This window comes from Spermophilus citellus, assembly GCF_964194105.1.
Source record: "Spermophilus citellus genome assembly, chromosome: 11".
Taxonomy (NCBI): Eukaryota; Metazoa; Chordata; class Mammalia; order Rodentia; family Sciuridae; genus Spermophilus; species Spermophilus citellus.
The window spans coordinates 37,845,344-37,917,432 of NC_138192.1; the positions used below are offsets into that span (position 1 = coordinate 37,845,344).

Below are 72,089 nucleotides of genomic sequence, written 5' to 3' on the forward strand. Positions count from 1 at the left end.
GCAAAATTTGAAGTATTAACAGTGAACATATCATAGAAAGTATAAGTAATTCCCAATATTGCATTTAGAATAGAAATAAAATTGAAAAAGCTCTGGTAAATTTCATGAGTAAAAATTTAGTAGTATTTACATACGTTGTGACTGTAACACGTATGATCATATATATGATGCCTCACTTAATGATGGGGATACATTCTGGAAAATGCATCATGAGGTGATTCTGTTATTTTGCAAATAATACGGGGTGCTGACACAATCCTAGATGGCACAGACCATTACATACCTAGGGTATAACTTAGCCATCAGTGTACATAAAGTCCATCATTGACAGAAACATTGTGCCACATATGACTATAGGATTCAACATCATACCAAGAAGCACAGACCTCATGAAGAGTAATTAGTCCTGTGGAACTAAAGACTGAATCCTTTAAGCCTCTAGCCATTTAGACAATGATAAAAGAAACTATAGTGCAGTAAATGAGAATAAATGACATCCTTTCCAAAGAAAGCTGCTGGGACAATGGATATCTGCATGACAAAAATTCCACTGTAGCCTTTCCTGATATGACTCAATAAGTCATTCACTTGTAAGTAAATACTCATATGCAGAAGAAAAACACAAGATGTGTCAAAGTTATAAGGGCGGAACTGAAACAGTGGATACAGTGTTGTGTGACTGCAATACCAGCTACTTAAAAGGAAAGGGTAGAAGATTTACAAGATCAAGGTCCACTTGAGGAAGTTTGTGAGATGCTTCCTCAAACTTTAGAAAGGACTTAAAGGTGGCTGAGCACTAGGGCACAGCTGTTTTCAATCACCCAAAATAATAACATTATAAAAAACTGAAAAATGTTAAAAATAAAATTCACATGTAGGGGCTGGGGATGTGGCTCAAGCGGTGGTGCCCTCGTCTGGCATGCGTGCAGCCCGGTTCGATCCTCAGCACCACAGACCAACCAAGATGTTGTGTCCGCCAAGAACTAAAAAATAAATGTAATTCTCTCTCAAAAAAAAAAAAATCACATGTAGGATACCATGACGGAGTATAAATGAAGTAATCGGTTGGCAGAAAATCACTGCCGCACATATAACAAAATCGCTTGAAAAAAGACGGGAGAGAGCGAGAGGCGGGAGGCCCCCACGTCCAGAGCCAGCCTCAGGAGCATCCAGGCCACCGGCAACTGAGGGAGACCCGGCCCCCAGACCAACGAATCCTTTCATTCATCCAAACAGCAGGGACCGCTGCACAGTGGTCCAGCACCCCCGCCTCGATGGCAAGGGACAAGAAAAGTCAATTACAAAGGGACCCCAGACACAGGGACCCCAAAACCAGAAAACAAGAGCCTGGCCCCGGCCCATGCCTGTACCCCAGCACCGTGGAACACGGAGGAGAATCCTGGGTTCAAAGCCAGGCTCGGCAAATGAGCCCGGCCCCCCACGCCAAGCCAGGCCTGGGCCCCGGCCCTAGCCCCCGCCCTGACCCGCCCAGCCAGGCCCCGGCCCGGAACCGACCCAGCCAAGCCAGGCCCCGGCCCTAACCCTGACCCGAGAGAGGCCCTGGCCTCAGCCCCAGACCGGACCCAACGCGCCGAGCGAGGCCCAGGCCCCAGGCCCCAGTCTGAGGCGCCAAGCCAGGCCCCGGCCCTGACCTTGACCCTGACCCTGACGCGCCAGAGCGAGGCCCAGGCCCCAGGCCCCAGTCTGAGGCGCCAAGCCAGGCCCCGGCCCTGACCTTGACCCTGACCCTGACGCGCCAGAGCGAGGCCCAGGCCCGGGGCCCGGGCCCGGCCCCGGCCCCAGCCCCGACTCTGAGGCGCCAAGCCAGGCCCCGGCCCTGACCTTGACCCTGACGCGCCAGAGCGAGGCCCATGCCCCAGCCCCAGCCCCAGCCCCAGCCCCGACTCTGAGGCGCCAAGCCAGGCCCTGGTCCCGGCCCTAACCCTGACCCTGACCCTGACGCGCCGAGAGAGGCCCCGGCCTCAGCCCCTACGCCGCCGAGTGGAGCCAGGCCCCAGCCCCGGACCCGACTCTGAAGCGCCACCAAGCAAGGCCCTGGCCCTGACCCTGATCCTGACCCGCCACAGAGAGGCCCCGGCCTCAGCCCCGACGCCGCCGAGCCGAGCCAGGCCGCAGTCCCGGCCCCAACGCGTCCCGAGCGAGGCCCTGGCCCCGACCCTGAGGCGTAGAGCGAGGCCCCGACTCCGCCCTCGCCGAGCCGAGCCAGCCCCGGGTCGACCCTGACCCTAAAGCGCCGAGCGAGGTCCCCCTTCCTCAGCCCCGACGCCGCCCAGCCGAGCCGAGCCAGGTCCCGGCCCCGACCCTGAGGCACCGAGCGAGGCCCCAGCCCCGGCCCCGTCGCGCAGAGTGAGGCCCCGACCCTGCCCCGCCAAGCGAGGCCCGGACCTCCGGCCGCGGCACACGCCCAGAACGACGCTGCCCCTTCGAACCCAACACCACGCGGGGACAGAGCCGGTGCCCAGGCGGCAGGGGAAGCCGTAGCAGCCGCCACGCGCTACCCGCTCGGGGCGGCCCAGCTCAACCTGAGACACCCGCTTCCCAGCGAGGAGCCTCGCCCGTAGCACCGCCTGCGCGAGGGACGCGCCCAGGGTCTTTGCTTACCAGCGGCGGGAGGGCACCCCAGCGTCTGGGGCCCCCACTGCCTCCCGGCCACCACCTGCCGTGGCCCCTCCCGGCCTGTCCGTAGCACCGCCTGCGCGAGGGACGCGCCCAGGGTCTTTGCTTACCAGCGGCGGGAGGGCACCCCAGCGTCTGGGGCCCCCACTGCCTCCCGGCCACCACCTGCCGTGGCCCCTCCCGGCCTGTCGTCTGGCTGCGGGCCCAGGGCCGGAACAGGACCTCGGAGCGTTGCGTGCTCCTGGTTCCACGTCGCCCAGGCCCTCCTTCCCCCGTGGCCGTCCCAGGTCTGGTACCTCAGCCACTGACCACAGGTTCCACAGCGCATCCTCTTTAATACCCACCGCTGACGCACGACGGGGAGGCGTTCTGGTGGCGTGCGCGTGGGGGTGGCATGCGCGTGGGGGTGGCGTGCGCGTGGGGGTGGCGTGCGCGTGGGGGGGGCGTGCGCGTGGGGGGGGCGTGCGCGTGGGGGGGGCGTGCGCGTGGGGGGGGCGTGCGCGTGGGGGGGGCGTGCGCGTGGGGGGGGCGTGCGCGTGGGGGGGGCGTGCGCGTGGGGGGGGCGTGCGCGTGGGGGGGGCGTGCGCGTGGGGGGGGCGTGCGCGTGGGGGGGGCGTGCGCGTGGGGGGGGCGTGCGCGTGTGGGGGGGTTCCCCCCAGTGGGGGCCACCCAAGACTGGCTGGCCAGCGTTGTGCACCTCCCAGTAGCCCCCCCACCAACTGGTCCCCCTGAGGGTGGCCCTGGAGTGACTTGAAAGACAGGAGCTGAGGGCTGGGGCTGTAGCTCAGTGGCAAGGAGGCCCTGGGTTCCATTGTCAGTACCGTTTAAAAATAGACAAGGAAAACAAAGGCATTCTGTCCACCTACAAACACACACACACACACACACACACACACACACACACACACACACACGGGCTGGATGGACCAAGTACAGCTATAGGACAGCTAACTTGAGACGAAATAGTGGGCTTACCACCAAGCCTGCCATTCAGGCAGCGTCCATTGGCCAGGCTCCACTGTGAAGTGGCACCCCTCTTTGTCCCCAGAAAAGTCTTACCTGGGCTTTTCCAGAAATCTTTACCAGGGCTGTATGCAGAAGTTCAATGCAGATAAACTTCCTATTTTCATGTCACCCTGTTTTACTTGGCCACTGGCCGGGAAGATACCAGCACTCCAGATGCTGAGGTGCTGGAGTAAATGTATCCAGTACAGTAGTTTGTAGAACTGTGCAAACAAGGCCTCTGGCCTTGAGCGGGGCTTCACAGAGATGTCTACATTTCTAAGATAAGTTACCAACTGGGATCCATGGTAACAGCTGGCAGGGGGAGGAAAGAAACGGGAGAAGAAGCTCTCTCCTCCTCAGGTGTTGTCCTTGAAGAGTTAACTTGCCCAGAACAGTGAAAGGAAAAGCTAATTTTATGTGAACTTCTGCAGACTGTGAACTTGTGAGCCCCTCCCCTTGCATGCTGGGTATAAAACTCTGAAACTCCCTGAACTCGGGGTTTCAGGGGATTGATGGATGACAGCAAAAGCTGTGCCCTCTGAACCTGGCTGCAGCCAAATAAAACTGTTTCCTGCTGTCTTGGGTGCCTGGCCTCCTTTGTCCCTACAACATTTTTTGGCCACCCACATGGGACAGAGGAGGTAGGGAAGGCTATTGTGCCTCTCTTGTCTCTGGGGATCGGCTTCCCTGGGGCGATGGGGGAACAGCAGTCCCCTTGGCTTGCGCCCCCAGGCCACTTTTAGCCTGAAGGATGATCAACTCACCAGTGTCCTGGGGCTGTCAACCTGGAGCTCAAGGGGACCCACAGGCAGCAGGAACCAGAATTAGGGCTTTGGAGCACATTCTGAAATGTGTGTGAGAAACCTTTAGGAAAGTTTTCCTGGTAACTGTGGGGTGGCACAATCTCTGAATTAGAATGGCCCACCCAAGATGTGGGCTGGTCACCAGAAGGATCCTTAGATGAGAGAGTCATTGCTGAGGTCCTTTTGATTGGAGTCCCTGAACCAATTCTCTTATGCTGATTGCTGGAAAGAGATAGTTCAGAAGCAGCCCCCTTGGTAATTGGGCACTGTAGCCATGATAAATAAATCTAGTCACAGGATTGGGATTAAGATGAGTGTCTGTAAGTCCTCCCATCATGAATGAGTCATTAGTAAACACTGGAATAGATTCTCCAGTCCACACAGCTGGGTGTACCAGGGGTGGATCGGGGAAATATGTGCAGGAAATGTCCACTCAACTCCCTTTTACCTGACAGCCCAGCAGGGCAATCACTGTAGCCACCATCATCAATGCAGTCTCATTTCTCCCTAGGAGTCGTCATTCACGAAGCGTGTGCGGTCGGCTTCTTCACGTCTTCCCATGAGATCAACTTTTCCTCTGGGTCTTGCTGGATCATCTTGATTCTTCTTGATTGGGGCCTTTCCATTGACCAGTCTGTAAGTCTTTCCACAAAACTCTGCCTAAAGGGCCTGATGCTGTGGAAGACCTAGGTCTCTCAGCTGCAGTGTGACCTTCTGCATCACAATTTAAAAAATTTAAGACGAACAAGTCATAAACCTATTCCCCCCACCCTTTTAATTTTTGCAATTGCGGCTTAATAGATAAATGAGCTCGTCCCACAATGGCTTGACCTTGGGGGTTATAAGGAATTCCTGTTTTATGGTCAATTGGAAACTCTTGGCAAAATTGTGGGAAAGAAGAGCTTACATAAGCTGATGCATTATCTGTTTTTAATCTGTAAAGGGCACCCTAACACAGCAAAGGCTGCTAGGCAGTGAGAAATTACATGTTGAGTATTTTCCTTTGTAGGTGCCATGGCAAAAATCAATCTGGAATATGTATCAACTATGACATGTACATAACACTGTTTACCGAATTGAGGAATATGAGTTCCATCCATTTGCCATAATTGATTTGGTCTTAATCCACAGGGATTTACCCCTGATGGCAGAGATGGAGTGTGTATAACACACTTGGGGCAGTGACTTATAATTTGATGAGCTTGTTCTCTGGTAATATTAAATTTTTTACGCAAACTAGAAGCATTTTGATGATATAAAGAATGTGAGGCTTGTGCACAATCATATGGAGACATTTATTGACAAACAGCTACCAATTGATCAATTTTGTCATTACCTGAAGTTAGAGGTCCTTGAAGATTAATTATGAGCTCGTATGTGTCCTACGAAACATGGGTATTTTTGTATTTGCATCGCCCTTTGTAGATTATGAAATAATTTAAATAGCTCTTGTGATGATACATACCCAATAACTGAAGTTACCGTATTTTTGGTAACTCCGACTGCATATAAGCTGTCAGAATAAATATTCATAGGCTCATTTGCAAAGTAATCTAAGGCACAAATGAGAGCGTCTAGCTCTGCTCTTTGGGCAGAAGCCTATGAGGTTTGTATTACTTCTGTGTGAACACGGCTATAAAAACCTGCTTTACCTGAGCTTGAATCACCAGTGAACACTGTTGGGGCTCCATCTCTGGGCTGGGCATGTACCATCTTTGGAAAAATAAATGGCGCTATTAATGCAAATTGAATAATTTTATCCTGAGGATAATGACTTTCTAATTGACCAGGAAAATCAGCAAAAGTTACTTGCCATAAACTAGAAGCTCGAAAAAGCCCGTTATTTGGTTGAACAGAAAATGGAATGATTATAACATCAGGTTCTGATCCAACTAGTTGTAAAACTCTCGTTCTACCTTTTATTGCTAATGGGGCAATAGAGTCATGAGAAGGAATTAATGTCTTGGGGGGAGAGTGGGCTAAATGAATCCACTCAATAACTCCCAATCTTTGCCATATAGCTCCTGTGGGGGCATGAGCAGTTGGAAATATTAATAAATATACCAGTCCTTGGGGATTAATTCTAGTAAGCTGTGCATTTTTAATTGTAATGTTAACCTTTTCTAAAGCTGCTCTAGCCTCTATTGTCAGCTGACGAGAAGTTGGAGAAGGATCTCCTTGTAACATCTGGAATAAAGGACTTAAATCAGAAGTAGTTAGTTTTAAGGATGGCCTCAGCCAATTGATATCTCCTAATAGTTTTTGAAAATCATGAAGGGGATGTAACTCCTTAGCTCTTATCTGTAGATTTTTGTGGACGAATTATACGTCCTTCAATTACGTGACCCAAATATTGAAAGGGAGGCATCTCTTGTACCTTTTGAGGGGGCAATGCACAAACCCATTGCTGTAAGTGAAGCCTCTGACTGAGTAAAAATGTCTGAAAGTACTTCTGGATGAGCAGGAGCTAATCATATGTCATCCACGAAATGAATAACATATGCATCAGGAAAGTCATTCCTTATAGGAGTTATCGCTTGACCTACAAATTTTTTGACATAAAGTTGGACTATTATACATTCCCTGAGGCAAAACCTTTCTGTTCACTGGTTCTTTAAAAATGAATGGCTGGGACATTGAAAGCAAATTTCTCACAATCCTCAGGATGTAATTTTATTGAGAAAAAAAACCAATTTTTTTAGATCTATTACCATTAAGCTATAATTTAAAGGAATTTCTGTAGGAGAAGGAAGTCCAAGCCACAATGGTCCCAGAGGCTGAGTTGCATGATTTATTGCCCTTAAATCCTGTAGCAACCTTTAATTACCTGATTTTTTTTCTTAATAAAAAAATACTGGGGGTGTTCCAAGGACTAAGCGTTGATTCTATATGACCAGCCTGAAGTTGTTCCTCAACCAACATATGAATTATCTTAAGTCTCTCCCCTGAGATGGGTCACAGAGAAATCCATATAGGCTCTTCTGTGAACCAGATGATTTTTTTCTGCTGTCTTCTGGACCGGGGAGACACTCAGGGCCCCTAGTAAAAAAAATTGGGTCTGGAGTATTTACGAATCTCTGTCGAGGAGACTGGCTCGTAAACAGATATTCATCCTGATCTTTTTTTTTCATGATCCCCAGGAAGAAACCCTTGATTAAATTCCTCAAATGAACTCATAGAATTCAGAGTCATCAATAATAATCCTAATTTGCCGAATACATCCTTTTCCCATAGATTTACTGGTAAAGATGCTAACACCGTAGGACTTAAAAACTCCACTATTTCCATCTTGGTCCTCCCAGAGAAGATATGGGGCGCTCGGAGCAGGCTGTGAGACATGACCTATTCCTTCTGAATTAGCTGGTGCTATATCGAAAGGCCAGTTCTTAGGCCAAAAAAATGGTGAGACAGGACTGATCTGTCCACTCCAGTGTCCATCACACCCCTGAATTTTTTTATGATTAATTTTAAGTCCCAGTAGGGGGCGCCCCTGCCACACTAGTTGAGACCAGTACCCTCTGTTGGGTGGTCTGGGGGCTGGGGTTTCATCTGGACATTCAGTTGGAATCACAGGGTCAAAGAATTAATGGAGCGATCGTATTTTGAGTAGAAAGCCGGATGGCATGATTGGATTTTATAGCAACTGTTATTTCACCCCCAAAATAAGGGTCCACCCACTCCAGGTATCACCTCGATGGCCTCTTTCAAATTGTCATGCCCCCAAATTAACCCTATATTTTTTTCGAGGGGGTGGCCCGAAAACCCCACTAGGGATCTGTTGTGGTCCCATTTCAAGAATCAGATCAACTACCGTGGATGGTCACAAAAATATTGTCCGGGCCACTCGAGCTGGTAGAAATGGCAGCTCCCCATAGGGTGAAAGTTTTATTTTTTTTTATTGTTCAAAACATTACAAAGCTCTTGACATATCATATTTCATACATTAGATTCAAGTGGGTTTTGAACTCCCATTTTTACCCCGTATACAGATTGCAGAATCACATCAGTTACACATCCACTGATTTACATATTGCCATACTAGTGACTGTTGTATTCTGCTACCTTTCCTATCCTCTACTATCCCCCCTCCCCTCCCCTCCCCTCTTCTCTCTCTACCCCATCTACTGTAATTCATTTCTCTCCCTTGTTTTTTCCCCCTTTCCCCTCACTTCCTCTTGTATGTAATTTTGTATAACCATGAGGGTCTCCTTCCATTTCCATGCAATTTCCCTTCTCTTTCCTTTTCCCTCCCACCTCTCATCCCTGTTTAATGTTAATCTTTTTCTCATGCTCTTCCTCCCTGCTCTGTTCTTAGTTGCTCTCCTTATATCAATGAAGACATTTGGTATTTGTTTTCTAGGGCTTGGCTAGCTTCACTTAGCATAATCTGCTCTAATGCCATCCATTTCCCTGCAAATGCCATGATTTTGTCACTTTTTAGTGCTGAGTAATACTCCATTGTGTATAGATGCCACATTTTTTAATCCATTCATCTATTGAAGGGCATCTAGGTTGGTTCCACAGTCTTGCTATTGTGAATTGTGCTGCTATGAACATCGATGTAGCAGTGTCCCTGTAGTACGCTCTTTTAAGGTCTTCAGGGAATAGTCCAAGAAGGGCAATAGCTGGGTCAAATGGTGGTTCCATTTCCAGCTTTCCCAGGAATCTCCATATAGCTTTCCAAATTGGCCACACCAATTTGCAGTCCCACCAGCAACGTATAAGAGTACCCCTTTCCCCACATCCTCGCCAGCACTTGTTGTTGTTTGACTTCATAGTGGCTGCCAATCTTACTGGAGTGAGATGGTATCTTAGGGTGGTTTTGATTTGCATTTCTCTGACTGCTAGAGATGGTGTGCATTTTTTCATGTACTTGTTGGGTGAAAGTTTTCAAATGAGCTGGATCCAGATCAGAACCCAAGCGCGAGAATTCCGAAACGGAACCTTTTTTTTTTCCCCATGAGGTCTGAGAACATCTTGACAAAACCTATTTGCATTTTCAAATGCAAATGCTGTTTAACAAGAAATTCACAAGCACCCGGGTCTCCGATTGATCTCTTGGAGGTCTTGGTGAAGTCGATCTACAAAATCAGAATATAGTTCATGAGCACCCTGCTTAACCTTAGTCAGAAATAAACTAGATTGGTCCCAGGAGTTAACCTGGGTGTCGGGGGGGGGGGGGGGTGGGGAGCTCTGGACACCATGGCACCCAGGGAAGAGGGCAGTCACCCATCTATCAGGGAGGCCCCTCTAACCTGAGTGTCCAGGAGAGCTCCCACCGCACGTGGGGTGGCCCTTCTAACCTGGGGGTCAGAGGAGCTTCCACTACACCCAGAATAGAGTGGACTCCCCCCTCCAGGTGCTGACCCCTTCATTTGACACCCCCCCCCAATCCTTGGAGCTAGGGGACATGGGACTCAAACAGAACCTGAAGCTCACGAGGAGTCGTGATGGTGTTATTCCAAAGTCACCAGCCCCTGTGTGGCAGAGACAGTGTGGAAACACGGTCTTCATTTCTAGAAAATTCCATCATTTTCCCCACCTCCTATCCCCAAAGCTGTGCGGGCAGGTCGGAGGGGACAGTTCAGTGGGAGGACACCAGGAATGAAGGAGGAGGAGTCGTACATCTGATCTCTGGGTCCCAGGCTCCCTGCCCTTCTGCTCTCCCAGGGAGACTTCGAGGTGGGGTTCAGAGGACCCAGCATGGTGGAGCCAGGCAGAGCAGGGGACACTTCAGCCTGGGTCCAGGTGTGACACGGGGCTGGTTTGGGGTTGGTTTGGGGACTTGGGGCGCAGTCACAAAATTATCTGTCACAAGGTGGAGAGGTTTCCTCTGTGCCCTCCCTGCTTGGATCCTGGCAAGTCTGTGACACCTCAAGATGCTCCAAGAATTGGAGGTCGAGCCAGGCATAGCAGCTCAGGAGGCTGAGGCAGGAGGATCACAAGTTGGAGGCCAGCCTCAGCCACTCAGCTTGGCCCTAAGTAATTCAGCGAGACCCTGTCGCAAAATAAAATATAAAAAGGGCTGGGGACCTAGCTCAGTGGTTAAGCACCCCTGGGTTCAATGCCAAAAAAAAAAAAAAAAAAAGACTGTCTATTTCTTTTAGCTATTTGGGAGACTGGGTCCCCACAGATCAAGTGACCAGGTGGTCCCAGTGGACCGCAGTCAGTGGGAACCTGTCTTATTCATGGTCTGTGCACTTTCCTGACACTCTGGCTGGTCGACTCATTCATATTAGCACCTGACCTCATTAGCATAGGAGGCTAAGATATTTTTCCTGACTTCTAAAAGTATCATAGGGCAGAAACAGAGTGATGTAATGCTGGAATTACAAGCTGTGTCCTGCAGGAGCATCCTGTTCACTCTCGCAGTCTCTGGCGCCATCGTGTGGTGTCAAGGGGAACAACAGCAGGATGGGTTCAGGCGTCGCACTCTTAGGGGGAGACTGGCCATGTCAGGCTTGGGGACTTCCAGGGCCTCTTGAAATTTTGCACATGGGAGGGAAGGGACAGACTAGGAGCCTGCGGTTTCCGAGGCATGTGTGGGCTGCAGCAATGAACGGGGTAAGCAGGAGCTGAAACCACAGTTGTCCTCTGGAATGTCACTCCCAGCAGAGCAGCAGGGAGCACCAAGATGTTCCTAGAACAAACAAAACCAATCCCTTTGTCCTGCCCAGTATTTTCACTTCACATTCTTTTTCCTGTTATGATGACCGTGACTCAGGCTGCTGTCTGGAGGATGGGTTTTGTTTTGTGCAAAGCAACGGATATTTGAAGCTTCGTCTCCTCCTCCCACCGTGGACAGAGCTGCTGGAGGGACAGGGACACTCCTATCTTGAGATTTCTTATGCTGTCCAAAATTCTGAGTCCTGTGAGTCTACTAAAGAGTAACCTCAGCTCAGTGCAGTAATGTCTGTAGTCGCAGCAGCTAGGGAGGCTGATGCAGGAGAATCGCAATTTCGAGGCCAGCCTCAGCAGGTCCTGAGAGCAGTTTGGGGCGATGGAGGCGGACTCAACCCAGGAGCTCAAACTGGGCAAGGACCAGACATACACAGGCTCCTTTGGCAACTCATGACCCCTGTCTGTGGGCCCTTGCTGCCTTCAGCTGCCCACTGGGATGGCAGAAGGATCTGGGCTGGTGTGGAGGGCCCTGCTTGGTGGCTAACACCACACGTGACCAAAATAGGCAAATCTTTTTTTTTTTTTTTTTTTTTTTGGAGGGGGTGGGTACTGGAGATTAAACCCAGGGGCACTGAACCACTGAGCACACCCCCAGCCCTTTTTTGTATGTTAGAGACAGGGTCTCGCTGAGTGGCTTAGCTCCTCGCTGTTGCTGAGGCTGGCTTTGAACTCACGATCCTCCTGTCTCAGCCTCCCGAGCCTCTGGGATGAGGGGCATGCACCACCGCACTCAGTAGAATAAGCAAGTCTTTATAGATAGAAAACAGCTTTGGTTTCCTGGAACTGGGGTGGAAACAGACCGAATGCCAACGGGCACGAGGATTCTTTTGGAGATGGCAGAAATGTCCTAACACGGGGGTCTTAGTAGCAGTTGCAAAACAGTATAAATTTATTTAAAAAATTCATTGCATTGTGCCCTGAAAACAAGTGAAATTTTACGGTGTGTAAATGATACCTCCGTGGAATTATTGCAATTCCTATTTTCCACTTCAGAAACATCAACTTAGATATAAAGTCCACCTTGCCAAAATAAAAGGTCCATTTGGATGGTCACAGGGTCTGGGCATTGAGGTCTCCAGCAGGTGGGCGTCTCTAAAGGCTGCCAGGAAAGAGGAATCGTGGCGGCCATAGCACGCGTGACCACCAGGGGGCAGCAGACCTCAACTGATCTGAAACCCATGGAGGATGCTGAAGGTCCCAGGAGCAGGAAGGTTGAGGAAGGAGGAGGGAGGAGGGGAGGGAGGAGGGAGGAGGGGAGGGAGGAGTGGAGGGAGGAGAGGAAGGAGAAGGGAGGAGGGGAGGGAGAGGGAGGAGGGGAGGGAGGAGGGAGGAGGGGAGGAAGGAGTGGAGGGAGGAGAGGAAGGAGAAGGGAGGAGGAGGGAGGAGGGGAGGGAGGAGGGAGGAGGGGAGGGAGGAGTGGAGGGAGGAGAGGAATGAGGAGGAATGAGGGAGGAGGAATGAGGGAGGAGGGGACGGGGGAGGGGAGGGAGGAGTGGAGGGAGGAGAGGAATGAGGGAGGAGGGGACAGAGGAGGGGACAGGGGAGGGGAGGGAGGGGAGGGAGTCGAAGGAGGAGGGAGGAGGGGAGGGAAGAGAGGAGGTTAGCGGTTTCAAATCCTAAGAAGAATGTCTCTGGTCAAGCCATGCACCGCTCAGCTCAGACACTGTGGCTGTCTCCAGACGTCCCCCACAGGCAGACTCAGAGCTCTGCAATTCTTCTCCTTCCCTGACCAAGAACATAAAAATCCACTCAAAATCACGATTTTTAGGTGAACGTCTCCATTTATTTTTAAATTGTTGTTGAGTGCCTGAACTCTTTAAGACAGCGATCTGAGTAACTGGTTGGGCTGGGGTTCAGTGGCAGAGTGCTTGCTTCACACATGACAGGCCCTGGGTCCGAGCCTCAGTACCACACAAAAATAAGTAAACAAGATATTGTGTCCATGTGTCCATCTTAAAAAAAAAAAAAAAAAGAGTACCTGATTGATGAAGAAATCAATACAGAGCAGCCGTGGTACATATTATGAGATAAATTTAAAACATTAAAACTTTATATCTTGGCAGGCTGAGGCAGGAGGATCGCGAGTTCGAAGCCAGCCTCAGCAATGCCGAGGTGCTAAGCAACTCAGTGAGACCCTGTCTCTAAATAAAATACAAGATAGGGCTGGGGAGGGGGCTCAGGGGTTGAGTGCCCCTGAGTTCAATCCTCAGTACCACTCCCACCCAAAATTCGTATCTTAGCAATGCTAAGAGGTGACCTATAGCCAACTTTGCTTTGTGTGGCAACAGGGCTGCGACCGCATGTACTTACTTCTCATTGATTTTGACACCAATCTTCTCCAAGCCTAATTTCCTTGTACAGGAGTCACGGCCAATGGCTAGCAGGACCTTATTTAGAAGAAGAAGAAAAAAATATTGTCATAACGGGCACATTGCTAAAAGTTCTTCAGACATTAAAAGGACAATAATGAAATATGATGAGCCATCTCTGCCAGTCAGTCTACTGTTGGCTTAGGTGAAAGAGTTTTTGAAAGTACAACCTGTTGATCTTACACACAGAAGTCTGATAAGCCCAGGTCATGAGCCGAACTGTGTCTACAGGCTGAAGTCTTATCCAAGTACCTTAGATTGTGGCGGTATTGGGAGATAGGGCCTGTAAAGTAGTAATTAAGGTAAAATAAGGTCACACAGGTTTGTCCTTACTATGGTTTGGACCAGGGTCTCCCAAAGGCCCTTGTGTTAAAGGCTTGGTCCCCAGCCTCTGGCCCCACTGAGAGGTGGTGGAGAGACCATGTAGTGAAACTTCCCAAACACTAAGCCAAAAGAAACTTTTGTCCCTTTTAAGTTGAATTATCTCAGGAATCCTGTTACAGTAACGGAAAGCTGACTAACACAATCTTAATCCAGTGTGAGTAATGCCCTTAGAAGAAGAAGAGATTAGGATACAGAAAACCCTCAAATGGAGGAGAGGACACAGTAAGAAGGCAGCCATCTGCAAGCCAAGGAGAAACACAAGAGAAAACACATCTCATGACTACTTGACCTTGAACTTCCCATCTCTGGAATTGGGATAAAATAAATAAATGTTGATTACACCAGTTTGTAGATTTGGGGTACTATGGCCTGTGCTTTCCATTACTTGACAAATACCTGAGATAGATGACTTAACAGGAGGAAAGGTTTATTTTGACTGGCAGTTTTAGAGGTTTCATTTCATGATCACTCAGCCCTGTCACTCTGGGTCATACATCATTGAGGGACAACATCGTGAAGGAAGCCTGTTTAACTCATGGTGGTCAGGAAGCAAAAAGAGAAACAGGAAGTGCATGTTCATAGTGACCTAACTTCCTTCCACGAGGCTCCACCACCTCAAGGTTCTACCACTTTCTAATAGCGCCAAGCTAGGAACCAAGCCTTTAACACATGAGGTTTTCTGGGACATTTGAGATCCAAGCCACTCACTGACCTAGCAAGCTAATATAAAACAATGAATTTACAATTTATAAAGGCCCAAAAAATTAACTCCAGACCCAGGTGGCACCTCTGCTTCGAGTCTTCAGAATGCTTAAGTAAGAAATGATACAATATTTCACCATGATGGAGGTCATTCTGGACAACTCAGTGAGACCCTCACTCTAAATAAAAGATAAAAAGTGCCAGGGACACAGTTCAGGGGGTACAGCCCTGGGTTCTACCTCCATGACTGCAAAATCAAAACCAAAACAGATAAGGACATTAAAAGAAAAGAAAATCCTAAGTCCCTACTCTTCATGAACATAGATATAAAATCCTTCCCAAAATGTTAGCAAACTGAATACAGAAACATATAAAAAGGCTCTCATGACCAAGGGGAATCTGTCCTCAAACTGCAAATTTGACATATAAAATCTATCAGTATAATTCATCCTCTTAACCGGATCAAGAAGAAAACAATGATCATCTTAATAGCTGCAGGAAAATCATTTGACGAAATTCAACACTCCATCATCCAAACAAAATTCTTAGCACGTGAAGAATTTTTAGGAAAAAAAAAAAAAAGAATTTTTAGAAAGTTCCTCAATTGAATATGAAAGGCACGTGTAAAAAAACTTACAGGTCACCTCCTAGCAATGATGAAAGACTGAATGCTTCACTCCTAAGATTGGGAAACACACAGGAAATTCTCATAACTCCTAGTTAACTCTGGCCTAGAGGTTCTTAGCCCCTGTAACGAGGAAAGAAACAGGCAAAAACCTTGCAGATTGGAAAGGAATATACAAACTGTATTTACTTGTAGACATGCATCCTAAGTGGCTACAAGGTCAATAAGTCCCCACTGAAAATGAAAATTTTAAAAATATCATTTATACTAGTTTAAAAATCATGAAATTTTGGAAGAAGTTTTGCAAAATATGTGAAAGCGCTCTAGAACACAATGATGAAGCATCATGAAGAGAAACAAATGGAAAGATACGTGAGGTGTGTGCACTGGAAAAACAGACACTGTTAAGATGGCATGGCAGAGCACATGCTTAGCCTGCATGAGGCCCTGGGTCCCATCCCCAGCACCCACAGAACAAAGCAAGTCAGTGCTTCCAACCTGATCTATAAAATAAACACAACCTCAATGAAAATCCAAGCAGACTATTTTCAAAGTTAGGGAACATCTGTTTTCAAAGCATAGGGAAATGTAAAGGCCATAAGCAAAATTGGAGTTCTTCCTCTACCTTATCTGAAAGTAACTGTAAAGGATCGGTGATTTGACCCATGCGGTCCCAGGGAAAGGATCACCAAGACACATGGTCTCAGGTCAGAGTAAAGAGTGCAGAGAGATCCCCCAGTTGAATGGTCAAATGACTTCAACTGAGGCACCAAGATAATTCAAGAGAGAAAGGGAAGAGTTTTGGACAAACGGTACCAGATATGGAGGAAAAAGAAGCTCAATTCTTCCATCACGCCATACATAAAAATTAGTTCAAGGAGGGCTGCAGTTTTATATTTTAGAAGATAAAACTATAAAGCTTCAGAAGCAAAGCACAAGGAGAGATTCATGACCTTTGGGGGAAACGAAGATTTCTCAGAACTGCAGAAGCACTAACTGTAAAAGAAAAAAGAGAGAAACTGGGTTTCATAAAAATTTTAAAACCACTGCTCATCAAAAGGTCCTATTAAAAATAAATAGGCAAGTCACAGATGAGAAGAAAAAATTCCTACTACATGTATCTGAAGAAGGAATATATACTCAAGATCTTTACAGGGCTCGTCAGATATATAAGAACAAGAATTCAAATCACCCAACACAAATGGCCAAAGACTTGAGTGGACACTTCATAAGGGAAGATATATGAATGTCCAACATGAAAAACTGCTGCACGTGGTTAGTTATCACAAAGATGCAGATTAAAGCCACAGCAAGGGCTGGGGCTCAGTGGTCAAGCACCTGCCTAGCATGTGTGAGGCACTGGGTCTGATTCTCAGCACCACATATAAATAAATAAAACAGAGGTCCATCAACCACTAATAAAAATATTTTTGAAAAAAACAGCAAGATTCCACCACCCATCCACCAGAATGGCTAAAATGAAAGCCAGACGACATCAGAGATTGGTAAGCATCAGAGATTGGTAAGCCCTGCATGTGGCTGATACAAATACAAAATGATACTATCTGGCTGGAAGTGCTGAGTGCTTCCATTGCAACATAAGCCCTGGATTCATCCCTGCACTGAAAAAAATTTTAAAAATTCATAAAGTTAAATATGGAAATATCCTATGATCAAGCCATGCCATTCCTAGATATTTATCCAAGAGAAATTATTATATGGCCACAAAAAGGGTTTTTTTTTTGATACTGGGGATTGAACCCAGGGGTGCTTAATCCCTGAGCCCCATCCCCAGTCCTTTTTTATATTTTATTTAGAGATAGGGTCTCACTGAGTTGCTTAGGGCCTTGCTAAGTTGCTGAGGCTGGCCTCCACTTGCAATCCTCCTACCTCAGCCTCCTGAGCCGCTGGGATTACGGGAATGTGCCACCATGCCTGGCCCACAAAGTTTTAAACAAGAAATATGCATAGAAGTTGTAATCACATTAGCCTAAGATGAAAAGAACACAGGTGTCCCAACACAGGCAAAGAAAGAAACTCGTCTAGGCCATACAGTAAGAGAACTAACTACCGAGTGCACACCACATGGAGAATCCTAAAAACATCAACCTGAACGAGTACCATATACTGAAGAGCAGAGTACACAGTGTCTGATTCCCTTTATGGGGAGTTGAGAATGGGCAGAGGTAGCCTGTGGTAACAGTGGTGGCCCAGGGTTGGGGACTGGAAGGGACAGGAGGTCTCTGGACTCACGGTCATGTTTTGCTGCCTTTGAAGGGGTGTGCACGGCATGAACACCCGCACCTGTCCAAACCAATTAGCCTGTGTATCTAAGATGTGTGCATTTTTTTTGTGGGGGGGGGGATTCTGGGGATTGAACTCAGGGGCCCTCAACCACTGAGCCACATCCCCAGTCTGATTCTGTGTTGCATTTAGAGACAGGGTCTCACTGAATTGCTTAACACTTCGCCATTGCTGAGGCTGGCTTTGAACTCGAGATCCTCCTGCCTCAGCCTCCCAAGCTGCTGGGATTATGGGCATGCGCCACCATGCCCAATTAAGATGTGTGCATTTTTACATGGAAATTACACCCCACTTCAAACATCAATAGCTTTTAAAAATCAGATATCGTGAACAACTTTATACTGACATATTTGGAAACCTAGATGAACGGGACTAATTCCTAGAAAAATATGACATATTGAAAGTAACTCAAGAAAGAAAAATGGAACATTTAAAAAAATTCTTTGATCATTAAAGAAACAGAATCAGTGTTGAAATATGTCTCCTAGAAAATTCTAGACTCATATGGCAACATCAGAGAACTCCATCAAACATAAAAACCCATTCTAATATCACATAGAGGTTGCCAGAAACAGGAAAGAAAGAAACATACTCCAACTCCTTTTATGGGCTCTGATAACCTTGACACCTAACTATAAAAAAAGTTCAATAGTGAAAGGAAAATCATACGCCAATATGATTCTTAAATACAGATGCAAAAAATCGAAATAACCCAATCTAGCCTAACCAAGTGGGGTTGATTCCAGGAATGTGAAGCTGACTAGACTTTAGAACATCAAGGCCACGGAGACTCAAAAGACCATCAACAGCTGTAAGACAGCCATTATTACAACTGCACGTCCATTCCTAATTTTAAGATATTTTAGTCAGCTTTGCATCACTTGACAAAATACCTAGAAAAGCAACTTTGAGGAGGAAAGATGTTCTTTGGCTCACAGTTCAGAGTCTCAGTCTGTGGTCGGCGGCTCCATTGCTAAGGCCTGGGGTGAGGCAAGGTCTCCCCCTCTTGGCAGCCAAGAAGCAGAGAGAGAGTGGTCAAGAACAAGAGAGTCCCAAGGGCAGCCCCCAAGACCCTGCCTCCAATGAGTTTCCCCACCTCCAGTTCCCAGCATCTCCCAAGAATCTGTTCAGCCAATCTCTGAATGGGAGAGTCCACCAAGCCTTCCACCTGCACATCTTGGGGGACACCTCATATCCAAACTGTGACAGGTGAAACAAAAGAGAAAAAACCAACAGCAAACAAAAAATAGGAAAGAATGTCTTGAACTGGATGCTCTACTCAAACCCTACAGAAAACATCACGTCTTTGGTAATGAAACTCGGAAAACTTTCCTCTGGATACAGAGAACAAGGCAAGAATGTTGCTGATCCCCATAAAGGCCTACTGGGGGGTCCTCGGGGGTCCTCGCTCGAGCGCTTAGGCAGGAGGACAAGTATTAGAGTAGAAAGCAGATAATAGGAACTTAAATATGCTCTTATTCACGGATAATATGAACTCGTACACAGGAAACCTAAAATAACCTAAGGATAAATTATTAAATGAGAGTTTAGCAAGATGACTGAACACGAACTCTCAACACAAAAATCACCATTTCTACATACCAGTAATAAATGACGATATTAAAAAAAATACCATTTGCAGCTACACATAAATATGTAAGTAGGAATAAATCTAACAGATGGTCTCTTGATCTCCCTAGAACTAGTTTAAAATAACAAAGGAGCAATAATTAAATTTAATAGAAATCAAATACAGTTAATAAAATAATAAAATTAATTTAATAGAAATTTATTAACTTTGTTGGGAGTCGTTAAAGAAGATCTATGACCGATATGCCCTGTCCATGAATGATTGTTACACTGAACACTCCCGAAGGAGTATTCTAATACAGCCAATGTAATCCTAATCAAAGCCTCTATTTTTTCATTTTTTAATGTATTTTTTTGATCCTTTCTATGTTATGTTTACTGTTTTAAGCTAAAAAATTTTGTATATAAGAGCTCATAAAACATAAATGTACAGCTGAAAGAATTACCAGCATCTAAAATCTTGCATAGGCAAGCCAAAGTGTTTCAGAATTTTGTATTGTTTATTCTTAAGAAAAAATTTTTCAAAAATATTTTTTTAGTTGTAGTTGGACACAATATCTTTATTTTATTTGTTTATTTTTATGTGGTGCTGAGGATCGAACCCAGTACCTTGCACGTGCTAGGCGAGCACTCTACCACTGAGCCACAGCTCCAAGAACTTTTTTTATTATTTAATAATAGAATACATTCAGTGTCTACTGCCACAATTTGAAAATGAAGATATATATACGATATCTAATTCCCCAGGAGTTAGCAACAAGAACATTTGGGTATAGAGCTTCAAGAGTTTTGTTCTGGGGTTGGGGCTGGGGCTCAGCGGCAGAGTGCCTACCTAGCATTTGTGAGGCACTGGGTTCGATCCTCAGCTCTGCATCAAAATAAACAAACAAAATAAAGGCATGCTGTCCATCGGCAACTACAAAATATAAATACACAAATAAAAATCTTTTAAAAAAGAGTTTGTTCTGTGCTGTTACAATGATGTATACATCCATGTGTCATTGAAAACTCAAATGTGAGCAGCCCCCACTATGGTCCATATTTATTCCACTCATTAAAAAAAAAATCTTTTCTAGTTGTAGGTGGACACAATACCTTTATTTATTTATTCTGTGGTGCTGGGGACTGAACCCAGGGCCTTGCGCATGTGAGGTAAGCAGTCTCTCAACTGAGCTCTACCCCCAGCCCTGTTCCACTCTTATGAAGAATTAAAAAACATGAATCACAGTGCCATTTTCCCGTGGTTCATCTCTGGTAATTTATGAACATATTCAACCAGTCACTGCTCATAAAATAAGTACTCACTGTGTTGTACACCTCCTCGATGGTTTCTGGTCCTTCAGTGGATTTAGCCCACACTTTCAGCTTTCCGGGTGAGCCTCTCTCCAGCTGCTGAATCTGGCAGGGATCAGTGGTGTCCCGAGTCCATGGGAAGTGACAGGAAGCTAACCAGAGGGGGGGGGCATGGGGGGAACCCCGTGGACCAGGCAGAGAGACAGAAAGGAACACTGTCATGAGCGAGCACCACGTGGGAGGGTGCAATGCACTAGCTGAGATCAGAGGCAGCATGAATAGGAAATGAAGGGAGGATCCCAGGCCTTGGTTGAATGAGCTGATCCTGGGATACTTCCTGAGAACTGAGATGGGCAGGAGGATGGCAGGGTCTAGGAGGAAAAGGCAGAGATCCTCTAACTTTGTCTTCTTAAATCCCAGATGCTTTGGAGGGACCCAAGTGGTAACCCCCAGCAGGCAGCTGTTAGGAATGAGTGCAGGGATTGGGAGCTACCAATCTGAGTCATTAGCATGTAAATGACTAAAACTAAAGAGCAGCCAGAAGACCACCCAGGTTAAAAAAAAAAAATGCAGAGACGCCAGGGTTGAAAAACAGGATGCTGGATTCTCAGGCTGAGTGGGGACTGGGTGTGTAGCTGAGTGGTAGAGCGCTGGCCCATCCTGGGCCAAGTCCTGGGTTCCAACCCCAGTACCACATAAAGTAAAACCAAACCACAGACCCTGGAGCCACAGAAGGCAGGAAGGAGAGCCCTTGAAACCAGAGGAATGTCACACAAAAGGAATGTCACCTTCCCCACAGGCTGTCAGGAGGCCCAGTAAGGTGAGCACAGAGATATGACCACTGGGTCTCCCCACAAGCAGCTTCACCAAGCAGGTGGGAGTCAACTAAGTGTGTAAAGGAGGCAAGGAATTGCAAGTGGCAGACAGAGAAGCTCTTTCTGTAAAGAGAAAAGGGAAAATGGGGACCAACCAGGTGTGCAGGGCTTATTAAAGATGGGACCTGCTAAGGATGTCCTTGAAAGAGCCTTCGAGAAGATCTAGGATCTCCAGGGTAAGAGCCAAGGACAAGTGAGACCAGTTTTGTGGTTTTTTGGGGGCGTGGGTTCAGTATTTGCAACACTATTTAAGTGCAGAGTCATTTATTTAATGAAATAAAGTGAGAAGGGGTAAAATTAAAAAGTTAAAGTGAGAATTAGAACAGAAAGGGATTCAAGGGCCATTCAGACTCACCTTCACAGGGACAAATTTCCTCCTCAAGAACTTAACGCCATGTCTCTCCATGTAGGAACCCACTTTCTCTGCCATCTCTTGATCAAAGCCGCGAAGAAGGATTGAACGCACCATAACGGTCACTTCTAAGCCAAAGCCCGCCAGAAAGCCTGTGCACTCCAGGGCGACGTAAGAGGCTCCCACCACTAAGGTCTTGCCGGGGCAGTAAGGCAGAGAGAACAGGTCGTCACTGAAAACAGAGATGGGAAAGAGAGGACGTGAAGCCAGGCCCTGGATTTCAGTGCATGATGACCTGGGCTGGCCCACGCGCATCGTGGGACCTGGATGGAAGGACACGACAGGAAACAGCCTGGGTGTCTGTGTCTGAGGCTCCCGTGGGGGGACGGGAGGGGGACACTCAGCTTCATTCAACATCAAATGAGATCACAAGTATTTAAAAAACAAAAATAGGAAATATTAGACTGCACTGAAAAGAAAATGGTTGGTTGTTTTGGCAGTGCGTGTGTGTGTGGGCACGTGGATGTGTGCACACATCCAGTATGTACTGTGTGGTCGCCTGAATCACAGTGCGACAGAAATGCTTTCTCTCCTTTTCCCTCCCCCCTCCATATCTATCTATCTATCTATCTATCATCTACCTACCTATCTATTGTGTGTATCTATTTAGTAGTCTATCAGTCCAGTCATCTATGTATCTATCTATCCGTCTATCAGTCTATCAATCTATCTATCTAATAGTCTATTAGTCTATATCTATCTAAGAGTCTGTTTAATCTCTCTAATACTCTATCAGTCAATATCTATCTATCAGTCCATCTATCTATCTAGTAGTCTACCAATCCATCTGTCTATCTATCAGTCTATCTCCCTCGTAGTCTACAGTCTATATCTATCAGTTTATCTAGTAGTCTATCAGTCCATCTGTCTATTAGTCCATCTATCTAGTAGCCTATCAGTCCATCTGTCTGTGTATCTGTCTATCCATCTATCAGTCTATAAAATCTGTCTATATCTATCAGTCTATGTAGTAGTCTATCAGTCCATCTGTCTATCTACCTAGTAGTGCATCAGTCCATTTATCTATCTATCTAGTAGTCTATCAGTCCATCTGTCTATCTAGTAGTCTATCAATCCATCTGTCTGTCTGTCTATCCATCTATCAGTGTATCTCTCTATCTTCCTAGTAGTCTATCATTTCATCATGTCTATCTATCTAGTAGTCTACCAGTCCATCTGTCTATCTATCCATCTATCTATCAGTCTATCTCTCTATCTTCCTAGTAGTCTATCATTCCATATCTATGAGTCTATCTATCTAGTAGTCTATCAGTCCATCTGTCTCTCAGTCTATATATCTAGTAGTCTAGGGGGCTGGGGATGTGGCTCAAGCGGTAGTGTGCTCGCCTGGCATGCGTGCGGCCCGGGTTCGATCCTCAGCACCACATACAAACAAAGATGTTGTGTCCGCCGAAAACTAAAAAATAAATATTAAAAAAATAAATAAATAGAAAATTCTCTCTAGCAGTCTATCAGTCCATCTGTCTATCTACCCACCTGCCTACCTACCTGCCTTGTACTGCTGGGGATGGGCCTTGGGCAGACTGGACAGTTACTAGACCACTGATCTACCCCCCAGTCCACAGCTGCTCTCCTACGTCAGCCCGCCCAGAAAAGTCTGCAGCCATAGATAGCAGCCTGCAGCACCTCCCGTGCTGACCCACAGGGACCTGCCATTGCAAGTGCGGAGGGGGCCGTGTGGCTCCTGACCATCGGCTTCCCATTGACCCCCTCACCCTAAACCCTGACGCTAATTGCATTTGTCTGTCTGAAGCTTACAACCAAATTCCTCCGCCATTCCCAGCAATCATGGAGCAGCCCAGCATATTTTGGGTGTAAGTTTTACCACTGACCCTGTTTACTTGATCTTATTTTCTCTGTCTTATCACTTGACTTAGCTTCCTGCCTTGCATGTACTTTTGTTACCGATTCAAATCTTTTGTGCAATAAGATAGAGAGTGAACAAGCTGGAAACACAGACGTAAGGCAATTTATCAATTTAAAACCATCCATTTACTCTTACCTCGTAACACAGTATTCTTTATCCCCTTGGATGCCCAAGTACCGTGGCCTTTCACCGGTTGCTATGACAAACTTTGTAGCAGAAAAATAACTTTCCTGTCCTTTTTTATTGGTTGCCTTGGGAAAGAAGGAGAGCAAACTTCACTTATTCCACACACTGTACAGTACACTGGACAAGACGGGCGCCACCCAGACCAGGGCTCCTGGTTCACCAGGATGAACCACGGTGCAGCGTGGTGGGCACCGCGGATGAGAGCCGCCTTCACAGAACAGGCATGGTCAAGGGCAGAGGGGGGCTGGAAAGCAACGAGGAAACCAGCCCAGGGTGGCTTCAAAGGAGGCATGAGGTGCCCAGGGAGGGTCGATTGAGAGCCGTGCACAGGACCAGGACAGCATGCAGGCCTGCAAGGGCCGGGACCTGGGGGACAGCAGGGCTGGGGGTGCAGTGGTGAGGTGAAACCGAGAGCGGCCATCTGTGGACTGCGACCTGTGACACCCTAGGCCCCACGTCCACTTGTCCTCCCCTAAAACTGTTCTGATCTGGTCTTTTAGTCACAGCAGCAAAAAACCTGACTAAAACAGCTGTTCAACCATCTGTACCAGGCATATTATTATTATTTGAGAAATAAAACTGACGCTGCATTTCTACAGTGTTTCCTGTGAAGGATACGATTCAGATCAGTCATGGAACTTTGCTTTTTAACCTGGTGCTGGGGGTGAAATCCTGCGCCTCCAGCAGGCTGGGCACGTGTTCTACCTCTGAGGTCCCCACTAGGTCCCCAAGTTAAGGTTTTAAGAGCCACCTCAGCCCAGATCCTTCTGAGGTAACACCTGACTACAAAATAACGGGAAATCTTGTCAAGCTCACTTCACACTGTGCCATCAAGGCCAAGTGTGGAATAAAGCGGATGCTGAGGGTGATACCTGGCTATTGATCCGAACTCTAGTGAAAACTTCTGTGTTCATCAAAATGATCTCATTTACCTTGTACACTGGTCTCAGAGTGTGCAAACATTACGCATATAAAAATATAAAATGATGTTACATACTATATTAAATATAACAACACACGTTACACATAATAAGGCCATATATAGAGACATTATATTAATATGTGTATAATATATATTATTGCATTTTAAATGACATTGCTTTTACCAATGCTTTTATAATAATATATAGAGACTTTTAGGTAAGGTTTCACTTTTAGAAAGGATTCCACTGCTAAAATGTTGATCTTTCTAGTCTTGTGAACTTTGAACTCTCTGGTCTGAACACTTTCTGTTAAGATGGCGATAGAATCAAAGGCAAATAATAATTTTAAGAGTTCTTGGAAAAGCAATTTCTTTCAATTTGCACAGGCACATAATCAACAAACACAGCCAAGAACAGGCCTCTGTGTGAGTTTAAGGCAAGTGTGAGCAGGTCTAAGGAAAGGCCAAGAGAAGGGCAAAAAATTCAGAAAGTACCTTGATTTTATGATGGTCCACAAATTCCCATAGGCATTGACATAGGTCACTCCCTTCTCCCTCAGCGACAACCTGTAGCTCCAGTTGAGAGAGCCGATGTGGTTCTGAATGGCCTCTGTCAGAGTGTTCCAGTTGTGCTTCACTGAAACGACCAGGTGAAGGCCCAAAGTGACCTTGACGCTTAATGGTAAGTTATATACAGCCATGCGAGAACTACTAGCTACTGCTTTAAAAATCAAACGTTGACAGAAGACAATTGGCAACTTCCATCTCTCTTCCTATCTTATATTACAAAGCACATGCAAGAAGCAGAGTTCCAAAAAGAAAATTGAGGGAGCAGGTGTGGTGGTTCACGCCTGTCATCCCTGCAGCAGGGGAGGCTGAGACAGGAGGATTGCAAGTTGGAGGCCAGCCTCAGCAACTTAGTGAGGCCCTAAGCAACTCAGAGACCCTGTCTCTAAATAAAATATGAAAAAGGGCTGGGGATAGGGCCCAGTGGTTAAGTGCCCCTGAGTTCAATCTCCAGTATAAAAAAAAGTAGGCATATGCCCACATCAACTGGATCAGAATCTCTCAGGATAAAGACAAGTCATTTTTATCTTTTTAGAAACTCCACCAGATATTCTGACACTCAGCCATGATGGAGAGCACAGCACACAGTCAGCTGGTCACCATATGTAGTCAGTCCCACAGGCTCAACATCTCTAAACCCACCCCTGCACTCCAGCCAGACTTCAGTCTTAGCTCAGGTCTCTGTCATTTCTTGCCTCCCTACCCAATTTCTTTTTTCCCTTGGTGACATCAGAGGGATCAAGCATCCAAACTGTAGTGCACGCTCCTCTCCTGCTGAATGAACTCCTCAATGGCTGCATTAACTGTGGGTAAAATCAACTCCTTATGATAGCACTTCAGGGCCTACGACATGCTGACCTCTCTAATCTGATTTCTCCCAACATCACGTGCCTGTTCTTTACCCCACCTGCTCCTGATGCATGTTTTGTCTGGGCTGTGTCTTAGCACATCTTCATAACTGCTGCTGTCCTTCATGTTCCTTTTCTCTGTGGATCAAGGGTCACCTTGTCCCAGAAGAGCGTCTAAACTCTCCCTGACCTCAAAGCTGCATTAGGTGCCCCTCAAGTCAATGTGCACACCAGCCCAGTCAATTTGAGTGCACACAACGGATCTCCTTGACCATCTCACCCAACAGAATTACGTGCAGGAACTCCATTGTCCTCCTGTCTGCCCAGCCAATAAGTGGTTATGGATGAATTTGTTTCTCACCTTTCATTAACCAAAAGACAACATAACAACTGATAAAACAGAAAATGGTATCAGAGTAATAGATCAAACTCAAACAACTACTGATACTATTCTAATTTCCTCATGCTTGAACAAATTCTGAAAACAGTGATCATTAATCTTCCCATTTGGCTAAGGGCCTGGAATTGCTAGAGCTGAAACAGCTCCCTCCCTAGGCAGGAGGACCACAAGAGTGGAGCCATCTCTACAGTCTCTGTATCTGCCTCGTACACAGTGGGATTTTTTTTTTTTTTTTTTTGGTACCAGAGACTGAACCCAGGGGTGCTTAACCCCTGAGCCCCATCCCCAGCCCTTTTAAATTTTTTATTTAGAGTCAGGGTCTCACCAAATTGCTCAGGGCCTCCCTAAGTTGCTGAGGCTGGCCTCCATCTTGTGATTCTCCTGGCTCAGCCTCCTGAGCTGCTGAGATGACAGGTGTGTGGCTTCTAATAAATGCTTACCAAATGATTTTCAAGCTCAACTATAAAAATCGCACATATCTAAGAAACCTACATTTTTTCCCTCCCCATCTACATTTCATAAATCGTTACTCACCCTGTTGATTATACTCCCAGCCAAATTTCCTTGAGTCCTGCAAGGCCTGTCCTAGAAGGGCAGCCTGGTGCATCAGTTTCTTAGGAATACAGCCAACATTCACACAAGTGCCTCCAAGGCCTGAGAAAGAAAAGAACAGTGGGTGTGGGGGGGGTGTGTGAGTGCAAGTGTGTGTGTGTGTGTGTGTGTGATTTCAAACACCTGCACAGTGTTACTAAAACATGCAGAACTGAACAGAAACAAGAGAAGGCAAAGAGAGAGAGAACGAGAGGGGAAGACACAACTGCATGCACACCACAAGAATAACAGAAGGAAAAACAAGGTCCCTTGTTCCACTATATGAAACTGTAGGCCGAAAGGTTCAGAGCCAGCTTGAATGTTAAAAGTGACTTTTGCATTTTAGCATCAGGGTTCTAGAAAATTCTAGAATGTTCATAAAGAAGTTATTACAAGATGTGGGCTGGAAGAGCAAGAAGGAACAGCACAATGCCCTAACCAGGAAAGCAGTCCGTGTGCAGGGCAGGAAGCCCGAGTGAGGGCCTGACCCAGAGGGTGTCACCCACCTGACAGAGGTGGCCTTCCGGGAAGAAGGAAGGCAGCCCCAGTGACTGGCATGGAGGAGCCAGAGCCATGAGGACCCCCAGCTCCACTCTGCTCTGCTGTCCCTCATTGTAGCAAACTGGCCAACCCTGACCAGAAGCCAGAGGACCAGGCCACCAACTGATCCGTCCTCGGGGCACGGAGCAGGGCAGAGACGGAAGGAGAACACGGTATAGACAGAAAACACCCAGCACAAGGCCTATGTGCTCTGTTTGACAGAGAGGAAAACGAACCTGGCAAGTGACCACTCTGCCTACAGCACCCGTCCTAGGGCGGGAACCATATCGTGTCCCTTACTTAACTAAGCTGTGATGACCATGGATCCTAATGCCACTGACTTATCGTGTGGCCACTCAACTCAATGATGACATTGGTGCAGAAACACTCACAAAAATGTCTATGGCAACTCATGTGACCAGGACACAGGTCACACACTGTGGTCACTGTGTAGACATCAAAGGGGGAGCACCCTCCGGTCACGGATTTTTTTTTTTTTAATTTGCAAAATGTCCCTCCATTTTTCTTGGCACTGTCACCACCGATGACCTATGACCTGAGACTTGGCCTCCTCAATTCTGGAAGGGACTACCTCAGCTCTTGAGCTTCCTGTGGGACTAAGAGACGTCACACGTATAAAACGATGCACGGAAAGATGAGAGAACGCACAGCTTACCCCAGGATGTGCCCTGAGGTGAAGGGACCACAAAGTCTAGGACCATGACTTTCTTTCCCAAAATGGCTGCTTCCTACAACAACAACAACAACAACAACAACTATATTTAAAGTGCAAGAAGTCAAATCAAGTAAAGAAAATTCTCTCATTCCCCAAATAAAAACAGTCTGTTTTTCTGGGATAACATGGTCTTTTCCCTGAATGAAAATGGCTGATAAAATAAAAGCTTAAGATTGTGATGTTAACATTAAATATTTTTGTTTAAAACAATAAGCAGACGAGATGCTTATGTCAATGGCCAGGAAAAATCACCTCCAAGGGCACCTTGTTTTTGTTTGTTTGTGTTCGTACCTTAGCACACGAGAGACCACCTGAGCCACCACCAATGACAATGAGATCATAATGATTCGCGGAGCCTTCCTGCAGAAGCTTCTGTAACAACCCGCTGTGATGTGCCTGTGTTTGAGCAGAAGGAGAAAGAACACCGTGTGACTTCACGATCCAGAGCTGTGCGCTCACACCCTACCCACAGACAATCTCAGGGCCAACAGGCCTACGATTGACCCAAGGCAGAACTGCCCATTTCTCTGCATGTTGGCCAAGTAGAGTCGAAGTGGTTAGAATGTGTGTTGTGACCTATACCAGATAGGCAGCACATGTCAAATGGCCAAGAGGGCTGTGGCCTTGTCCGTATGGCAGACAGGGTCAAGTGCAGTGGAATAACCAAGCATCACTTTTCAAGATCCTTGTTTCTCTGTGCTAATGTGTCTGTCTATCTCTCTCTCTTTTTTGGTACTGGGGAGTGAACCCAGGGGTGCTTAACCATGGAGCCACATCCACATCCCTTTTTATTTTGAGACAGGGCCTTGCTAAGTTGCTGAGGCTGGCCTCTAACTTGCAATCCTCCTGCCTCAGCCTCCTGATCCACTAGGATAACCAGCATGCACCACCGTGCCCAGTCTGTGCCAGTCTTTGTTTTAAAAACAACTGTTACACATTACCAGCAATTTTTTCTTGATTTCTTATACATCTGTCTAAATTTTATAGCTATACTTGTGAACTTCCTATACAAAACAAATTCCTTGCAAATTTTTCTTTCTGTAAGGATCACGACACTGGTTCTGTACCAGAGTCGCTTGCTCCTGTGGCCCGTGTGGTGGCCAGAAGCAGTTCAGAGGAGGTGAGAGTCTGATACGTGACTCAGCAAGCCTTCTTTATGCCAAGTCAATTGCCCAATCCCCCAAACTCAGCTTTAGAAATGACAAGCTCAAACCAGCCCTTCCTGACAGGGACAAAGGTGCTTATTTCATAACTTCAGGGATCGGCCAGATGCTATGTGACCAATGAAGGATGTGCGCCCAGGATGGCTTGTAAACATCCTAAGAAGAGCTCCACCGGCCTCCTTACTCTTTGAAGTGCTCAGGGAAATCCATCTCAAATCTCTTTACCTGCACCCTGTGTTCGGTGTCCAATCGGCATCGATTTCATTTACAAAAAGTCTTGGGGCCAAGAGACCTACCACTCATCTAAAGTTGGAACTGACATTTCTCTGCGTGCTGCTCAAGTAGGGTGGAACTAGTTAGGATGTGCTACCCAAGAAGAAGCCTTGTGTTTCTGAAACAGGTCTGCTCTCTGGGTACCCCCAGGCCCAATCTCTGACACCATAATCCGGGTGGGGACTGCTGAGGCCAGCTCCGAACGTGCGTAGGGGCAGTTATGACAGCACTCACCACCTTGCACACTGGGTGGCAACTTCTAGAACTAATAAAGCATGCTGTTACCTAATGACACGGATCGCCCATTCACATGCAATGCACACAATCATTTCTTTCCCAACCAAAATATAATTCTTTTCTTTTTTTTAAGAGAGAGTGAGAGAGGAGAGAGAGTGAGAGAGAGAGAGAATTTTTAATATTTATTTTTTAGTTCTCGGCGGACACAACATCTTTGTTGGTATGTGGTGCTGAGGATCGAACCCGGGCCGCACGCATGCCAGGCGAGCGCGCTACCGCTTGAGCCACATGCCCAGCCCCCCAAAATATAATTCTTAATTAAGATTTCAACTCAGGGGCTGGGGATGTGGCTCAAGCGGTAGCGCGCTCGCCTGGCATGCGTGCGGCCCGGGTTCGATCCTCAGCATCACATACCAACAAAGATGTTGTGTCCGCCGAGAACTAAATAAATAAATATTAAAAAATTCTCTCTCTCCCTCCCTCTCTCTCTCTCTAAAAAAAAAAAAAAGATTTCAACTCAGGGGCTGGGGATGTGGCTCAAGCGGTAGTGCACTCATCTGGCACGGGGCGCTGAGTTCAATCCTCAGCACCACACAAAAAATAAAAAATAAAGATGCTGTGTCCACCGAAAACTAAAAAAAAAAATATTAAAAAATTCTCTCTCTCTCTCTTTCTCTCTTTAAAAAAAAAGATTTCAAATCAGTATTTAGTCAATCGCTGGTGGCTAACATTTGCATACATGCACAAAAGAGAATGGAATTTTAATTAATAAACTAATTATAAAATAAGGATTGTTTTTTAATTGTGTGTGGGGTGCAAAGGATCCAATGCAGGGCCTGTGCATTCGAGGCAACCACTCTACCCCTGAGCCACATCCCCAGCCCCATAAATATCAATTTTTTATCGATTACTACCTAACAGAAGGACTCCTGTCCATTTCATGCATTTTAGAAATAAAAATAATCCATATATAACATCTACGACTAATATACATATGTATATTAGTTGTAGATGCACACAGTACCTTTATTTTATTTATTTATTTGGATGTGGTGCTGGGGATGGAACCCTGTGCCTCATGCGAGCGCGGCAAGCTCTCCACCCCTACGGATGAGAAAGTTAACGTCAATGGCCCTGAGCAAATCAGTCATCCCAGGGTCAGCGGCCTTGCCAAGAATTCTCATGATCCTGGACAAGACTGTGGGCGCTGACCTCATTTTACAGGGGAACAGCCTTCCTTTTTCTCCCCACGAGGAGGAGCAGACCTGTCCTGGCCCCAGGGGACACACCTATGTGGCCTGGTAACCTCATTCAGAAATGCTCTCCTTCTTGCTCCTGAATTCAGGTTGGTAGAAAAGCTCATCTCCTGTAGTCATCAGGGTTCGCTGATAACCATCCCAAGGGATTTTCCACTTTACAACTTCAAAATGACCAAGTAAAAAGACTTCTGAAAGCCATTTCCTCCTCTTTTAAATGCTTTTGAGAACAGAACGAGGACGAGAGGCAGGGAGGGCTTACCTGGAACGTCCTGTCACAACCTCCCACGTGCACTCTATTCACAAAAATGTTGGGCACGGTCTTCTGATTAGTGATTTCTGTCAGCATTTCTTGAACTCAGATCCCATCATCTAGAGAATAAAAAGTTCAATAAAGACCCTGTGTCAATGGTGCCAAGTAAATCAAACCGAAGGGTCACAGCACTACAGTGCTCACAGGGACACACCTGGGACAGGTGACACATCTGTCATGTGTTCATGACTTCATGAAATGTCGACTCCAGAGAAAACCCTGGGAACCTAAAGATCAATCTATCGATCCCTCTAAAACTAGAGGCTGGGGCTGGGGCACAGGGGTACAGCACTTGTCCAGCACATGTGAAGCACTGGGTTGGATCCTAAGCACAGCATAAAATATAAATAAATAAAATAAAGGTATTGTATCTACCTACTACTAAAAAAATAAAATAGAGCCTTCTGCCAGGCACAGTGGCACATGCCTATAATGCCAGTGGCTCGGGAGGCCAAGGCAGGAGGATCGCAAGTTGGAGGCCAGCCTCAGCAACGGCAAGGCCCTGAGCAACTCAGGGAGACTCTGTCTCTAAGTAAAATATAAAAAAGGGCTGGGGACGGGGCTCAGGGGTTGAGTGTCCCTGAGTTCAATCCCTGGTACTAAAAAAAAAAAAGCCTTCTAAATTAGCTTTTTAAAAAAATCTTCTTAAAAATAACTTTATATATTTTTATATGGTGCTGAGGATTGAACCGGGTCAGATTTTGTTTTGTTGCTTAGCCTCACACATGCTAGGCAAGTGCTATGCCACTGGGCCACAACTCCAGACCCTGAATTAGCTTTTGATTTATAATTCGACAATTATAAGAACCCTCTCTATTGTTCCAACTCAGAAAAAATTTCCTATAATTACATTTGGAAATCTGTACGAGCATAGACTAAAATAGACTCTCCATTGCTGAAAATACAAGTGGGCCAAGACTATCTAAGATTGCCGCATGTGGTGTACTCTGCAGAGAAACCTAAAGATTCAAAAGTATGTTGGGTGGGGTCTGTCATCCCAGCAGCTCAGGAGGCTGAGGCAGGAGGATCGCAGGTTGGAGGCCAGCCTCAGCAACTTAGCAAGGCCCTCAGCAACTCAGGGAGACCCTGTCTCTAAATAAAATATAAAAAGAGCTGGGGACAGGGCTCAGTGGCTAAGCACCCCTGGGTTTAATCCCCAGTACCAAAAAAAACTCAAAAGATTCAAGACTATTTCACTTCCCACAGTGACATGGAGGAAATAGCCAGTTTCATGAAGACAGGGATCAGGTATTTTCTGATCATGACTGTCCCCAACCCTGCAAAGCACCCCATGTGCAAAGTGTTCAAAGAATCAAACGCACAGATGCCAAGGAGTCTAAAGTATAAAACTAAAATCTCCATGTGCTCCCCTCCGTGGGTGACACAACCAGGAAGAGGAAGTCTATTTCTTTCATTTATTACAGCTTCAGCTATTTTGCTCGCGAGTTGGCAGATCCATTTGAAATACCTCAAATATTCCAAGTAAGCAGCTTACATATTTTCCTCCCACTCCCTTCCCTCAAATATGAAAAACATATAATAAGAAAATCTACACCAAATGATTTGTCACATAAGGACTCATTTTCTGCTTGGTTGAACATACACAAAAATGGCTCATCTCACCCAAAGAGACAAGAGCAAATTGAACTGAACCAAGCCCAGGGGAAGAAGTCAATCTTGCTGGCGTTCGCTGCAGACAACACGGTGCACTAACTCTCTACTTACCAACCTGATCAAGTTCCAAGATGTTACAGTCGACTCCCAGAGAAGAAAAGAGTTCTTTCACCTGTAACAAAGATCCACCTGTTTCAACAAGTTAGGAAATATGGCAGAAGAATAAGAGATGTCCACAACAACGTTCTTTGGGAATAGGAGTTGGGCCTGTTGTTTTTTAATTTATTTTTCTAGTTGTAGATAGACAGGGTGCCTGTATTTTATTTGCTTGTTTTTGTATGTGGTGCTGAGACTCGAACCCCGGGCTCTGCTGTACGGCTCTACCACTGAGCCCCAGCCCCATGACCCGTTTTTAACCCTTTCTACTACACAAGTTCCCGGAATAACCTCAACCTTCCCCATGCCCTCTTTTGACATATCTGTCTCCTTATGACTCCTGTTTTAGTCAGCTTTTCGCTGCTGTGACTCAAGGACCCTCCAGCACCACTGCAGAGGGGGACAGGTTGACTTGGGGCTCAGGGTGTCCCAGGTCCCAGTCCACAGACGGCGGCCCCACTCCTGGGCCGAGGGGAGGCAGGACATCATGGAGGAAGAGTGTGGGGAGGGAGCAGCTCCCATGGGGACCAGGGAGCAGGGACTCCACTCTCCAGGGACAAATGGAGACCCCAAGCCACAGCCCCAGGGCCACCTCCTCCCCACACCCCACCTCCCTCCAGGGGCCACCAGGGAACCCCCAGGGAGTCATTCAGTGCTGCAGTTCAGGCCTCACACCCCTCACTCCTCCTCTGGACCTTCCTGCATCGCCTCCCATGGGGACTCTGGGGACACCTCACAGCCCCATTATAACAACTCCCAAATCTGCAACTAGTGCTCAAATCTCTCTTCTGACACCAGGATGCCCCAAAGGTACCATCTTCCAAAAGCAACTCGCCTTCTTCCCAACCTACCCGGGACGGGTCATTTGCTGTTGTAAGTCACTGAGACACAAAGATGGACACGACACGGTGGCGGCCCTCTAGTAGGGAAACAGGCATGGTCCATCATTGGTGTAAATAAGAAACCCCAGAGACTGCTGCTGCGACAGGGGACAGAAAAACAACAGCATGGGTGTCCCCTGGACACCCAGAATCAGGACCTGGAGCCAAAGTGGCACTGGAACGACTTTGCAAAGGAATCACTGGGCAACATCATCCATCCCACCCACCGTGTTACAGTAATTACTAAGTCTGAATTCTCCATCTTGAACTGCTTCATCTTCTTAGTTGCCTACAGTCGATATCTTAGTATGCGACATCAATATTTACTAATAGAATTTCTCAGTAATATCCCAAAAGTTCTTCCTGCACCAGCTTTGTCAAACCCTCTGGTTTTCAAAATGGCAGTCAAAGTGACCTCTTCAAACCCACTTTGTGCCACATTCCTTAAAACCCTTTAGTGCAGCCAAGTGTGCTGGCTCATGCCTATAATCCCTGCTCAGGAGGCTGAGGCAGGAGGATTGCAAGTTGGAGGCCAGCCTCAGCCACTTAGCAAGGCCCTCAGCAACTCAGGGAGACCCTGTCTCTAAATAAAATGCAGAATAGGGCTGGGGATGGGGCTCAGGGATTAAGTGCCCCTGGGTTCAACCATCAGTACCAACAACAACAACAACAACAACAACAAAACCCATCAAAACCCTTCAGCACTCTCAGCACTTTACACAAAACCCAGAGGTCCCACTTCCACTCAGAAGGTCCACTCCACGGCCAAGCGTGTGAGAAGACACAGAGGCCCAACCTGCCAATTCAAAGGTGTTTCCTCCATTCTGCTCTTTTTTTTTTTTTTTAAAGAAAGAGTGAGAGAGGAGAGAGAGAGAGAATTTTTTAATATTTATTTTTTAGTTCTCGGCGGACACAACATCTTTGTTGGTATGTGGTGCTGAGGATCGAACCCAGGCCGCACGCATGCCAGGCGAGCGCGCTACCGCTTGAGCCACATCCCCAGCCCTCCATTCTGCTCTTGACACATGCACTGTATTTTGGCTGACAGCCACGGTGTCCCCGCCCCACACTGGCTGTTCAGGGGCTCCCACCACCCGGGAGCACACTGCCCAGTGGCCACCTCATGGGCCGCCCAGCTAAGCCGCCATCCTGACAGCTTGGCCTCTGCACATGCTTCCTGGCTGCTGGTAAAGAACATGCAGCTTCAGAGGCCCTGCACACATTGGGGTCAGCCTGGTGGGATGACAGCGCCCCTCTGAGGCTGCTTCAGATGGCCTCACTCTGGAGCCTGTCCCCTACACATGACCAAGCAAAAAAAACCACAGGCAGGACACTGTGTACATGCCCAACCTGGTCCTTTCTGTCCATACACACAGCCCTCCTCCCACCCCCCACGAGCTCAGTCTGTACTGCTTCCCCTAAGTCCCAACAAACCCTTCCAGGGGGTATTATTTGCTGATTCATGATGTCCACCTGGAGCAGAGTAGGCTGAGCTAGGTCCAGGAAGAGCTGTTAACACTAAAGGCTGCTGGCACTCAAAGTAGCCAGAAGCGGGAACTGGCGACAGAGGGTGACTATGAGAAGGCGAGCTTCTGGGAGCTGCAGGTAAGGCGGCCGGGTGAGCTGCTAGCTCCGGCCGCAGGAGGAGCTGTTAGTTGGAGCTGCTACGAGAGAACGGGGAGAGCTGTTACTGCGCCCGGTAAGGGAGCTGTATTTGCCTGCTGGCGATTTCCATCTGAACTCAACCCAGAGCCCTTGGCCACTGGGAACACATGTGCAACAGCGAGAATTATTTTCACAGGCTCTGGAAATTTCCTAAGTGCCCTCAGCAAATGAAGAAACGTTTATGCAAGGAAATCAATGAACTCTCAGCAACAGCAGGGAGAGTCCAGCCCCTGAGCTGTACATCCTCCTCCTCCCTCCCTCCCGATGGGAACCCCAGTTGAAGTGTGGCCTAGAAAACAAGCTCCCAATATCTCTCAGAATAGCAGGCCCCAGCACCTCTCACCACCCCCCACCTCTCACTCTGAGTCACTGAGGCTCAGTGCTACATCGGCCCCTCTGAGATCAAAAGCCACATACCCCAGCTGTGGCACAGGGGAGATACTGGGACCATGATCCCCACCATCACAGTTTACCTGTAAGGTAAAGTCCCAAGCTGGGAAAGGCAAGCCAAAAAGAAATCCCCTTATAGAGTCCTACTCATCAGGTCCCTGTCCCCACTCCCAGCATCCTTTTGGGGTAGTGGTGGGGCAGATACCAGGGACTGAACTCAGGAGCACTCAACCACTGAGCCCCATCCCCAGCCCTATTTGGTATTTCATTTAGAGACAGGGTCTCACTGAGTTGCTTAGGGCCTTGCTTGTTGCTGAGCCTGGCTTGGAACTCTCGATCCTCCTGCCTCAGCCTCCTGAGCCACTAGGATGACAGGTATGTGCCACTGTGTCCAGATGCTCCTCCTAGTTCTTAAACAAGACCTCAGAGTTTTGGCCCAATGGAGATGCAGACCATGAGAGCAAAGAACTCCAGAGCTCTTCCCACAAGTAGCATCACACATGATAGCATAATATAATTATTATGATAGCATAATAATTTTCCTTTAATATCAGAAAGGAAGCCTGCTTTTGTCATTCTATTTCAACACAGCGTTGAAAGTCCTAACCACAGCAATAAGGCAAGAAAAAGGAATTGGACAAATTCTTGTCCAAATTGGAAAAGAAGTAAAATTATCTGTGTTCACAAGCAGCATAATCTTATATGTACAAAACTTGAAGATTTCAAAGACACATACACATCAACATTATTAGGATGTATAAAATCAGCAAAGTTGCAGGGCACAAAGTCACGACGACTAGTTATTTTCCATATACTAATGATGGATGAGTCAACCAGGAAATTAAGAATTCCATTAACAATGGCATGAAAAGAATTAAACTGCTTAGGAATACACTTAACTGAGGAAGGTAAAGACTTATACACTAAAAACTACAAACTACTGCTGAAAGAAATAAAAGATACCAATAAATTGGAAGACATCTTGTGTTTCAAGGATTAGAAGACTTTTAAGTTGTTGTCAATAATACACCAAGCAAGCTACAGACTCCATGCAATCCCTATCAAAAATCTCAATGATGTTTCTTTTTTCAAAAATTGAAATCTTTCCTAAAATTCAGATGGAACTTCAGGGAGTCCTATATAGCACACCCCACCCCCCGCAAAAAAAATGAAATCTTGAAAGCTGGACATCTCTTGCTTCTTGATTTCAAAACTTACCACAAACCTACAGTAATCAAACATAAGGAGACTGGCCTGAACATAGACCCACAGAGCAAGAGAAGGGAATGGAGAGTTCTGGAAGAGTCTTGATTTTTGACAAGGGTGCCAAGACCATCCAAAAGAGAAAGTACGGTCTCCAACAAATGGTACCAAGGAAATGGCTATCCACAAGCAAAAGAATGGAACTGAACCCTGACCTAAAGCCAAGTACAGAAACGAACTCAAAATGGATCAGAGACCTAAATGTAGGAGCTAAAACCCAGAAAACTCTTAGAAGAAGTCAGTAGCTGGTCAAAGTGGCACAGGCTTGTAATTCCAGTGGCTGAGCAGGCTGAGGCAGGAAGACAGTGAGTTCAAAGCCAGCCTCAGCAACTTAGCAAGCCCCTGTCTCAAAATAAAGAATAAAAAGGGCTGAGGTTGTGGCTCAGTGGCACAGCACTTGCCTAGCACGTGTGAGGCCTTGGGTTTGATTCTCAGCATCACATATAAATAAAAAAAAATAAAGGTCCACTGACAATCAAAAAAAAAATTAAAAGGGAAAAATTTTTTTTAAAGGGGGCTGGGGATGTGGCTCAGTGGTTAAGCACCCCTAGGTTCAGTCCCTGGACAAAAAATAAATAAATAAATAATGAAAAATTAAAAAAAGACACAGGGCAAAGATATTGGATTTGGATATAACATCAAAGGCACAAGGAACAGAAGAGAAAACAGACAAATTTGATCTCACAAAACACAAAAGGGTGCTCGCTTCGGCAGCACATATACTAAAATTGGAACGATACAGAGAAGATTAGCATGGCCCCTGCGCAAGGATGACACGCAAATTCGTGAAGCGTTCCATATTTTTGTAAGATTGGCAGCCACTATGAAGTCAAACAACAACAAGTGCTGGCGAGGATGTGGAGAAAAGGGTACACTTGTACATTGCTGGTGGGACTGCAAATTGGTGCGGCCAATTTGGAAAGCAGTTTGGAGATTCCTGGGAAAGCTGGGAATGGAACCACCATTTGACCCTGCTATTGCCCTTCTCGGACTATTCCCTGAAGACCTTAAAAGAGCATGCTACAGGGATACTGCCACATCGATGTTCATAGCAGCACAATTCACAATAGCTAGACTGTGGAACCAACCCAGATGCCCTTCAATAGATGAATGGATAAAAAAAAAAAAATGTGGCATCTATACACAATGGAGTACTATGCAGCAATAAAAAATGACAAAATCATAGAATTTGCAGGGAAATGGATGGCACTAGAGCAGATTATGCTTAGTGAAGCTAGCCAATCCCTAAAAAACAAATACCAAATGTCTTCTTTGATATAATGAGAGCAACTATGAACAGAGCAGGGAGGAAGAGCAGGAAGAAAAGATTAACATTAAACAGAGACATGAGATGGGAGGGAAAGGGAGAGAAAAGGGAAATTACATGGAAATGAAGGGAGACCCTCATTGCTATACAAAATTACATATAAGAGGTTGTGGGGGGAATGGGAAAATAAACAAGGAGAGAAATGAATTACAGTAGATGGGGTAGAGAGAGAAGATGTGAGGGAAGGGGAGGGGGGATAGTAGGGGATAGGAGAGGTAGCAGAATACAACAGTTACTAATAGGGCATTATGAAAAATTGTGGATGTGTAACCGACGTGATTCTGCAATCTGCATTTGGGGTAAAATTGGGAGTTCATAACTCACTTGAATCAAATGTATGAAATATGATATGTCAAGAGCTTTGTAATGTTGTGAACAACCAATAAAAATAAATAAATAAATAAATAAATAAATAAATAAAATAATTAAAAAAAAAAACACAAAAGGTTTTGTGCAGCAAAGGACACTATCAACTAAGTAAAAAATCAGCCAAGCAACTTCACGGATCGTTTACAATGACATACTTAAAGGATCACAACCTACATGATACAGAGAACTTCTAAAGCTTAGTAACAAAAAACCTTAAACACAACTTAAAACAGAGCACTTGAACAAAGCATTTGAATAGATATTTCTCCAAAGAAAATACACCAATGGGAAATAAGCACATACTATTCAACCTCACTGATCTTTATGGAAATGCAAATCAGACCACGATGACATGCCACCTCATCTATCATGATAACTATTGCTTTAAGAAAACCACACACACACACCAACTAACAAGTGTTAAAGAAGATGTGGCAAAATCGGAACCCGGTGCACTGTTGGTAGGAATGTAAAACAGTGTTCTACAGAACATTGAAAACACGAAGACCTTATAAGTCAGCAATTCCATTTCTAGCAAGGTACCTAAAAGACCTGAAAGTAGTGACTCAACAACTGTATGCTTATGTTCACTGTCAGATTATTGACGACAGTTAAGGTAGAGGCTTCTCAGATTGTTTGCTAATGCTTGAATGCTTGAATGGACAAACAAAATGTGCTCTATTTTTTACAACGGAATACTATTCAGTTTTAAAAAGGGAAAGAAAATTCTTTTCTTAAATTTTTTTATCTGTTCTTTCTATATATAAATACAGACATGGAGCATAACTTATCCGAATTAGGATCCCATTTTTGTGGTTTCATGTAATGTGGAGTTTCACTGGTCCTGTCTTCTGACAGATGCTACAACATGGATGAATCTGGAAGATATTACACTAAGGGAAATAAGCCAGACACAAGACACAAACGCTGTATGATTTCACTAGGATGAGGTAATAAGTAGTCAAATTCATGCACAGGAAGTAGAAGGGCGGTTACCAATGGCTGGGGAAGAGGAAAGGGGAGTTAACATTCAATGGGTATAGAATTTCAGTTGAAAAAAATGAAAAATTTCTGGATATGGAGGGTGGTGATTGTTGTGCAACACTGTGAATTTTGTCCCAGGGATTGTACCCATGGGTGCTTAAATCTTATTTAGACACAGGGTCTTGCTGAGTTACTTGTGGACTCGATAAGTTTCTGAGCCTGGCCTCCAACTTGCCATCCTCCTGCCTCAGCCTCCCAAGCTGCTGGGATTACTGGTGTGTGCCACTGCACCCAGCAGTCAAATGTCACGGAATTATACTCCTAAAAATGGTTACAACTATAAATTTTATGTGGCATGTGTTTTACCACAATGTGTTTTAAAAGCTAACCAAGAGAAGAAAAAAATTTTAAAGTGTATGAATTCGAGAGTGTAGAAACATGGATCAACACTAGTGCAGGAATGATGTTTCAAAAATCAGAGAATTTTCAGCCAGGTGCAGTGGCACATTCCTGAAATCTCAGTTATTGGGGAGGCTGTGGCAGGAGGATCTCAAGTTCAAAGCCAGCCTCAGCAACTTAGTGAGGTCCTAAACAACTCAGCAAGACCTTAAAACATAAAAGACATAAAAAGGGCTGGGGATGTGGCTCAGTGGGAAAAGCACCCCTGGGTTCAATCCCTGGTGCCAAAAACAAAAACAAAATAAAGACCCAAAAAAAGAACAAACTATAAAGGGAAAAAAAATGATAGGTTCAGCTACATTCAACTTGCAAACTTCACTGGACCACAATATCCCATAGAAAGAAAAATAAAAATTCATATATGTATGTATATATACACATATACATACCCAAAGGGTTAGTATGCAAAACATATAATGAAGGTCTACAAATCTGCAAAACAAAACAACTCAGTAGAAAAATAAGCAAAAGACCCAATCCGTTTCCTAGAAGAAGAAATTCAAATGAACCATAAACATGTGAATTTCATCAAGGAAATGTAAAATTCAAGCCACTTCATTACTGCAGGAATAGCAAAAATTTTAAATATCAGCAGTTAGCAAAGTTTCAGGCTGAAAGAAACTATTATATACTACCAGGAGGGCAAACCGGTATAACCACTGGAGGAGCAATTGTGCATCACCTTAGGAATGTGTGTGATTTCATGCATCCTCTACGGCCCACCAATTCAGCTTCAAGATACCCTAGAATTAAGTCTTATATGTGTGCATGGGAGGTATGTCCAAGAATAGGCATACATATTGTTTTTAAGAACAAAATACCAGAAACAGCATAATCTAATCCTATGGTCTGATTCACCCTATGGAATAGCACAGTAAGAAAAATTAATGAGCCACAAGGACAGGTAGTAACATGTATGAATCTTGAAAACACACATTGAAGGAAAAAGCTGCAAAAGAATCCATGTGTTATTCTGCTTAAAGTCCCAAACAGGGCAAAAGAAACAAAATATTGTTTAATGACATATATATGCAGAGGAAATGGAAAAGAAGAGTAGTAGTAGGTGGTTAACCTTGGGGTGGGGCGGCTTCCAGGCCACTCAAATCATTTTATTACTCTTTAAAATTGATATGCATGCATAGAGGTTCTAAGAAACTATAGATATACCTCAATGTAACCTCGAATTTGAATAATAGCTTATCATTTCATGAGCCTGACCCAAGAGTTCAGGGCTTTGCATATTATCTTCCAACTTTCATTATTTCATCTCTCTGCTAATGTGAAATAAATTTCAAAATGTTCAGAGTCCCTACTTTACAGGTGGGTTATCTTCCAAAGGCCCATTTCTAAGTGGGTTATCCTGAACAGTCAGTAGAGTTATCCCTAGAAATAACGCTGCGCGCCTACCCAGCCCCAAAGTTCATGTGCAGAAGAGTTTAAAGTTACCCCTGACTTTTTAATCCTTTTCACAACCTTCCTCTACCTTCCTTATACAAGATGTGGAAAGGCAGCTTCTGCCCAGCTCTGGAACCGGGTCAAGGTCACCCAGTTTTTATCAGTGGGATCTGAATTCTGCTCTGCTGAAGTCGTTCCCTCTGTTTGCACCACCATTTTTATCAAGACAAAACTTTCTTTAAAAATTATTTTTTTTCCTGTCTTGATACACATTTTTAGCCAGCCAACATCAAGTTCAAAGCCAGCAGAGCTAGGACAAGTGGGTGACCAGCGGGCAGCAGTCCCAGTTCCAGGTCCCAGGACTCAGCCGGGCTGGGCTCCCAGCTCCCGAGGCCCCGCCCCCAACCCTAAGCTCCGCCCCATGCCCAGGCCCTGTGGCCCTCCCTCCCGAGACCCCGCCCCACCACGATGCCCCGCCCTCTGCGTCCCTCCCGAGGCCCCGCTCCTCCCCTGAGGCCCCACCCCCCGCGTCCCTCCGTCTCCCCGCGGCCCTCCCTCCGCCCGGCGCCTACCCGGGAGCTGTGCGGGCAGTAGGTCTTGCTGAAGATCATCACTCGGCTCCCCTCGATGAGGTTCTTGACGTGGCGCCGCATCTCCTCCCGGGCCTCAGGGGGCTGCTGGCTGGTCCCGGGAGACGACAGGCGGGCGCGGCGCCCGGGAGGCGATGACACGGGCACACCGCGGACGCTGGCTAGGCGACGGTCGGAGACACTCATTTTCCCCATCCTCGGCGATGTCTGCGCCGCCGTCGACAGTGTCGGCGGTGGTGGGGACGGTGGCTGCTCCAGGGCCTCGCTCTCACTCCCGGCCGGACGGGGCCGGGTCTACGTAGGAACCTGGACGAGGGTGGCGGCGGCACCCGAACTGCGGCCGAGCGCGGCGGACGCGGCCCAAACTCCACACGCCCCGCACTGGCCACGAGCCCTGGGGGCGGCCGTTCACCTCGCCCCGCCCCCGGGCCGCCCTCGCCCCGCCCACCAGGCCGCCCTCGCCCCGCCCACTAGGCCGCCCTCGCCCGCCCAGCCCGCCTGGCCCTGCGCATGCGGACTAGGCCGCCCATCAACCGGGCGTGCGAGTTGGCAGCCTTTGAAGAATGCGCTGGGCTCAGCCTTCATCCCCCTGCAGTCTGGAGGTTGGAAGCCCCTCGCGGGACCGCCTGGTTGGGGTGCTGCCGCCCAGAGGTGGCCTCTATGCAGATCCCCCATCTAATACTCTCCACCTGGTTAGCAGAGTCTAAGGGATGGCAGATGTCTCTATTGCATTTAGGGAAGTTTGCAGAAAGCCCTCTGTAGGAAAGACTGGACTTCCAAACTCTGCAGGTCCCGTCGCAGTGCAGTCTAAGGGGAAGATCCCAGGACCCCGCCCTCCCTCCCGATTGCGAAGAAGTCTGGAGACTCTAGGACCCCCTGTGCCGGACCAAGAGTCCCGCCCACTGTTTGGGGGGAAGGCCAGAGAGCGCCCGGTCCTTTATCTTACTGTGGGTTATGGGTGTCTGGTCTCTGGATCATTCTTTACCCGAGGGTTCTCTCTTAGTTATCTTTTTCAGAGAATTTTTCCCGCTTTATTGATCAAACCCCCTGGTTTTCTCATTCACAGATTTCTGCTTTTGACTTTGGTAGTTCCTTTGTTTTATTTTCTCGGAGTCGTTTCTATTTTTTTCCATTCCTTAACTTGAATTTAACCCATTTGTTGTTTCCTTTTATAAAATAAAGGTTCACATGGCAAAAATAACACATGCTCGGTTCTTTGTTGTTCCTGTTTTAACCAAACCTGAAGCAACACGTAAGAATAGCAGACACAGGACTGGGGTGGTGGCCCAGCAGTACAGCGATCGCCACATGTGTGTATCAATCCTCAGCACCACATAAAAATCAACCAGTAAAGGTATTGTGTCCATCTACAACTAGAAAAATATTTTTTAAAAATAGTAGCAAAGACAAATCAAACTATCATCATCTCATCAAAACCAGACAAACACACATCAAGGAAAAAAAAAAACTCGGATCACTATTCCTGATGAACATAGATGCAAAAATTCTCAATAAAATCCTGGCAAATCTCATACAAAAAGATAGTGCCCTATAATCAAGTGGGGTTCATATCCCAGTGATGCAGGGCTGGTTCAACATAGGAAAATCAATAAACATAATTCATCACATCAATAGATTTAAAGACAAGAATCTTATGATTATCTCCATAGATGCAGAGAAAGCATTTGACAAAATACAACACCCCTCATCTTCAAAACACTAGAAAAACTAGGGATAGTAAGAACATACCTCAACACAGCAAAAGCTATATAGGCGGGGCTGGGGTTTTAGCTCAGCGGTAGAGCGCTCGCCTTGCATGTGTGAGGCCCTGGGTTCAATCCTTTACCACCACATAAAAATAAATAAAATGAAGGTATTGTGCCCAACTTCAACTAAAAAAAAAAAAAATATTTTTAAAAAAGCTATATTGGCTAAGCCCAAGGCCAATGTCATTCTAAATGGAGAAAAATTGAAACCATTACCCCTAAAAACTGGAACCAGAAAGGATGCCCTCTTCCAACAATTCTCTGCAGCAGAGTCCTGAAACTCTGGACAGAGCAATCACACAGATGAAGACATTAAAGGGCTAGGAATAGGAAAAGAAGAACTCAAGCTATCACTATTTGATTCTATATTTAGAAGATCCCCAAAATTCCACCAGAAAATGTCTAGAACTAACGAATGAATTCAGCCAAGTAGCAGGATATAAAATCAACACCCATGAATCAAACACATTCTTAAACATCAGTGAATTCACTGCAAGGGAAATCAGGAAAACTACCCCATTCACAATAGCCTCAAAAAAATAAAATACTTGGGAATCAACCTAAAAAAAGAGGTGAAAAACCTCTACAATCAAAACTACAGAACACTAAAAAAAGAAATTGAAGAAGACCTTAGAAGATGGAAAGATCTCCCATGCTCTTAGATAGGCAGAATATTGTCAAAATAGTCACACTACCAAAAGCATTATACAGATTTAATGCAATTCCTATTAAAATCCCAAGGACATTCTTCATAGAAATAGAAAAGGCAATCATGAAATTCATTTGGAGAAATAACAGACCCAGAGTAGACAAAGCAATCCTCAGCAAGAAGAGTGAAGTAGGTGGCATCACAGTATCAGACCTTCAACTATACCACAGAGCCATAGTAACAAAAATGGCATGGTATTAGCACCAAAACAGACACATAGACCAATGGTACAGAATAGAAGGTACAGAGAAAAACCCATATCAATACAGTTATCTCATACTAGATAAAGGTGCCAAAAACATTCGTTGGAGAAAAGATAGCCTCTTCAACAAATGGTGCTGGGAAAACTGCAAGTCCATAGGTAGCAAAATGAAATTAAATCCCCAACTCTCACTCTGCACGAAATTCAACTCAAAGTGGATCAAAAACAGGCACAAGAACAGAGACCCTGTGCCTAATAGAAGAAAAAGTAGGCCAAATCTTCACCACGTGAGCTTAGGCACTAACTTCCTAACTAACAAGACTCCTAAAGTGCAAGTAGTAAAATCAAGAACTGATAAATGGGATGGATTCAAATTAAAAAGCTTCTTCTCAGCAAAAGAAACAATCAGTCATGTGAGGAGAGAGCCTACAGACTGGGATAAAATCTTTACCACATGCATCTCCGATGAAACAATAATCTCTAGGATATATAAAGAACTCAAAAAACTTAATACCAAAAGAAAATCCAATCTATAAATGGGCTAAGGAACTGATCAGGCACTTCTCAGAAGAAGTACAATCGATTAACAAATATAAAAAAAAAATTTCAACATCATTATCAATTAGAGAATCAAAACTCTCAAATCAGAACTACTCACTCCAGCCAGAAAGGCAATCATCAAGAATATAGGCAACAACAAGTGTTGGTGAGGGTGTGGGGAAAAGGCACACTCAGACATGGCTGGTGGGACTGCAAATTGATGTAACCACTGTGGAAAGCAGGATGGAGATGCCTCAGAAAACTAGGAACGGAACCACCATGGGACCCAGCTGTCCCACTCCTCGGTTTATACCCAAAGGACTGAAAATCAGCACACGACAGGGACATAGCCACATGGATTGCTACAGCAGCTCAATTCACAAAAGCTAAGCTATGGAACGAACCTTGGTGCCCTTCAACAGAGGAGTGGATAAAGAAAATGTGGTGTATATAAACATAAAGAAAAGAAAATCAGGGCTGGGGCTGGGGCTCAGAGGTGGAGCCCTTGCTAACCTGTGTGGGGCCCTGGGTTCCATCCTCAGTATTACATAAAAATAAAGAAAGAAAATAAGGGTATTGTGTTCATCTACAACTAAAAAAAAAAAAAAAAAAAAAATTTTAATGCTTCTTTGTCCTGTGTGACTCTTTAGTCCTTAAATTTGCTTTTTTCCCCCCAAATATTACTGTGGTCAGATATGATTTCTTTTGGTGGTAGTTGCACACGTAACTTCTTCCATCTGTGTTAGTTAACTTTACCTGACTGTGACAAAATCCCTGAGATAAATAACTTAAAAGGGTGAAAGGTTTATTTTGGCTCATAGACGGAAATGTTTTAGTTCCGGAGTGCTTGGCATGGTCACTTTTGGGCTGGTGCCAAAGCAGTACATGATGGCAGAAACCTGTGGCGCGGCAGAAACCTGTGGCGCGGGCAACCTGATCACGGGCAGAGCAGCCAGATGTAAAGGGGGAGGGGCTTAGAGTTCCAAGGGACATGTGCCAAAGACCTTCCACTAGGCCCCACCTCCCAAGGGCACCCCAGACCAGAGGCCACGCCTTTCCCACCTAAGGCCTTGGGGACATTTAATATCAGAACTATAACACCCTCCTTTTCTTATCAATACTTATTTATTTTTTTTATTGTGTAGACGTCTCTTGGGACAGAGTGGCCTGTTAGTCCCTTCTTATCCCTTAGATGGTCTTAGTTATCTGAAGGCAGACACAGTGGAGCCATGAGGAGATTTCACAGAAGTAGACTAACATTGTCTGGGGCTGGCAGGGAACTGAGGGGGGGGGTGGGTGTGGAGTGGCAAGGATTGGAAGGTTTGTATTAAAGATGTTTTAAAATTGATTCAGCTCACTGAGACAAAGCCTGAATTTTTAAAAAATATTTTTTATGTAACAGTAGATGGACAGCATGCCTTTATTTTATCTATTTTTTATATGGTGCTGAGGATGGAACCCAGTGCCTCACCCGTGCTAGTCAAATGCTCTGCCACTGAACTACAGCCCCAGTGAATATATTAAAAGTCCCTGAATTGTACTGTTTAACAATGTGAATTGTGGGACTGAGGCTGGGGCTCAGTGGTAGAGCGCTTGCTTAGCATGGGTGAGGCACTGGGTTCGATTCTCAGCACCACATATAAATTAATACATAAATAAAGGTCCATCAATAACTAAAAATGTTTTTAAAAATGTGAATTGTGTTGAGCGCAGTGGCACACATCTGTAATCCCAATGACCCAGGAGGCTAAGACAAGAGGACTGCAACATTGAGGCCAGCCTCAGCCATGTAGCGAGACCCTCAACAACTTAGATCCTGCCACAGAATAAAAAATGAAAAGGGTGAGGTATGGGGTTACTGGCAAAGTGCCCCTGGGATAGATCCCCAGTGCCAAAAATAAAATAAGTATAAATTGTGAATTCTATAAATTATTTCTTGGATCTTTTAGAAAAGAATACATTGAATAAATAAGCCAAGCATAAGAAGATACAAAAAAGAAGAAAACCATAAAAATGTCCATTAATTTTGAAGTGCTGTCAAATTTTATTTATATGTGTATAAAAACTGTTGTAATGACCATACTACCAAAAGTGTTATACAGATTTAATGCCGTTCCTATTAAAATCCCAATGACATTCTTCATAGAAACAGAAAAGGCAATGTATATGTAATATATTTGTATTTATATCTACATGTTTGTGCATGTGTCTAGGTCTACATAGAAAAAATTTTCTCAAAATATGGAATAAGGTAAAAAGGCAGAAAATTAAGCCACGTGCAGTGATACACGCCTTTAATCCCAGTGGCTCAGGAGGCTGAGGCAGGAGGATTGTGGATTTGAGGCCAGCCTCAGCAATTTAGTGAGGCCCTAAGCAACTCAGCAAGATCTCATCTATAAATAAAAATACAGAAATAAAGGGGGAGCTGTGGATGCGGCTCAGTGGTCAAGTGCCCTGTGTTCAATTCCCGGTACCAAAGAAAACAATTCAAAATATAAGAGTGGAAATATCCTATAAGCTTCCAAAATCGGTAGGTGCAAGAGTCAGCTTGGCCTCAGGGGCCTCATCCGTAACTCTGGGTGCTGGAAGAAAACTGAGCGCTGCTTCCAAACTCCTGGGGGACAATAATTTTGAAACTGGCATCTGGAACAGTCAACGTTTAAAAGGTAAAATGAACCTGTTTTCAGATAAGGGAGGTCACAAGGTGACCTGGCGCACATTTCTCAGGAAGTTGCTTTCCTAGTGCTGAGCACCAGAGGATAGAGGATGGGGAGAGATGGATCAAGATGGCTTATCAGTGGATTAATCCACTTGACAGATTAATCACTTGCATGGAGTTCCTATGGGACAAGGTGGGAAACTATAGGCAGGCGGGGCATGGTTGGAGGAAGCAAGTCATTAGGGACATACCCTTGGAGGTTACATCTTGACCCTTGTCCCCTCCTCTTTTTTGTCTCTGCTTCCCGCCCACCAAGAGCTGAGCAGCCTTCTTCTACCGGGCTCCTCTGCCAGGAAACTCTGCCTCACCTTGGGCCCAAAGCAATGGAGTCCACCCACCTTAGATGGAAACCTGTAAAATTCTGAATCAAAATGACCCTTCCCTCCTCCAAATTGTTGGTGCCTGGTATTTGGGTCTCAGCAATGGAAAGCTAACACGGTGTATCAGTTAGCTATTGCTGTGTAACAAAACACTCTAAAATTTAGTAGCTTCAGAAAATGATCCTGAGGCATGTCTCACAAGTTGGCGGGATGGTTCTGCTAATCTGAGCTGGGCTACAAGGGGCTCACTCACATACCAGACGCACGTCAGCTGTATGGCTCCGTTGAACTGAGTCATGTCATTCTAGAGTGGCTGGAGACTCCACTTGGACGAGTGTGCTGGCCACCTGAATTCCAGGTGGTCTCTTCCCACAGTCGGCCGGCCTAGCGATCCAAGAGAAAAAGTAGTCAGAGGCGATTTAGGACCCACCCTGAGAACCAGAGCGCTTTGCTTCTGCCACAATCACTGTCTTGAAGTCAGTCCCAAGGCAAGATTGGACCCAAGGGTGGGAAACACCAATGGAGTGTTGCAAGTTGCCGTGAGGTCACATCACTGAGGGCAGGGGTCTGGGAGGGGATATAAAACGGCTGCTTCTGTAATCAATCTACCATGGGACAAGAAAATAAGGATGGTTAAAAGACGGCCCTTCCTGAGTGACATTTCTGTTCTCCTCCTCTGTGACCTGTGAAGGGACCCTCCTCCAGTGTGGTTTAGACATCACTCTGTTCATTTCCCCATAGTCACCAGGAAAGGACATTGAAGGGGATCCCCCTTCCAGTTCCAACACAGGGAGGCAGCAGAGGGCTCCTGCTGAGCTCTCCAGGGAAGGTAGAGCAATGCCCCCCCGCACCCCCTCCCCCCATAGATCTTTCCAGAAGCCAGGCATGGAGGTGCTGAGGGTAATGGAAGTACCTGCTCAGGCGGAAACTCAGAATTACGCCAGCTGCTCCCCTGTCTACAAATGGGGACCTTAAGTCACCTTGGAACAGATTCGCCTTATTATCTCTCGAGTCTCCTTAAGTTATATAAATGGGGAGCCAGATGGGGACCCTCACTTTCTTCAGCTCAGAAAGTCTGCTTGTCCAAAGAGTCCTTTCTAAACCAGGCCAGCGAGGGGGCAGTGGCAAAAATGCACAGGGGCCAGGAGACTTGGAAAAAAGGGGGGGGGAGGGTTATTCCGGTGTCATGGTTCACGCCTGTGACCTCAGTGGCTCAGGAGGCTGAGACACGAGGATCGCAAGTTGGAGGCCAGCCTCAGCCACTTGGTGAGACTCTGAGCAACTCGGAAAGACCCTGTCTCTAAATAAAATATTTAAAAGGGCTGGGGACGGGGCTCAACCTCATCCTCTCTCCTCTCTCAACACAGGGAACAAGGCCTGACGTCAATGGAGGATTCTTGCATGAATTCAGTGCATTGCACAAAAGACCTCAAAAGCCCATTTCCATGTTCAGCAGAGGACCCGGCAGGGGGGTGCTTTGAGGATGAAGATTTGCTAAGCAGGCAGTCCCCTGGGCTGCAGGGAGGGACCTCCCCACTGGGAAGCCAGAGCCAGTCCTCAGTGTGCATGTCTCACAAGCGCCACTAGGTGGCACTGGGGCTTCTCGGGAAGCAGACAAAGCGCAGGGCTTTCCAAGGGTCTTGGCCAAGGCTGCCCACTGACCGGCGCCCGCAGAGGGGAAGGGGACATGCTCCTCCTGGCCAGTGTCAGTTGGCCACCCGCAGGGCCCAAGCCCTGCTGTGCAGGTGGACCCGGCCCAGAGCCACTCCCAGGGGAGCTGTGTTCGGCTTCATGGCTAGACCTCTTCAGATCTTGATTTCCTCTTCAACAAAAACGGGGAGGGTGACAGATTCAGGAGCAGGGGGTAAGGACCACGCCCTGGGAACGCCATGTCCACTCTGGACACAGGGACACGGGGCTGAAACAGAGAAGTGAGGCTGAAGGCTTTTTATTTTGTTGGTACCAAGGATTGAACCCAGGGGTGCTTAACCCCTGAGACCCGTCCCCAGCCCTAGATATATTTTATTTAGAGACAGGGCCTTGCTAAGTGGCTGAGGCTGGCCTCCAACTTGCGATCCTCCTGCCTCAGCCTCCCGAGCAGGTGGGATGACAGGAGTGCACCACCGCACCTGGGTCAAGGCTTTTCTGTGGAAAGAAGACTTTGGGGCCACCTCCTTTCTTTCTTTCAATGGTTCTTATTAGTGATGCCTGACAGTAGGACCTATTTTGATATGTTTATACAAGCATGGAATATATCTTATTCTAATTCCGACCCCAGTCTTGGGGACGTACACAATTTTGAGATTCACTGTGGTGTGTTTGTATAGACACACATTAATTCCATTTTCTTTCCTATTTCTGTCCCCCGCCTCCCTCTCTTCATTACCCTTTGTCTAATCCTCTGGACTTCTATTCTTCCCTCTTTTTTTAAGAAAGAGAGAGAAGAGAGAGAGGAAAGAGAGAGAGAGAGAAGAGAATTTTTAATATTTATTTTTAGTTCTCGGGGGACACAACATCTTTGTCTGTATGTCGTGCTGAGGATCGAACCCGGGCCGCACGCATCCCAGGCGAGCGCGCTACTGCTTGAGCCACATCCCCAGCCCCGAGAGAATTTCTTAATATTTATTTTTTCAGTTTTCAGTGGACACAAGATCTTTATTTTATTTTTATGTGGTGCTGAGCATCGAACCCAGCACCCAAGCATGTCAGGTGAGCGCGTTACTGCTTGAACCACATCCCCAGCCTCTCCTCTCCTTTTTATGTGTTAGCAGATACTAACATATCAGAGAGAACTTTCAACCTCCAGGTATTTTTTTTTTAATTATTGGTTTATTCACTCAGCATGATCGTCTCCAGCTCCGTCCATTTACTGGCAAATGCCACCATTTCATTCCTTTTTATGGCTCAGTAATATTCCACCATGTCTATGTCCCACATTTTCTTTATCCACCCTTCTGTTGAAGGGCACCTAGGCTGGTTCCATAGCTCAGCAATTGTGAACTGAGCTGCTATAAATATGGATGTGCCTGCGTCACTGGAGTGAGCCGATTTTACGTCCTGTGGGTATAAACGAGGAGTGGCATAGCTGGGTCCCATGGTGGCTCCGTTCCCAGTTTTCTGAGGAATCTCCACCCTGCTTTCCAGAGTGGCTGCACCCATTTGCAGTCCCACCAGCAATGGCTGAGTGGACCTTGTCCCCACATCCTCACCCACATTTGAGGGCACATCCCTCTGATGCTACCTGGGTGACCTTCCAGCTGTGACATCGAAGTGTAGCCCTCTCCTGGCATTGGAATGGCCAGGGGACAGCCCTGGCTGTGCACCCGAGGGGGGACATGGCCCACGGTTCCACTTGGAGTGTCTGCTCCTTCTTCCTCCTCTGAGGCGTTACACAATGGCCTCATAAAACTGGGCCGGTGACTTGGTGTCTCCGATGTCCTTCCTGTTCACTCACAGGAATCCCTGCACCTACTGGATTTTCTGTGACTCCTGCCTGGCAGAGATGTCATCTGCGGCTTCAAGATGCAGAGTAATAGTTACTGGAGCCCAGAAGGGTTTCTGCGCGTCCCACAGACCCGACCTGGGGAGCAGGTGGGGGATCACTATTTCTCCATCCACAAACTCCTGGTGGCTTTCTTTGCTCTGCGCCACTGTCTGGGCCTCTCAGCCTTCAGCGGTGATGGACAGGGCAGCGAGCATTTTCTGAGAGATCTGAGCATGCTCTCTCCTGCCTTTATCTTTCTTCTTATTTATTATTTTTTTTTTACAGTTGCAAGAATTAGGGTCTAAATCAAATCAACCACCGGGAAAGCAGCAGACTGCAGCTTTACGATGCTGACAGACGATGGAGATGGGCAGCAGACCTGCAGGACAGGCAGGACCCTGAACCAGGCCTCAGAGCGCCTCCCTTTTGTCAAGGAGATCTATAAGCTCGTGGAAGAAAGCCCGACCTGCCAGGGAGTGTGTGGGTGAGCTTCCCAGGCCTGGCAGATGAGGTGTTCATAACACACACAGACTGACATTCCAAGTTGCAAAGATACGGAGAAGGCAAGAGAGGAAAGTAAAACTGTGCTGATTTCTTGTGGGGATCACATGAGCACAGATAGCGACTGGAATAGACTTCAGGGGCTGGGGCTCAGCGGTAGAGAGTTCGCCTAGCACGTGGGAGCACTGGGTTCAATCCTTGCACCACACCAAAATAAATAAATTCAATAGACAACTAAAAAATATAAATACATGTATATATAAATTATACATTCTTTTTTTTTTTTTTGTACCAGGGATTGCACTCAGGGGCCCTCGTCCCCTGAGCCCCATCCCCAGCCCTATTCTGTATTTTATTTAGAGACAGGGTCTCCCTGAGTTGCTCAGGGCCTTGCTGTTGCTGAGGCTGGCCTCCACCTTGCGATCCTCCTGCCTCAGCCTCCTGAGCCCCTGGGATGACAGGCGTGTGCCACCGTGTCTGGCACAATTATACATCCTTAAAAGGTGAAAAAATACAGAAAAAAATGGTAAAGCAAAATGTAAAGCTGGAAGAAATAACTGGAAAGTATGTTAAAATCAAACAAAAATGATATGAGTGGTTCTAATAATATTGGCCATTACAATATATGTAAATGGATTAAACACTAATTAAAAGGAAAAGACTCTGGCTGGATCAAAATAAATCTCTAGCTGTCTGCATTTCATGTGAGACACTTCTAAAACAAACAATCCAGAAAAATGAAGAAAATAGAATGAAAACACTAATAAAAGCAAAGAGAGAGGGCAATATTTATTCAGATGAAATGGAATCCAAGACCAAATCCTTTGGGCTGGGGATGTGGCTCAAGCGGCAGCGCGCTCGCCTGGCGTGCGTGCGGCCCGGGTTCGATCCTCAGCACCACATACAAAGATGTTGTGTCCGCCGAAAACTAAAAAATAAATATTAAAATTCTCTCTCTCTCTCTCTCTCTCTCTCTCTTTAAAAAAAAAAAAAAAAGACCAAATCCTTTAATAAGACTGGGCACCATGTGGCACACCTGTCATCCCAGAGGTTTGGGAGGCTGAGGCAGGAGGATCACTAGTTCAAAGCCAGCCTGAGCAACTTAGTGAGGCCCTGAGCAACTCAGCGAGATCCTGTCTCTAAAGAAAATATAAAAAGGGGCTGGGGACAGGGCTCAGGAGTGGAGGGCCCCTGAGTTCAATCCTCAGTATAAAAAAAAAAACCCCACAGTGCAAAATCTGTACCCTGAAAACTAGAAAACATTGTTGCCTAGGAGGGGGAAATTAACAGGAAAATGACGTGAGCATGTCCGACGGGGGATGAAGGTCTACATCTCGGTTGGGGTGGTGGCCACGTGAGCTCCACATTATGAACATCAAGCTGTACACTTGGCATCTGTGATTTTATTATAAAAACTAATTGGAAGACCCCCGGTCTCAAAGGTCCAAAGTCACCCAGGTTGAAACTGGAAGGCAACCAAAAGACGCTGGGCGCCCTGGAACAAAACAAGGAACAATCAAGCATCATTTCGGTTGCACCTCGACCATGATTTTAAACACACGGAGCAGGACCTGGCAGGGCTACAAGCAGATGGAACCCAGATCCTTGACTCCTCAGCAGGCAATTTTAACAGCACTCTGCGAAACAGAAAGAGGACTTGAATAAATCAACTAACGAGCTCGGTCTCAGCACGCACGCGCACGCACACACATGTGCGTGCGCGCGCGCTTTCTTCCAACCGTCTTCCAACAGAGAGTCCCTACCCCTTGACCACAAATGGAATATTCTGGAAAAGCCGACCACATATTAGTCCTCTCAGGAAATCTAAATCAATGACAAAGACCTGTTAGGATTTGGGTCATGTTCCCGATTGAAACACCATGAAATGCCAGGTAGCTGGGGTCACAGGTGAGCATCTTCACCCCAGGACAGTTATCGCTTCTTTTTTTTATTTTATTTTATTTTTATCTCTTTTCATTCTCGATTTCTCTCCCAATTAAAAAAATCAACAGAATAGGGACCGGGGCTGTAGCTCAGCAGTAGAATGCTCGCCCACTGTGTGTGAGATTGGGTTGCATCCTCAGCACCACATAAAGCTAAAATAAAGAGATCGTGTCCATCTATAACTAAAAAATAAATATTAAAAAAGTAAAACAAACAGAATAAATAAATTTTATGATTTTGTTTTGGTTCCTTTCAAAAACATTTTGTAGTTGCAGATGGACGGCATGCCTGTATTTTGTTTATTTATATGTGGTGCTGAGGATGGAGCCCAGTGCCTCACACATGCTAGGCAAGTGCTCTGCCACCCAGCCCCAGCCCCTGAGCACCCCTAGCCCCAATCCCAGCCCCAGACCTTTGGTTCTTATTTTATAGTACTGTCTTTAAAAGTTAAATTGTTTGAGTTTTTAATTTTTTAAGAATTCACAAACTGAACTCAACGGTATTGAAAGACATTTTAGGAATGCAAGTATGTGTTAAGCTTTAGAAAAATCTACCAATGTCATCACTCCTTGATTATGTTAGAAGAAAAACTACATAATTTCCTCAGAAACAAAAACACTTTTGAATGTATTCAACATACATACTTCGATGATTAAAAGAACGAAAGCTTTCAACCATGAGGCATGCACCTATTAAGATGGCCAAAATCGCCAGGCACAGTGGCCCACGCCTGTCATCCCAGCGGCTTAAGAGTCTGAGGCAGGAGGATCGAAAGTTGGAGGCCAGCCTCAGTAAAAGAGAGGTCCTGAGCAACTCAGGGAGACCCTGTCTCTAAATAAAATATAAAAAGGGCTGGGGATAGATATGGCTCATGGTTAAGCACCCCTGGGTTCAATCCCTGGTACTAAAAGAAAACAAATCAACAACAAAGAGGCCAAATCCACAACACTGAGGATTTGACGATACCAGATGCTGGTTAAAGATATGGAGGAACAGGAACTCTCATTCTGTGCTAGTGGAACAGCAAAATGAAAGCCGTTTTGGCCATTTCTTACAAAACTAAGCATCCTCTTCCACTCTGATCCAACAGTCGCTCTCCTTGGTATTTACCCAAAGGAGAAGAAAATGCATGTCCACACAGAAATCTGCACAGGGATGTCTACAGCACCTTTACTCACAGATGCCAAGACTGGGAAGCAAAGCCAGGAAGCCCTCCCTCAGCAGGTGAACAGATCAATATACTGTGGCACCTCCAGACAGCAGAGGGTTACTCCACAGAGTTCCAGGGGAAGGAGCTGTCAAGCCCAGAGGAACTTTAAATGCACAGATCTGTGTCAAAGGAGCCAATCGGAAAAGGCTGCTTATTGTGATTCTAACTGTATGATATTCTGTAAAAGGCAAAACTAGGGAGGCAAAAAGAACATCAGTGGTGGCCAGGATGTGGAGGAGGGACGGAGAAACAGACGGAGCATAGAGGAGTTGAGGACAGGGACGTCATTCTGGGTGACACTGTCATGGTGGATCCATGTCTTCCTACATTTGCCCAAACCCACAGAGTGCATCAGGAGTGAACCCACATGCACACTGAGGGCTTTAGCGATAAGGTGTCCATGTGGAGTCAATGACTGAATCAAAAGTACCCTGGGACCGCAAGGACTCAAAATCAGCACACTATCGTGACACGGCCACATCAGGGTTTATAGCAGCTCAGTTTACAATAGCTAAGCTATGGAACCAACCTAGGGGCCCTTCAACAGGTGAATGGATAAAAGCATTGTGGTACATATACACCATGGAATATTACTCAGCCATAAAGAATGAAATGATGGCCTTTGCCGGTAAATGGATGGAACTGCAGGCTATCGTGCTAAGTGAAATAAGCCAATCCCCAAATACCAAAGGCTGAATGTTCTCTCTGATACGTGGATGCTCACACACAAGAAGGAGTGGGCAAGAATAGCAGTTCATTAGATGAGACGCAGGGGAATGGAGGGAAGGGAGGGGAGGGGACTGGGAGAGACAGGGGAATGAATGGGCGTCACTTTCCCATGTTCACAGAGGAACCCACGACCAGGGACACCCCACAGCAGGTCCAGCCCCAGGAGTGGGACGTCACACCCCGTGTGGGTGTGATATGGCAGGATGCACTCTGCTGTCATGGAGAGCTAAAAAGAACAAATAAATATTTTAAAAAACAGCATCAGCCATGCTAAATAGCTGAGGAGAGAAAGTACCTACCACGGGCATGGGATGTTGACTGCGGGTACTGTGTGGGCCTCGGGCAAGGAGTGCCTCAGAAATCTCTGCACCTTATGCTCACTTTTGCTATGAATCTAAAACTGGTCTACAAATAAAGTCTTTTTTTTTTAAGTGTGGGGGACCCCAAAACCAAGTTTCTGACGAATTAGGTTCTAAGTATGGCACAAGTCATCAAACACAAGGAGGCTGGGGCTGAGGCTCAGTAGTAGAGCGCTCACCTAGCACGTGCGAGGCCCTGCGTTTGATCCTCAGCACCACATAAAAATAAATAAATAAAATACTGTGTGCAACTAAAAAATAAATATTAAAAAAAACCACAATGGAAATCTCCCTACTTACTAATGAACAAACAACGTAACTATCATTGCTCTGTTCAACCATTTTATTGGAAAGTCTATCTGGTGACATAATGCGCAGGGGAAACCATATGAATATTGAAGAGGAAGGGACAAGACGGAGATCATTTGCAGAACAGATGATCATCTGCCTGGAAAAACTCGCAAGAGTCAATTGACAAATCAATAGGCGAGTTTGGCAGTGCCAGCAGATGCGAAATCCACAGAGAAAAATCAATCGCTTGGGCTGGGGATGTAGCTCCGCTGTACAGCACTTGCCTACCAGGTGCAAGGCCCTGGTGTCATAGCCCAGCGCTGCAAAAACAAAACAAAACAAAAACCAAAAAAAGAAAAAGAGGAAAAATTGAGCTTAATTACAAGCCAAAAAAAAAAAAAGGAAATAAATGCATATCTAAAAGCAACAAATTCTATAAAATATCTAACAAGAAATCTGATAAAGCCAGGCACGGTGGCGTGCACCTGTAATCCAGGAACTTGGGAGGCTGAGGCAGGAGGATCGCAAGTTGGAGGCCAGCCTCAGCAATTTAGTGAGGCCCTAGGCAACTCAGTGAGAGCCTCTCTCAAAATAAAATATAAGAAAGGGCTGGGGACGTGGCTCAGGGGTTAAGTGCTTCTGAGTTCAATCCCTGGTACCAAAAAAAAAAAAAAAGGGAAGAAATCCAATGAACATGTCTAAGTACTATATGAAGCAACTGAAATTTACCAGACAGTCCTTGATAAGAGTGAGGTGTATCAATTCTCCCCTAAATTCCGTGAACTCAATGGAATTCTAATCAAAATCTCAGTTAACACTTAATGGTATATATGGCAAGATGACTTTCCCCAGGAAAAGAAATTTCCAGAAATATCCAAGTTAATTTGGAAAAACAAGGAGTAATTCCTCTCATCAGATAACTAAATATCTTCTAAAGTAGGTCTGTGAGTGGCAAATTTTTCTAGGATTATCTAAAAGAATAGGGACACAAGTCCAGGATCATCATGTACCTATGAATAAATGCTTTATCATAAAGTTGGCTTAAATTCAGCAGCAAAGCAATCAATATGCCGTAAATGATTAGAGTGCAATTGAGTATATAAAAAAAAAAAAAACTCTACATGAAATAGCCTTACAGCATAATTAAAACAAATTACAAATGGTTTTAAAAGGCAAACATAGAAAAATTTATTTTGCAATCCCAGGAGATAATTCCTTATTAATACATAAAAGCTACAAGCCAAAAATAGAGTATGATTTAGAGACTGAACAAAGATAAAATGTATGTCAAGAACATTTGCTTTTTCAATAATATATAAGTGGTGGACAAGAAGAAAATAGTTACAGCATCTAGAACAGAGGGGTATTAATTAGGACATTGCTTTCTTTCATCAGATTTTGAGACAGAATACAAGAGGAAGGGAAAAGTCTATTTGGGGACAGTTGCAGAGGTCTAGGTCCATAGATGCCCGATTGCACTGCTCTGCGCCCAGGGGGAGGTAGGACGTGATTGGGGAAGGGCCCAGCAGAGTAGACCCACTCTCCTCATATTGGTAAGAAAGCTGACAGAAAAGGTACGGGGCTGCAGGGAAGACATATTCAAACTGGGATGGACTGATTAGGTCACAGCTCTCCTAATCCAATCATTTCACCTCTCAATATTGCTGTATTAACAGAAGCATTTGGGGGACACCTCATAGCCAAACTACTAACTGCCATATATAAAGAGTTTTTACAAATCAATAATGAAAGGTTTAAATAAAGTCAGCAAAGTCTATGAAAAAGTAATTCACAGAAAAGAAGAAATGTATGATAGTCAACCTTAGATAGTGCTATTCAGAGACTTGCAATTAAAATTAAAACAAAATTTTGTCCCTATCACACTAGTGAAAATGACATAACACCCAGAATTGGCCAAGATGTGGGGAAATGAGCATTCCTGTACATTACTGGAGGTAAGAAATATTGATACACTTTTGTTTAACAGCAACTTAAGAGTATGTATAGAAACTGAAAAACCCCACAGGGATTGAGCAATCACAGTTTGTTTGAGTCAGCTTTTTTTTTTTTGCCACTGTGATTAAAAACAATTGTTGAGGAGGAAAAGTTGATTTAGGGCTCAGGGTGTCAGGTCTCAGTCCACACTCTTGGGCCAAGGGGAGGCAGGACATCATGGAGGAAGTGTGTGTGGGGAGGTGAGGGAGCAGCTCCCATGGGTACCAGGGAACAGAGACTCCACTCTCCAGGGACACAGAGACCCCAAGCCACCGCCCCAGGGCCACCTCCTCCCCCACACCCCACCTGCCTCCAGGGGACCCCCAGGGAGCCATTAACTGATTGGTTTAAGACCCGCACAACCCAATCATTCCTTCTGTGAACTTTCTTGCATCGTCTCACATGTGAGCTTTTGGGGGGCACCTCACTTCCACTCCATAACAACAGTTCTAGAAAGATCTTTAGAAAGATGCTCAAGGTGGGGCCTCGTGGAGACCTTAGGGCACGGAGGGCATTCTTCCAAGAGATAGGAACTCAGCCCCTCCCTGACTCTTTCCAGTACCCAGTTTTACTCTGCCACATGCTCCCCACCACCGTGGGCTGCCTCGCTACAGCCCCAAAAGTTGTGCAGCCAGCCGACTGCGAAACCTCCAAAAGTGTGAACCAAAATAACCCCTTTCTATAGTGGATCATCACGAGGGGTGATACTACTCCTGAGTGTCTGAGGAGAAGGCTCAGGGCACATAGGGAACCCCTCCCTTTCCCAGCCCACAGAGTGTAGAAAGCAGGAAAACCATGTGGCCAAGGAGGCAGACAGAATTACCACGGAGGTCTCCGGGGGATTGCATCAATTTGTAGCTCTTATTACAGTGTAACGTTCCCTCCATAGAAGTCTGCATGCACATTTAATGAACTCGTAAAAGTCCCCACGGGGACAAGGGAAGGGAGGGGTTCACCTCTGAAACTTCACCTGAGCTGAGCCCCTGGGGGCAGAAGCCATGTGGGGTGCCCCCACCAGTGCAGCCCAGCAAGCAGGCTGTGGCGAGGGGCCAAGGGAGACGGGGGAAAAACAAAGAGTCACACACGCAGATCTCGAGGATAAAGCTGGGGTCGGGTGGAGCGCCGCTCTCTGATGGACAAGTGGGTCTCCAGAATCCCGCCAGCCATCTTTACTAGGGATGGGTGGTTAATCAGATTAGGGACAAGGCAGGCCTCATTCTTCGTCTTCGTGGAAGTGACAGATAGCAACAGTATGCAGCTATCACCTTGGTTACATTCTACATTGGCAGGGAGCAAGCTGGGAGCCCTGGGCAGCTCTCAAGCAAGCCCATTGTTTAAAGTTACTGGTTGGCTGGCAGGTTCAGGAGCAGGGAGCTGGGAACCCTGGTTATCTTAGCAAGGCAGTCCCTTCCTTCCCAAGAGCCGTGTGCCTGAGAGCAAGGTCAAAGCCGATAAGACTCTTGCAACAGAGTCTCCCCACGGAGAGCATCGCCATAGCAACCAGGCATCCTACACCTTTGCATAGGAACTTTCCCAGTCACCAAGCAGGCCACAGCCATGAAGTCATCAGGGAGCCCAGTCTCAGACACTGGTCTCCCCGTCATTGTCACCACTCCCCACGGTGTGGGGCTGGAGACAGGGCTGTGAGCCGTTCCCCTGGGAGGCCCCTCCCCACCGAGGAGGCAGGTCCCATGCCAGCTGAAGGCCTGCCCTGGTGCTTTGGGGCGTGCCCAAGCTCCCTGGGGAGGTGTCCCCATTCTTTCCCTGATGCCTACACCCCTTTCTGAGCCTTGGGACGTGAGGGTCCATGGTCAGGTGGGTCATCAGCCAGGGTGCCTCCATTCCAGCTCCAAGTCCCACATAAAGAAACAGCCAGGCAGGCCATGTTCCCAGGGTCATGATGAGCCAGATGGGTCACTAGAAAGGGCTCCATCTTCTGAGCTACACACACCAGAATTCAAACCTTGACTCTGGCCGGGTGGTGCTCACCTGTCATCCCAGTGACTCGGGAGGCTGAGGCAGGAGGATCACAAGTTGGAGGCCAGCCTCAGCAACTCAGCGAGGCTCTAAGCCACTCAGTGGAGACCCTGTCTCTAAATAAAATAAAAAATAGGGCTGGGGAGGTGACTAAAGGTTAAGTACCCCTGGGTTCAATCCCTGGTACAAAAAAACAAAAAAACAGTTTTAAAACATCTCAGTTCCTTCTGGGAGCTGAGTCACATTTCATATCTGAGCCTATGACCCAACGTGGCAGGCTGCTTGGAAAGATACCGGAGTGTTTCTTTGCCAGATATTATTCTAAGTCCACTCAAACACACCATTCTCATTCCTATTTTACAGATGGGGAAACTGAGGCACAGCGGGGTTGTTTTTTCCCTAAGTAAGAAGATCACAGGAGGGGTATGGAGGCGTACACCTAGAATCCCAGTGGCTTAAAAGGCTGAGGCAGGAGGATCACAAGTTCCAAGTCGGCCTCAACAACTCAGCCAGGCCATAAACCACTTAGCAAGACCCCATCTCAAAATAAAATGGTCAATAAAGCCAGGGGTGCACATCTGTAACCCCAGTGGCTTGGGAGGTTGAGGCAGGAGGGTCACAATAAGCAAGGCTCTACGCAATTTAGTAAGACCCTGTCTCAAAATTAAAATAATGAAACATAATAAGGGCTGGGATGTGGCTCAGTGGTTAAGCACCTCATTCCCTGGTACCACAAAAAAAAAAATCAAAAGGGAAGTACAGCCATAATTGAAGGATTTATAATTATAATTATTATTATTATCTTAACCACTGAATCACATCCCAGCCCTTTTCTAATATTTTACTAGAGACAGGGTCTCGCTGAGTTGCTCAGGGCCTCACTAAGTGGCTGAGGCTGGCCTGCAACTTGCAATCCTCCTGCCTCAGCCTCCTGAGCCACTGGGATCACTTGACAGAGCCTTTATATTTAATTACTCATTTCCCTGCCTCTCTTAACAAGGAGTGGCTGACACAGTTAAGGAGCCCAAGTCATGTTCACTGACTTGCTCAATCAGTCTGTCACTTGATAATTTCTCGAGTGCCCATCTCTGTCGGCCCTATACTGGGTTCAAGGAATTTGGTGACGCAGAGAGCAGATGCACCCTTCTTCTCTGAAGCCTCTTAGTAAATCTGTGTGTGCACAGGGGACAGTACTGGTTGGAGACTAATCAAAAACAAATGAACAAACAATAGACTTGGAGAAGGATCTTTCTACAGCAGGGATAAAAATGGTGGGGTGGCCTGTTGGCGGGTGGTGTCTGAGAGGTGACATCACCTCTGAGATGAAACCTGGATCAAGAGCGGGGGAGCCACACAGGGCTGTTCACTCTGCGTAAGGCCCCAGGTCACCTCACCTCCTGGTCGCTGGGCAGAGCCCGGTGCTACCTGAGAGCCAGACTGGTCTGGCCGTGCTGGCCCAGGCCTGGAGGTGCTCCAGGTGTGCTGGGTACTTACAGGGTGTCAATCAGAGCAAGAGCCCTCCTTGACACAGACCAGAGTCCAGCTTCTGCACCAGAGCCTGGATCCGCCATTCAGCCTAGGGCTCCATGGTGTACAGGTGGGGGGAGAACTCTGTGGAGATGGGGGCCAGGCCCAACACGCCCTGCTCCTGACCACCTCAGCTCCTGCCCCCAACTTCTCCCTGGCACTGAATCCTCATTCCCTGCGTCTCCCACCCCAGCAGCCCCGCTCAGGGGAGCAGTGACAAGCGGTGATTTTTATGTGGCACAGCCCCAAGGGAAGCTGCTGGTGTGCAGAGCGCCTGGCTGTCCCCCGGGCTGTTCCTCACACTAAGCAGCCATCCGCTTGGCTGAGTCGCCAAATCCAGGGCTAAAGCTGAAGCTTAAAAGTCTGAAAGGCAGAAAAAAGGAAATTGGGTCCAAGGAAGCGGATCGTGCCTTCCTGCCCGAGCCCCCGTGCCCCGCTGCTGCTGATCCACTCCATCTGGAGGCTTTGTCTCGCTTGGAGAGTTTCCTGGATTTCGAGAGAGCAGGTGGGACCCGAGTGCAGGGCTTTGGAACAATGGACCAGTAGCTTTGTTATCTTGGCTTGCTTTCTCCACTCTGAGGTGGACACACGAGTGCGCGCGCGCACACACACACACACACCCATGCAGACGCTGCACACACAGCGCCCTGCTGACAGTGAGGTCCAGGCAGGAGCAGATGGCTGCTGGGCTGGGAGGTCCAGAGGCTGAACAAAGAGGCTCTCACAAAGGTGTGGGTGGAGCCGGGCTTGCAGGGCTGAGCCCGTGGCTGCCTTAAGGCAGCACTTCTGTGCCCTCTGCCAGGGCCTGGGCGAGGGCTGGGTGGGTGACCGTGACTGGCCAATGCCATCCCGGCTTCTGGAAAGATCTTCTTTGTCCTGAGAGAGACAGTCACCTGAGAATGGGGCCCTATCTGCACGGGTGTCCTCCCAGCTCAGGGCCGAGGCTGGGCAGGTGCGACACTCAGAGCTGAGGTGCCCTCCTGAAACCACTCGGGGGTGTCACCCACAGGCTGAGCAGACACAGGGCAGGCCCCCAATGCATGGAGGACACTCTGTCGCCAGGAGCACACCACGCGGGAAACAAGCGTCCCTCAGGCTGGCAGACCTCAAACAGGGACGAGGAGGGGGCTGCCAGGGGTCCCCTGGTGAAGCCTGCTGTGAGTCTTACCCAGTGCAGGCCAGGAGTGTCGCACCGATGGGCGTCCCTCCCTATGGAAACCCGAGAGTGGGAGAGAAGGTTCCGCCAACTAGTGCTACCTTCCAGGCCTGGGTCAGTGAAGACGGGGGAGTGGGAATGTCCCCAGACTGACAGCTCAGTGAGGACCCAACATGGCCCTGTGCATTTTGGACAGCTGCATTTTTTTCAAATATATATATTTTAGTGGCAGGTGGACATTGTGTCCACCTGCTACATTATTTCATTGATCTGTTTGTATGTGGTGCTGAGGATGGAAGCCCTCACACCCGCTGAGCAAGCGCTCCACCCTGGAGCCCCAGCCCCAGCCCCGCCAGCTGTATTTTTGTGAAAGACTCTAGAGCTGGTCCAAGAACTCTCTTCTATCTCGAGATCAGAGCTTTCCAAAACCCAGGCTGAGCCAGACTCTTTGCCTGCTCCAGAAACCAAGGTTTACCCACCTCCCACCCCAGTGGTCAGATTTCACAAACGAGTGGGGCGTAGTGGTGCACACCTGCCATCCCAGCGGCTCAGGAGGCTGAGGCAGGAGGATCGCGAGTTGGAGGCCAGCCTCGGCAAAAGTGAGGCCCTGAGCAACTCAGCGAGACCCTGTCTCTAAATAAAACACAAAATAGGGCTGGGGATGGGGCTCAGGGGTCGAGGGCCCCTGGGTTCAATCCCTGGTACAAAAAATAAAAAATAAAAATAAAAAAAGCCACTTCACAAATGGCTTGCCAGTCCTCCATCCTTGTGGTCCATTCAAACTTTCTAGAATTTTCCCCACCAAACTCATCCTCCCAGCCCTCTGAGCCCTGTCTTGTCCCTCGTCCTTAGCCATGTCCTTCTGTCCTTTCCCTTCTTAGGCCACCGTTCTCTAGCCAAGGGGTTCTTGGCAATGGTCCAGGGAGAACTCCATTGAGACCATTTTGAAGTCTGGCCTGAACACGTTATCAGGAAATCACCAGATCCAGCTCAGAACAGCTCTGACCCAGGCGAAGCTTTGTGGATGGTCCCACCAGACATCACAGAACAAACCCTGTGCAGCCCACGGCTATCATGAAAGTAGATATTTGGTTTTTGTCCTCAGTTCTAGAAACGGAGCTCCTGAAACCTGGGAATTTTCTGAATAATAGGAGTTTATTTTATCATTCATAACAGACTCCTTTCGGATTCATTCTGAGCCTGTGGAGTCCCCAGAGGGTTTTAGAGTGGGGGCTAGTCAGCAGAAAGGTCAAACACAGAGTTAGAGTGCGGGAACCTTCAACCCACACCCCAGTCTCCAGGGAGGAGCAGAAGGGGGCTGGAGATGGAGCTCAATGACTACTCTTGAGTTTAGCATGGTGGCCCAAGCCTGCAATCCCAGTGGCTCGGGAGGCTGAGGCAGGAGGATTGCAAGTTGGAGGCCAGCCTCAGCAACTTAGTAAGACACTGGGTTCCATCTCCCCAAAAAAAAACCCCCCAAACAAACTCTTGAACAAGATTCAGACAGCTATGGAGTTGGCAGACATATCCTTGATTCCCTGGGGACAGGGCTCCTGTGTTGGGACCCTTCCTGACCTTGATCTATATACCTCTTTTTCTGGCTGGTCAACTATGACAGGAGTATAGTACTTTCCTAGGATCTATAAGTTGTTCTAGTAAATTACTGAACCTGATCAGGGGTTGTGGGGACTTCTAAATTGGTAGTCAGCTGGGCAGAAGTGTGGGCAGAGGCTGGCTGCCCCACTTGTGGTGGGTATACACACTGAGGACCAGTGTTGTGTGAGTAGGTCTACACTAACTCTAGGAGTCAATGTCAGGCTGAACTGATTTCTAGGACACTTAGTTAGTGTCAAAGGATCACAGAATCGATTGGTACAGGAAAAGCAACATTTATTTCGTGTCAAAGAAGAACATACCTTTTTCCAGGTGGGGTGGCTCATGCCTGTCATCCCATCTACTCAGGAGGCTGAGGCAGGAGGATCGCAGGTTCTGGGCCAGACTCAGCATCTTAGCAAGAGCCTGTCTCAAAATAAAAATAAAAAGGGTTGGGGATGTGTGTCAGTGGTAAAGCACCCCAGGGTTCAATCCCCAATACTCAAAATTTAAAAATTAAAAAAAAAAAAGAAAAAAACATGCATTTTTTTGGTGTCAGAAGAAAACTAAAAAGCCATAACCTCTTTTTCCATATTTTCTATCTTTACCAAATCTGTCTTTTCTTTTTCCCTCACTCCAAATCCCACTTGTCCAACCAAGCGGGCTCTTCCCTCGTTCCCCATCCCTGACACTCAAAAATCTACCCAGCCAGGTACAGTGGCCCACGCCTGTCATCCCAGCAGCTGGGGAGGCTGAGGCAGGAGGATGGCAAGTTCGAGGCCAGCCTCAACAACTAGCGAGGTCCTAAAGCAACTTAGCAAGACCCTAAGTATATAGCAAGACCCTGTCCCTAAATAAAATATAAAAAAAGCCTGGGGATGGGGCTCAGTGGTTAAGTGTCCCAGGTTCAATCCCCGGTACCAAAAATAAAAAGAAAAACAATCAATCAGGCTGGATGCTTCTAGAGCTTCCTCTTTCCTTCCTCTTAGGGCAGAAAGCACTTCTCAGCGACTGCAGGCAGGTGGAGCCACAGGGTCAGCCCTGGTCAGCGGACTGTGAGCAGGACCTGAGGGGTCTGCAGAAGGAAAGCTGGCGCTCAGCTCTCTAGCCTCCTCCCTTGGACTTGACCAGAGCCACGTGGCCCAGAGGTACCTGCAGTTAGAGCACGGGAGCCTGTCAGCCAGGGTCCCCAAGCCCCTCTGTCCAGTGGTAGCATATCCCCGGGTTCAATCCCCAGGACTGGCAGAGAAAGAAATGCCTGTCATCCCATCTACTCAGGAGGCTGAGGCAGGAGGATCACAAGTTCTAGGCCAGACTCGGCACCTTAGCAAGACCCTGTCTCAAAATAAAAATTAAAAAGGGCTGGGGATGGAAAAAACAAAACCCAAACCGTGCACTTGGACATTAGCACTCACCACCGTGGAACTCGCACGGTCACTACCCCAACCAGATACACACCATTCATCCCCGGAACACAAGCTCAAGTCTTTTCCTGTTAATCTCCAACAATGCTTTGTAGTTTTTAGGGTAGATTTCCCTTTTTTTTTTTTTTCCTTTTTTATACTGGGGATTGAACCCAGGGGTGCTTAGCCACTAAGCCCCATTCCCAGCCCTTTTAATATTTTGATTTAGAGACGGGGTCTGGCTGAGTTGCTTAGGGCCTCACTAAATTGCTGATGCCAGCCTTGAACATGTGATCCTCCTGCCTCAGCCTCCTGAGCAGCTAGGATGACAGGTAGGCACCACCATGCCTGGCTAGACTTTGCAGTTCTTTAGTTAATTTATTCTGGGGTGTTCTGTTCTTTCCTTTGGAGGCTAATGTAGATGGAGCTGATTTCTCAATTTCATTTTTTGATTGTTTGTGGCTGACGCACAAAAACAGAACTGATTTTTTGCAGATTGATCTATTCCCCTGAAACCTGGATGCACTGGCTCACAGCTCTCCTAATTTGAGTGTGTGAGTGAGAGTGTGAGTGTGTGTGTGTATGTGTGTGTGTCCCTTAGGATTCTCTATGGATGAGTCACATCATCTGCGAACAGAGAGAGCTTTACGGCTTCCTTTCCAATCTGGATGACTTGTATTTCATCTTCTTGCCTAATTAATCTAGATCCTTCAGCGCAGTGTTGTCTAAAAGTGGCAAAAACAGACGTCCTGTTCCTGATTCCCACTGCTCCCATGCTGGGGATCAAATCCAGGGCCTTGTGCATGCTGGCAGGCACCCGACCCCTGAGCTACCCACCCTGTTCTCGATCTTAGGATGACAGCTTCCTTTTGGCTTTTAAGATGGACAAGCGAATCATTTTTCTGCAGCATCCGCCCTTCGTTTCCTCGTCTGCTTCCACGTAAGACAACCCATCTCACAGAAGTGCCCTCTCCAGAGATGCCTAGAGCTGCCAAAGTGTTATTTCCAAACAGTCATTTAATAACAGTCATAGCTCTGCCTGGACGAGTCCACTCAGTGCCCAGCTCTCACGAAGCCACTCCATGCAATGTCAGCAAGACTCTCCGTTCTGTCAGAAAACTAGGCAGCCAGAGTCTCTACCTTGCCCAAGGGCACAGATCCAAGAGGCAGCCTGGCTCTGCACTCCATCCCACACCACAGCCTGCCTTACTGTGCTGCTCAGGAGACTTCCTGGCTGGAGCTGGGTCACAGGGTCACTGATAGCTGCAAGGGAGAAGGCAGCCCGGGAGGGAAGTTTTTCCCTAGGACCAAATACTATTTCCCTTCTATTCTTTTTTTAAAAATATTTATTTATTATTTTTGGTTTTAGTTACAGGCGGACACAATTTCTTTATTTTACTTTTACGTGGTCCTGAGGATGGAACCCAGAGCCCCACGCATGCTAGGCGAGCGCTCTACTTCTGAGCCACACCCCCGGCGCCCCCACTTCTATTCTTCATTCTGAACAACTTCAAACCCATTAAAACAGTGAAATAATAATATAAAAGATACTATACCTATTTTACTTAAGAGTAAACTATAACACTCTTTTGTTTGGGGTACTGGGGATTGAACCCAGGGGTGCTTAACCCCTGAGCCCCATCCACAGCCCTATTTTGTATTTTATTTAGAGACAGGGTCTCACTGAGTTGCTCAGGGCCTCACTTTGGCTGAGGCTGGCTTTGAATTCACGATCCTCCTGCCTCAGCCTCCAGAGCTGCTGGGATGACAGGCATGCACTACCATGCTGGGCTTAATTTGCTTTTTAATTTCTTCTTTGGCCTACTGTGTTGCCTAATTTCCACACATTTGTGAATTTTTCCTGAAACTTCTTCCTTTAATGCATTTCTAGCAACAAACTGTCTGCTATAATTTGGATCATACATGTCCCAGAAAGTCCCATGTGTTGAAGGTTTGGTCCCCAGGGAAGCACTACTGGGTGATGGCAAATCCTTTCGAGAGATGTGACCTAGTGAGAGGTCTTGAGGCCAGTCTCATGCCACATGTTTCATATATTTTAAAAGTTTCCTGGGTTCCTAACTATGACTGTAAAAGTGGAGTGTAAAACTTGAGGAAAGAACTGGATTTTTTACTTTGGGGTCAAATTATGAAGCGATTAATACACTAAGCTAATTCAGGAAAACACAAGTCAGAGCCCAGGGTGACCAGGACACTATGTGTGCTTCATCTCCCTGTGAAAAATCTTTGGGGGAGTCTTGGAATCCTGCAAGCCTTCCCGTGGTGGGTACAAGTACAACAGCATAGTGTCAGACGCGGTGGCTCACTCCTATAATCCCAGCAGCTCAGAGGCTGAGATGGGAGGATCGCAGGTTCAACGTCAGCCTCAGCAACTCTGCGAGGCCCTAAGCAACCTAGCAACCTTAAAGATTAAAAAGAAAAAATGTTGTGGCTCAGGGGTTATTGCCTTTTGTTGCCTGGTAACAAAAAAAGAAAAGAAAAAGCATAGCAGCATAGATCAGCCTCAGGACAAAATAAGTTCCGGATCCCCATTTCACAGATGAGAAAGCTGAGGAGCCACACAGATGCAGGGAATGTAGCACACTGCATCCAAAGTAGGAAGGGGATTTGAATAAAGGCAACAAGCTAGAGATGCAGAGGAGAGGAAGGGAAATTGATTACACGACATTGGTGCCATTAAGCTATGACCAACTCATTGAGATTTCAAACTCATCCTGAGTGCAATTACTGCAACCCAAGGCCCCGAAAACGGAGGCTCCAGGAAGTGATTGTGTTACATATGACAGGCATGCTGAACTACTTAAAAGCGCAGTGTCACAATATCTGTCACCTCCACTGAAATGATTTTAAAAAAAAAAATGTTAGCTGCATGCAGTGGCGCACGCCTGTTATCCCAGGGTCTGGGGAGGCTGAGGCCGGAGGATCACAAGTTGGAGGCCAGCCTCAGCCACTTAATGAGGCCCTAAGCAACTCAGGGAGACCCTGTCCCTAAATAAAATACAAAATACGGCTGGGGACGGGGCTCAGGGGTTAAGCACCCCTGGGTTCAATCCTTGGTACAAAAAAAAAAAAAGCAAATTAAATTAAAATGCGTCTTGAGAGACACAAACATGAAAACTCAGGGGAAGCAGCAAAAGGATTTTTAAGAGGCAGAAACCATCAACCATACCTTAAAAAAGACGGTGGCTAAAATGTGCCAAGAAACCCACCTGCTGTGAGATAGGTGTTTGTCAAATGCTCTCCTCAAAAGGGTATCCACAGAACAAGGATCAAATTGAGTATGGGGTGTGGTGCTGAGAGTCAAGGTGTCTGACTAACTTGTGGTTGTGGTGCGCTTGTGCTAGTATTCCTCCATATGAAAATATAGGGTTAACATTTCCCTGTGCACAAGTATAGGGTTAAGATTTCCCAGTTGCTATGGCAATGCTGGCCCTTGGTCTCTCTGGGAAAATATCCAGAAATGCCAGTTTTAACCTTGAGTCACAGACACTGGCTTCTAAGAACAGAGGATTCTGAACACAGCATGGTAACCATAATGTTTTGCCGTGCTGTAACCTTCCAGCCTGCCTGTTGTTTCCAGAAACTTTCTCACAATCAACCTTCTGATGATAAAACCATACAATAAATGTGTACAGCCAGCTCTGGATCATTGTTCTCAACCAGAGGGCAGCTTCCCACCTGAAGCCACCTTTCTCTCTAAATGTTTGTCTTTTCTTAATCCCCATCACCCCTCGCTGGGTGGCAGTTGGTACCCAAACAGGGACCTGGACACAGGGAACTTTGGTGAGTAGTTCAGGGGACAATCCTGCGGGATGGACTCATTTAAATAAAGGTATGGAGTGTGATTATATAGTCAGATGTAAAATAAGGAACACACAGGATCCAAAGAGAGGGATGTCTTGTTCAGAGGCCAATTTTCCTAGGGTTAACTCTGAAATACATTTAAAAAATTCTTTTTACTAAATCCTAAAAATGACATGAATATGCTGATCTAATAGCCATCAAGAAGAAATGGCTGTCTGTCTGAACCTTTGCTTTTAGTGTCTGCATAGCTGTTAAATTTTACATCTGGCATTTCCAGCTGTACAGGACTGCCCTGTAATTAAGTCAAAATACAAATGTCAGATGGGCTCTATTTAAATTTCTATCAGGGGCTGGGGATGTGGCTCAAGCGGTAGCGCGCTGGCCTGGCGTGCGTGCGGCCCGGGTTCGATCCTCAGCACCACATACCAACAAATATGTTGTGTCTGCCGAGAACTAAGAAAAAATAAATAAATATTAAAATTCTCTCTCTCTCTCTCACTCTCTCTTAAAAAAAATTAAAAAAAAATTTCTATCAGGTTAAATCTAATAAAGATTTTAATAAATATCTATAACATTGCCTCTTTTGTGTAGAGCTCCACTTACAAAATATTCCCTGTTTGTGTATGTGTGTACACCTGTGTATTGTCCTTGTGTCTACATATGTCCTTATGCCCATATCTCATGTACATAGGATCAAAATAGACAGAGATAAATGAGTCCTCAAAAATTAAAATTTGAATAAGAAATGGATCCAAACACTTTTTAGTTTATATGATTTTTTTTAAAAAGTTCAATTTGGATTGGGTAAATAGATAAAAAATAAAGATGTCTTTAAAATTACTAGCTCGCATTTTTCTAGGTGTTCAAGCAATTACTAAAGTGTTTGTTTCTATAAACTGTCTCAGATGTCATATCCATTACATCTAGGATTTTTCTTCAACAGGAAAGAGATGACTAATACTGTTAACTACATTTGTTTGACATCGTGGTTTTAGAGTTAAAAATAAGTAAATCAGAATTAACATAAATGAGATTAATTTTCCTAGATGTGTCTGTTAAAGTAGACATCTGATTAATTTACAAATTCAAAGTGCTAAATATCAACTACTAAATATGAAATTTAGTACACTTAAACTCCATGAGGTAGTA

General features: G+C 46.4%; 1 pseudogene across 1 annotated transcript; it reads right to left on the reverse strand.

Annotated features, from left to right (window-relative positions):
- Positions 1-13,435: 13,435 nt before the first annotated feature.
- LOC308631329 (thioredoxin reductase 3-like) lies at positions 13,436-43,988 on the reverse strand (annotated as a pseudogene). The gene is made up of 12 exons (XR_014024310.1): positions 42,676-43,988; positions 33,326-33,386; positions 31,550-31,659; positions 28,650-28,754; positions 28,299-28,371; positions 27,026-27,145; positions 25,172-25,313; positions 23,704-23,819; positions 21,624-21,852; positions 20,406-20,498; positions 15,219-15,329; positions 13,436-13,513 (listed from the first exon to the last, which is right to left on the reverse strand). The product of XR_014024310.1 is annotated as a thioredoxin reductase 3-like (transcript).
- Between the last annotated feature and the right edge of the window lie 28,101 nt (positions 43,989-72,089).